The 72,089-nt window shown below is 48.2% G+C and overlaps 1 long non-coding RNA gene across 1 annotated transcript; it reads left to right on the top strand.

Moving 5' to 3' along the window:
• Nucleotides 1-42,436: 42,436 nt before the first annotated feature.
• Nucleotides 42,437-67,313, top strand: LOC149361199 (uncharacterized). The gene is made up of 4 exons (XR_016288381.1): nt 42,437-42,489; nt 61,418-61,479; nt 63,820-63,897; nt 67,185-67,313. It is a non-coding gene; the product is annotated as an uncharacterized LOC149361199 (long non-coding RNA).
• Nucleotides 67,314-72,089: the final 4,776 nt, after the last annotated feature.

Genomic DNA, 72,089 nt, shown 5'->3' with positions numbered 1-72,089 from the left:
GTGCCGTCTGCCTCATAAATATAGGGAGGAAATGCTCAGGCCATTACCATCATCCTTCTTGAGTCCTCCTACAATCGCTGTATGATACAGACGTAGAATTGAAAACATTGTTGCTTACCACAATTTTTATCTGTCACCGTTCTTGCCCTTCGCGTTAGCTGTTCGTTATTAAGTGCATGGTGATAATAGCGTTACGGAACATCTACCTTAGTACTGCATCGCTATAACGCTGCCCCAATGAATCGACAGCGGCGAAGCATCTCTAGATCCGGAATGCTACGTGGCTTTGACGCCAGTGGACAAAACGGAACGGAAGCTATATACGGTCGCATGCTTAGATAAGCTGTGTAATCAGGGAGGGACGCTGAGTACGCTATCATTTTAGAAGAATGTAGCAGATAACAGCTTCCCTGCATAAAGACCCGGATTCAGCGGAGAACACCAAGCACATAGCGCATAATAACAGAAGCAGACGAAGACTTCGAGCGGCAGCGCAGCATTCCCGAGACAAAATCAAAGAATGCGGGTCGGCGCGTGTATGACCGGCTCCTAGAACAGGATTCAGCTGGTCGTTGCATGAACAAACGGCGTATATATAGAATAATAGAAGTTCTGTGGCGAGCTACCTGAGCCGATGGCCATCCTGTGTAGGGGGTCATAAACGTTTGCGGTTGCGTACCCAATAAGTGTAAGTTTGAAAACTGCTATGGCCTCTAAATTTTTTCGGGCATATTTCACTTTCAGAACATTTTCAGTGATGTCCGACGGAACAATATTCGCGGGCACGACAAGGAGAAGATATAGGCGTTCGATACATTTCTGCATTAATATACAGGGTTTTCAAGTGATCTAATGAAGATTTTTCTTTAAAAAGCCATGAAGGGCACATATGCGCGGTGTCTCTGGTTACATTTTACCCGAAGGCAGGTGCTTTTTATGTAACAGAATGTAGTGAAAAGAATAATAACTAAAATAAATTATGAACTTTTTATATTTTGCTTGGGGCACAAGGTTATGTTACGAAATTGAAGGAAATCAGAATCAAAGGCGTACACTGTTTTTTAAATTACAGAATTGGCATCATGCTTCGAGATATTTAAAGTGAAAAAAAAATTGCGTTTGAGAACGGTTTAAGTTGCCATTCCCACGTCGGACACTGAAAAAATGCGCTCTCCTTGAATCAACTGCAGACGTAGATTCCGCCTTTTGGAACACTGATGATGCTGATGTGATTCCCGTGACGATGCCAGCACAGCGTCGCCATATTATTAGCATGTAAAGCGGAAATCCCAACTTCAACAGCTGGCGGATGCGCATTTTCTACGGTCAGAATGCTAAAGCACGATGCTGATTCAGAAATTTTCTAATCTGTGTTACCCTTCATTATCGAAAGACTTCAATTTCTCAATTAATATTGTGTTCTAGAACCAAAAATTAAAACGTTCATCAGGTGATCTCAGTTAATTACGTGTCTTAGGTGGTACTCTGGTCCTTTGAGTATTACGTAACCAATATCCGCCATGCTGTTTATTCAACCTGCGCCGACCACAACGACATCTTTCATGGCCTTTTAAAGAAAATAGGTATTGAATAATTTGAAACACCCTGTATATACCACATGCAGCCCGCGGTAGTACGTGGTAGCAGCGCACTCAAGTATATTTTGATGCACGGCTGCTTCGTTTCTTCTGATGTTCGAGAGATAGCTCTCAAATGAATTTTGTACCGTGATAGGCGTCAACACCTGCTGATCATAGTGGGAAGAAAAGAGTTTCCAGTTTCTGTCGGTGTAACTTCCGCACCTCACACCTGAAAAAAATCATGCGACGGTACAGCGGTGTTCGAGGAATTCGCTAATGAAAGTTATGAAATTAAAAGGCGCTGGCGATCAACAACCTGTGAAATGCGGCGCTTCTCAATACAGACAAAGCGAAAAACAAGCCCAAAAATATCTGATGTTTGCCGACCATTCTCGTTGCGAGCAAAGAAATATGATGGCCAATGTTCTTTCTCCTCACAAAGGACTTTCGCGACGAAGCCCGTAAAGGGTAATGTAGACTTCCGGCCATGAGATGTGTTAAAAAAATTCTGCCTTATTAAGAATGGAACACTCGATTGTTTTTTTTTTCTTTTTCCAACGCGTTAACTAAAGCTTTTCCCAAGGCGGTAACAGCGATTTCACTCGAGATCTTGGCTATGTTCGCTTCTAGTGCTTCTAGCGCAATCGTATCGATGCGGTACATAAATTCTACCACTTATCCTGAGCAGAAGATATGCACAGCAGTGAAGTCAGGTGCCTCACAGGCCAGGCGACTGGTTCGTGCCACCCAACGCACTGCTCCTTGAAGGGTCAGTTGAGTCAAGCTGGAGGCATGGTACTGCTGTAAGCCGGCCTCCAAAGTACTTATATCATGTGGTAAATCAAGGGGTAGGTCACAGGGAAAGTTTACCGCTTCACCTCTGAATATATTATTCATCTACGTTTTTGTGCGCAACACCGTAAAATTGCTTGCTCTTTGCCCGCAACATTTAATGGGCAAGCACTAAACCGGAGGTTCAGAGTCTAGCAAAATCATCTGTTGCAGATTGTGTATGTCCGAGAGTAGTGAGCGCTCCGTCCCGCGCCACTGCGCACTGATCGTCGTCTTCTACGCGGCCCTAATCCGGAAGTTCAGAGCTTAGCAAAATCGTCTCTATGCCGCCGTTACGTGAACCCTTAGAATTTGACTCAAATCAGAAAACCGGTTCAAGGCTTCAGGTTTGACGCGATAGCGTAAAGGAGCTCGTGAGGCGGAAAAGCAGGCGTCGCGACAGTCTAAGGTTGACGAGGCCCCGTCGTGTCGTTCGTGCCTGAAAAATCCGAGGAGCAGCAGGACTGCAGGTCTTGCGCAGCTGCTCTGTCAACGCGCCGAACCAGCTTTTAAATTCCTGGCAACCCGCAATCCTTCAGATTACGAACCAGTAGGAGAAGGTATAAGAAAAATACAACCATTCTGCGCATAATGTAAAGCACATTTGCCAGTCAAAGTTTTCCAGACTGGTCATAATAATATAGCCACTGTTCAATGTATAAAAATTTCTAAACCGCCCCTCTACACAGGAAACCACTATTGAAGCGACTTTAAATGGGAAGCCTGTTTGCAGTTAGGGATGATACAAGCATAGCTACCACGAACATTAAAAGCTACCCGCAATACCCCGAAATCTTATTCCCAGTAATTCTGTTCCGAAGGTTGCGGGTTCTTGGAGTATACTTTCTTAAAAACATGGCCTCGGATATCGAAATGAATCACATAATCACGCACGCAAAAAATCTGTCCGTGTATTGGCTAACGTTAATTTGTTAGCACCGACTTGTGTTTAATTGCTTATTTACCCTTCGCTGTTTTCCTGCTACTAGAATAATTGCCCGCTTCTCTGGTGTCAATTCATTTCAACTAATATATACCGGTTGCGTATGCTTCCAAAAGAATTCACTTCCAAACATGGCTACTGAACATTACTACACTTACACATAATCCCTTTTCAGGCGTTTTATCCATATTCAGTCCGAAGTGTTTACTCCTATCCACTGTAAAAAAAAACAAATCAAATAGTAAACTCCCGCTTACAACATGCTACATTTTTTTGATCACTTAACAGTCAAGACGCACATTTGCCGTACTCGTCACACCGATATTTAGGAAGAGTAACAAGTTCTGCTGGGCGAGTTGGTCCATCTTGGTAAAGTAAAAGCTTTTAGCGCAAAACGACTAAGAAAGGACGGGGACAGAACACAGACACAAAAGAGCGCTACTCTCAACTAAATTTATTGTCAGATGAAACAGTCATTTTATACACTGGTTCCAGTACAGAATCTGCTCACATTCCAAACACTGTGTACATGCGCACACGCCAAGTGATGCTTTCGATCGCACACCTTGTAAGATAATCCTGTCTAAAAAGTTGTACTCGTTCGAGTACGACTTCACCGAGGGGCTGCTGACGCACACAGATCCCTTCTTTCTGATGTGGAACGCCTTTGTCAACACCCGAGAAGCCTCATCACTGCCTCTTCCAATAACCCGTGTATGTTTTAGTAACGGCACCCATGTCCCTGCCCGATCACAGGATCTACAATGAACAGCCAAGTTTGTTCCGGTCCCCTGCTCAAGGCATCTTTCGTGTTCCCGCAAGCGCTTATTAAAACAACGTGCAGATTGGCCAATATACACTCTTCCTGAACTGAGGGGCATCTCATAGACGAACATTACAACCAACATATCTGAATTGGTGACATCCCTTATTTCTCTCCTCACCATTAACTCTAGGGTTTTCAGTTTGCAGGGTGCTGAAAAAAACAACTGAAATGTCGTATTTGTTGGCCACTTTTTTTAAGTTGTGGGCCACGCGGTGAGAGTATGGTATCACTTGAGGCCTTTTAATTGTTGCCCTTTCATTCCCTTCCTTATCTGCTGCATCCACCGCTAGTTTCATCTTAGATTTTTGCAACATTGTCTCAGCCACAGCAGTTAAAAGGGTTAAAGGACAGCCCGCTGATATCAGCCTCGAAATCTGTGAATCGAAACTTTCCTGAAGAGCATCACAATGTCATATTAATAGCTTGTAGTAAGCACATGGTTGAAACAGCCCTTTTTACCGTCTTGGACTGAGCAGAATCATACGGCATAATTTCTTTTTGGGCACAAGGCTTATAGCACCAGCAAACTAAACCATCTCGAACTGAGATCTGAAGGTCCAGGAACTGCAACTTGTTATCCTTCGGAACCTCATGCGTAAATTTAACCTCCTTCCAAAGTGTTTGAATCTGTTTAAAACTTACGCGACAGTGTCGTGGTAGGTCAAGGAGTCACTTGCTTAAAATCTCCAGGAAATCGTCGACATATCTAAATACTTTGATTACTATGTTCCGGTCGAACGCGTCATCTAAGACTCTGTCAATGGAAGAGAGGAAAATGCGGCACAAGACAGGTGCCACACATAGTCCGATACATATGCACTTTTTTGCACATATGATCCGCCTTCAAAGGTAACAATCGTCGAGCTGAGATAAAAGTCTAAAAGGGACAGAAAGCTTTCAACAGATATGCCGGTGGCGTTTTGAAAAGTTACCACCCCATTCTCTTCAATACACTCGAGAACCGCAGTAAACAGCTCTTACAAGATGTGTGATCGACAGCGTCTCTTGGAATGTGCGCATGTACGCAGTCTTTGGAATGTGAGTAGACTCTGTACTGGAACCAGTGTATAAAATGACTGTTTCATCTGATAATAAATTTAGTTCAGAGTAGCGCTCCTTTGTGTCTGTGTTCTGTCCCCGTCCTTTCTTAGTCGTTTTTGCGCTAAAAGCTTTTACTTTACCAAGTTGTTTAGGAAGTACCCCATTCTTAAACATCATATGGTACGCAGATACATGAACCCACTCTCCCTGTTCTCTTAAGTTATCTGCTCGAGCACAAAATTTAGGAAGAGAATGTAAAAAACGAAAACAAAATATACGCCCTATTTAATTGTGCAAATATGAGGCATATTGTATTTTCATTTTGTATATTTGTTTCAAATTTCATTAGGTTACGTAATATTACGTATTGTGATTTCCATTAGATTATGTTATCGAGAACTGAATTGTATTTTTAATTACTAGCGCTTAAGATAGGGACGAAGAATTTGAAAAAAAAAGACAGGACGAGGGTTAACCATCAACATCATCCCCGTCCTAGCGCTAATCTTTTTTATTACTAGAAAACCTCCAATTGGCCTAGCTTTCTGCCTCGGCAGCATTGAATTGTATTCCTCTGGGCGTGCTTTTTTGCCCTAGTAAACATAGCTGTTTGTCACGCAACTGGGGGCCTGAACCTTCACCAAGTCAACGTCATCACTACTTGCTTTATGCAATATAAACATAATTTGACTTGAGCGATTCGAAATCATACTTGAGAGAGCTGTGGACCCCGCGCGCTGTGATCCACCGGGAACGCTCCTACTGGTATCTTTAGACTTCGCCTGCCGAAACCAATACGGCTATAGTACGATACACCTCACGAACGAAGCGGTGAATAGCCCTCAGAGGAGGTCCCCCAGCCTATCGCATCGACCCACTTTCAAGACGTCGGGCTTCATCTCTTAATTTGCACCCACTTGCGTGACACGGCAGGCAAGTTAGGTTCAAAAAGGTTAAGCACGGTTTAAGTAGATTAACCGACATGACATCACAACCTGTCAAAGCCATTGGCCTCCTTTGGGCGGAATTCGCCCCTTCGTTCTTGAGGTGTGTCCCTTTGTAGGCTAAGCCTACAACGTTCAAATGAACTGATTCTGAATTCTCTTATGGAGCTCGAGAAGTTCATGATTCGTACCTGCGCGCTTAAAGCAATGACCAAAAAGCTGGTTAAATATTGTGACGCCCAAGAAAAGGGGATACCTATTCTGCATGGTCGGCGTTGCTGACTAAGCCGAAGTTGAGGAGAACGAGGTTGATGGCGTCTCGTGCTCGGCAAGCGGACCCAGCTGTTTTCAATCCTCCGTGCCGGTCTTAATAAACCCCTGGGCGTAACATCTTGGTGGAGGTGCTGGTTATACTGGTTCCCCGAAGACGGATCCTCTGCTTCAACCTCGCCGGAGTCGTCGCCTTTCTGGTCTGCCGCCTTCTGTGCTTAAGATGTCCCTGGACGGCGACGCACCGAGGTCTGTGCCCAGCAGTTCATGGCAGCATTTCCGGGAGCCACGGCCGTTCGCCGGCTCAACCAGCGAGGACGTGGATGAATGGCTTACCCACTACCAACGGGTGAGCCGCTACTATAAGCGGAACTCTTCCGCTCGACTTGCCAACGTCGTCTTTTCCCTAACCGACACGGCCCTAACGTGGTACGACAACCACGAGGGTTCATTTACGACATGGGGCCGCTTTGTAGAGGAGCTAAAGAAGTGTTTTGGGGACTCTGTCACAAAGAAGAAGCGGGCTGAACAAGCGCTTGCGCAAAGGGCTCAACTTCCAGGAGAGACCTGTACAAAGTACATTGAAGAAATCATAAAATTATACAAGGTCGTCTCTCCTGGCATGACTGAAGAGGATAGTGGGCCACCTGCTTAAAGGATTTGCAGAAGACATTTTTAATTTTGTCATTGGCAAAGCAAGTCTCGAGTCCGTGTCTGACGACATCCAGCACTGCCGCACATTTGAGACATTGAAGATGCGTCGCATCACACCGAAATTCGGACGTTTGGCCGGAGTGACAACGGTGGCAGCCGTAGACACAACATCGTCGTGTGATCTGGCTTCCACGATCTTCCAGATCGTGAGCGAAGAGTTGACAAGGTCGGTGGAACTCACTCGTAATTGTTCAGTGCTCCCCCCTGAGTGTACCACGCGCCCTCCTCCGCCAGCCGCAGTTAACGCAGCGGTCTTTGAGGACCACCGGGTGCCCCGACGGCTGCGGCCGAGCAACATACCGCGATCGCCTCCAGAGCATCGGCCCCGCTTTTACCAACATCCTCCGGCCACATACGACGCGAACATTTGGCCCAATACTCCGCACGAAGACTACTTGCCGGCTCAAAGTGCTCCTGGTCCCTCTCTCGTTTGTTACTGCTGCGGTCAGCCCGGTCACATCTCATGATTTTGTCCCCACCGCCGACCATCGCGTTACGGCTCCTCAGGCTATAATCCGCGGCAAGATTACCAACCTGTACCTCCTCGGCGCCCGTCCTACCCGCCTGATGTCGACAACCGATGGCCTGCACAAATGCGGAATAGTTCACCGGCATTGGATAGAAGCGTGACTACACCTCCAGCTTCCGGCACTCGTCGATCTCCATCACCCCGACGCCGCTCCTCCTCGCCTCCGCCGGAAAACTAGTCGGCCCGACCGATGGGGGTGAGGTCGGTGGAAGTCTGCCGCCGGAAGAGATACCCCTGCCTGTATTTATGTTCCGGAACAAAATGAATGTTCTAGTGGATGGTGTACCTAGTGGATACCGGTGCTACTGTTTTCGTTTTGAGCGCTGCATTTAAGTGCCTCCTTGGGCGCAAAGTTTTGTTTCGGTGGGACAAAAATGTCCAGTTTTGTGGTGTGAGTGGCGAACCGTTGCCTGCAATCGGAGTGTGTACTGTTAAGGTTTCTTTGAGTGGTGAAGTGTTTAGCACGGAAATGGCGGTGCGCGCCCGATCGACGCATGACGTCATTCTTGGGCTCGACTTTTTTGCAAATGTGTGGCGCCAACGTCGACTGTCGCACCGGTGAGCTCAGCGTCGGCAAATTTTTTACCACTGGCCTTGAGGAAGGCTCTTGCCCTTGAGAGAATGTGCTCGTTGTTACCGGAGATACTGTCGTCCCTCCTTCTTCGGCCGTATGCGTATCGGTTTCCTGTCCCGCTACGACTGTCGACGTGTTTGACGCGACTGTCGAACCGAACCATCTCACCTGCATGAAGAAGAATATTTTGGTTCCGCATGCCATGGTTTCCGTCACCAACGGTCGCACTGAACTGTGCGCAGTGAATTGTTCTACAGAATCTGTAGTTCTCCCTGAAGGCCAGAAGCTTGCGTCGTGCAGCCACGCGTCACGGGTGTCCATTGCGTTGGTTACCAACGCTTTGCACACGGAAGCGCCAGAGTTTTGTGACGAGCCCAAGCTACTTAGCATGATTGACAACTCGCTCTCGACGCATCAGCTCCGTGCTCTCTTGGCCATTCTTCTGCGACACTCCACCATGTTTGACTTTTCACAGCCCGGTGGCCCATCTTTCATCCCCTCGTCTCGGACCCTTCACAGGATTGACACCGGCGCCTCACATCCGATCCGGCAAAAGCCCTACCGAGTGTCCCCGTCTGAACGTAAGCTGATCAATGAGCAAGTGAAGGAAATGTTAACTAACGGTGTTATACAAGAGTCGTCGAGTCCCTGGGCTGCTCCAGTAATTCTTGTTCGGAAGAAGGATGGGTCATGGCGTTTTTGCGTGGATTACCGTCACCTGAATGCCGTCACGAGAAAAGACGTATGCCCCCTACCTCGAATCGACGATGCCATCGACTGCCTTTTTTCAGCCTCCTACTTCTCTTCTATTGATCTTCGGTAGAGGTATTGGCAAATCCCTATGCATCCCGCGGAAAAACAAAAAACAGTGTTTGTTACACCTGATGGCCTTTATGAATTTAATGTGATGCCATTCGGCCTTTGCAATGCGCCCGCCACTTTCGAGAGATTTATGGACACTATACTCCGCGGTTTGAAATGGGAAATATGCATGTGCTACCTCGAGGACGTTGTAATTTTCGGAAAGACGTTCAGTGAGCACAACGACCGTTTAGCTCTCGTCCTGGACCGTATGCGCCAAGCTGGCCTTTTGCTTAACTCTAAAAAGTGCCACTTTGGTGAGCGTCAAGTGTTAGTGCTTGGACACCTCGTTGATAAAGACGGTGTCAGACCTGATCCAGCCAAGACTGCAGCTGTCGAGTCGTTCAAGCCACCACAATCTGTCAAAGAGCTGCGGAGCTTCTTGGACTTATGCTCTTACTTTCGCCGCTTTATTCGTCGTTTTGCGGACGTAGCTTACCCCCTGACAGGTCTACTTCACAAAGGTGTGGCTTTCGAGTGGACACCTGAGTGCGACTCCTACTTTCGCCAACTATAATTCCTTCTCACATCCCACCCTGTACTTCGCCACTTCGATCCCTCCGCTCCCACCGAGATTCATACTGACGCCAGCGGTGTTGGCCTCGGCGCTGTTCTCGTCCAGCGATGCGACAACAAAGAGCACGTTGTCGCGTATGCGAGTTGCTCGTTCTCGAGTTGCTCGAGTTGCTTCGCCACGCAGCGTTTCCGTTCCTATCTGTACGGACGACCGTTCACCATCGTCACCGACCATCATGCCCTCTGCTGGCTCGTTAACCTTCGCGACAATATGTTGGCTAATTGTATGCCCACCATGAAAGCATACTAGCTGCTACTACACTTGTTGACTAGGGATGTTCACTTCGTCTCATACGATCGTACACCCGTTGACTTTTTAATGCGTTAGCAATTAAACCCCGATGTTGGAAAAATCTGTAAGTTCGTCTGAAGCGTCCGTTGGCAGGTGCAAAGTGGTGAGAGTGAAATCCCTCTCTTCACTTTCAGAAGAGGGGAGGTCGTGGGAGAGTGGAGAGGGAAGATGGAGGGAAGGCGGCGACTTGTGGAGGAAAGTGGAGAGGCAGTAAGGCGTGTCACAAGATGATTGACTCTTTGGATCACACCACGCACTCGCCAAGTGTGAACCGGTTAGCGGCAGTGGCTGATCCGGCCGGTGGGAAACTAATGCTAATGTATACTCTGCCGCGTCAGTCACAGTGAGCATGTATACTTTTTAAATATCAGTGCCAGTTTTATACATGACATGTTGCAAGCGTATACTCGTACAAGCTTCACATGCTTCTCGCGTTATGTGGATGAGGATTTTGTGCCTAGGTGTAGTCTTAGAGGTTTCAGTAAGTACGCTGCTCTACGAAATGTCCTTTTATTTTTGCTTTGATACAGCTGTTAGTTCCTAACTGCACTTATAAATGCTACAAGACTGGAGAAACCCAAACTTCGGCAGATGGAACTCCGTGCGTTGTGAGTATTTCGTATCTTGCGCTTGTGGGAGGAAAAATGTATACAATGGGGAGTATTCTGTTATAGCTTGAATAGCTTGAAAGGTGGACACTAGTGCAAAATAAGAAGCACCAAGTACAATGGCACAAGCCAAGATGAAAATTAATTAGGAACAGGTGGTGATTGTGACGAAACGTTCGGTACCAGAACTTCAGTATACCTGAATGCCACGTACTTGATTATCTGCGGTAAGATATGCTTTTCTTCCTCTTCAGCCATGCTTAATTAACGATGCAAATCCTCAACTATTATTTCAATGTCTCAAAGAAAATACTGCTTATCTCTTGAATATGCGCAAGAAATAATGCTTGCGTTGGTTTTTCAATTAAAAACGTACATCGTGTCAACTTATTATTGCTGACAGCTGGCATGTTACCGTATTGCTTTATTTGGTAAGATGCCGGTACAGACTGTGTTAGAAAGCCATCTACACATCGCTAATTTCGGCAACAAACTGTTGTGTGATTTTAGTTTGGCGAAAGCGGTTTTTCAACTTCTTCAATACTGCCCTCTCTCGCCTGAGGGAGAAAAATACGAATTGAACAGCAAATAACGATTTGCTGTCGAGATGAAATGTAGCCTGCTGTATTTTTACTGTAACAGTGCAACAGAAGCGGGCGACATAAAAAGAGCAGGCGTTGTTCTTTCTTCTCGGCCACGTCTGTTGCGCTATTATATTCAATATTCAAATGTATCATCATGCCTACTACCCATATTACCGTGACGAACGCATATATTGAGCAAGGTAGTGTCATCTATTCTTCGTTGACAACGTTCATATGTTTACTCTCTTTCAGCATGTTACAGCGCAGGAGAACGGGAAAGAAAAATGTATCAGCAAAAAATTGGTGGGGGTTTAACGTAGTTAAACCGAGGAGACGTGCGAAATCAGGTGTTCATACTTCAATTGGAGGAAGCACTTAAGCTCTCCCTTAAAGGTGCACTGAAGAGGATTCTAAACTTCTCTTTTTGCGGCGGTAAACCGAGCTTACCCGGGTAAGCTCGGGTAGTAGCTCGGGTTGGAGCGGAGCTCAAGCGGTTGCTAGGCAAAGGTGACTCAAGGTCGTTTGGTAGCCGCACCGCCACGAGCATAGGGGACGAGCCGAGCTCGGCTCCAGTAGTGTTGCTTTCGCAACAAAAATAAACGCAGAAAACCTATATCTTTATTCTTAACATCTACGTCGTTCCTAAAAGAAAAAAGTATAATATGCATTCGCTATACACCTAGCAATACTCGTGCTCTCTCCACGTTATCGATGAACTAGTCATAGCAGGTTTTGTTCATCAACACAGAAAACCTCTATCTTTATTCTTAACATCTACGTCGTTCCTAAAAGAAAAAAGTATAATATGCACTCGCTATACACCTAACAATACTCGTGCTCTCTCCACGTTATCGATAAACTAGACATAACAGGCTTTGTTCATCAACACAGAAAACCTTTATCTTTATTCTTAACATCTACGTCGTTCCTAAAAGAAAAAAGTGTAATATGCATTCGCTATACACCTAGCAATACTCGTGCTCTCTCCACGTTATCGATGAACTAGTCATAGCAGGTTTTGTTCATTATTAACTGAACTCGGCGCTTAGTTATGCTACGCTGTGGTAGAAAGCGCGAAATTCATTTTTAAGTGAGGAAAACTTTCTACGAGACACAGCGACACTCCGCAGAAAAGCAGAACGGCCCACAGGGAATGGTATTCTGGAATGGCCGTTAAAGCAGGTACTAACGGGTGAGCGTTAAAGCGGACGTTCGGAGGGAAAGCCTTGCGCATTGTCACACTAATTTAGGACTGGTCGACAGGGTTGTGACACCGCACCTAAAGCTAGCTGTAGAAAGAAAACAATTAACACTCGAGGTAAATTGTGGCTACAATATTGTAGCATTACTGAAATGTCATTATGACATGCAAGGATGCAACTTACGCAACTAAACTACTCAGCCTAGGGATAATTGGTTGGGAATTGAAGCCATCACTTACGCTTGGACACTCTTGCCCAAGGCCACTAAGGCGCTTTCGGTCGACTTGGTGAAGGGAGTGCTTGTGTGTCTTGTGATATATCACGTGATCTAGTATGCCTACTGATGTATGCAAATGATGAGTGTAATTAAAAATAGGCACTAATTAAGGAAGACATTGCAAATAACTATTACTTCGACCGCGTAATGCCCTTACTGCGGAGCTTTAGTGCACTAAAATTTTTTGGTGCGGTAACACTACTACCCGCATCCTCTCAAAGCCCTGACGTCTGAAGCCGATTCGATCTTTGACCTTTACGAGCTCCGACGATGAATAGGAGGATGATCACAACTGCGGCACAGAGGAGCCAATCACAGGCGCGCCATACTGACGTCACAGGCGGCGCAGCCAATCGGAGAGAGCTCGCGCTGCATGAACTCACAGGCTGCTCCGTCGTAGCTGCCGCGCTGGAGGTAGAGGGAAATCTCGCCGTGCTGCGCATTCACACCTAGGCGTGTTTAGTGTGGCACTAAAATTTCCAATCTTGAATTCCGCTAAGGTATGTCTGAAGCCTGCTTGAGCTCAAAAAAATGCGCTAACACAAAACACTTTTGGCCGCGAGTTTGTTTCGAACACGGGGTGCAGCGAAGATATCGTTGTCTGCTCGCTGCTGCTTTAAACCACTCCAGCATCGTCGCAGCCGAATATCTCGTGTCCTAAACTGCCAGTCTCTCGCACTGTGCTTTGAATATAGTCGGCATCATCGACTTCTTTCCGTCCGCAATGAATCCTAACACCGAAACCGCAGTGAACACCGAAGTGCTAACGCACCTATTCGCTTTTGGCGCAACCACGCGAAATCGTCCGTAATTTTTTTAAGCTAATCGCACAGGAGGTCTACGGGCGAAGCTTCAAATAAAGCTTAAACGACAATTATCGATAGTTCCCAGATATTTCATGGACGGTATTCCTTTTTTCTTGTGAAAATCAGGGCAAGCAAACTCCATATAATGGACTTTTATTTTTGGTACTCTCAATGAAACTAAACTTACTCCATTTGTTATTGGCTCCCATGAGAGTGATTGTGCCGTCCTTGCGCAAATGTAACAGCTGCACACCGAAAATTTTAACGCTACAGTATTGAGGGTCTCGTGTCACAGAAAAGCCGTCGAACGCGTTGGCGTCGTTGGCAAAATGCTGATGCAAGAAAAGAATTGAAAAAATTGAGCGGAACCGAAAAATTCACGGGGCACTTTCACGGTCTGAAGTGCGCGAGGCGAAAGCCTTTCCAAGCAACTTTGGCTGCACGGCCGCAGGCACACACGAGGCGCTATTGGGGCGACTTGGATTGCCTAGTCATGACAAGTAAGTCATTAACCAGTCAGGACTAGTTAGGCATGACTAGTTAGTCATGGGTCATGAATTGACTACCTAGTCAAGACTAATGAGTTGACGACTACTTGATGACTATGACAGAAGCCAACAGCCACAGAAACCAAGGGGCACAGAGGATTTTTTTAATTAATTTATTTATTTTGTGGTGTTGATCAATTTAGAATATTACTGAATATATTATCGCTTAAAGCTAATTGATTAGAAAAGCAGAAGAAAAAACAACCACATGCCGCCAGTGGGATCCGAACCCACGACCTCCGAATTACGCGTCCGGTGCTCTACCGCTGAGCTACGGCGACGGCTGTCAAATCTTCTCCTTTCGGAGGTATTTATGTTTTACAAGTAACCTAACCTTGAGAGTGTTCATTGGCGCCACCCACGTTCTTAAGCTGCGGACGTAGAACCTCCCGAGTTACCGCAGGTGTGACGTAGAACGTCATCGAACGGAGAGGGTGGAAGCTGCGTGAGAACCCTCTTATGCCTCCTATGGCATCAAGGCTGCCAGAACCGAGGCCCTCGCTAAGCAATTAAGCAAACAAGGGAAGGGGATGAGGGGCTCGTTATAAATATGACAGAAGCCAACAGCCACAGAAACCAAGGGGCACAGGGGATTTTTTTTTAATTCATTTATTTATTTTGTGGTGTTGATCAATTTAGAATATTACTGAATATATTATCGCTTAAAGCTAATTGATTAGAAAAGCAGAAGAGAAAACAACCGCATGCCGCCGGTGGGATCCGAACCCACGACCTCCGAATTACGCGTCCGGTGCTCTACCGCTGAGCTACGGCGACGGCTGTCAAATCTTCTGCTTTTCTAATCAATTAGCTTTAAGCGATAATATATTCAGTAATATTCTAGATTGATCAACACCACAAAATAAATAAATAAATTTAAAAAAAAATCCCCTGTGCCCCTTGGTTTCTGTGGCTGTTGGCTTATGTCATATATATAACGAGCCCCTCATTCTCCTTCCCTTGTTTGCTTAATTACTTGATGACTAGTTAGTCATGACTAATTAGTTGACGACTAACTACTCATGATTGGTTATTGACTACTTAGTCATGACTTGTGACTAGTAATGACTAGTTATGACTTTACCTTAAGATATAACGGACGGACGTAGTCATGGCTGCGAGTATGAGCCATTAAAGGCTTTCGTTTTAAAATTGTCTTAATTATGGGATTCGACGCCAGGACCTTTTTATTGCAAGACGGCTACGGTGGTGCCCATAGGCCGGGAAGGATATCTGGTTCGAACTGAATAAAGGCGGGCCGACAGATTGCGTAGGTCTTCCACTTAATGAAGTATCTCAGAGACATATACTGATGCGTACACGAGTAATTATGGTTATCTTAATTAAAAATGAGGCAACTGAGTAGGCGATGTGAACGGGACCCGAAATGCTATCGCGTCCCACTCTAAAAGGCGAAACTTGACCCTCCCCCGAGTTTTCTACTGCATCAATGTGCGCGTGAATAAATGGTCCATATAGCTGCAAGTAAAAACTCTCGAAGCGACCGCCAGAAACTGTACAGAACGAGGCGAACAGTGCTGTTCTTCACGACCGTTATGCCCCTGAGCGCGTGTCTTCGCCTTGTTGATTGGAAGGCCTTTATTTCAAACTTAGTCGAGGTACATAAGGGTATCTATCCTGAGCAGCTCGTCACACGCTCGCAAATGAGAGTTTCATGTCGAATACTTCTCTGTGAGTTGCGGACGACAGACGAAGCACGGGACCGTTGCTCGTCTCGTCTGCACACGAAGAAATTAGCGGGATACTTAAGCCACGCCCTAAGGATGTGACGCCACGCGTTAATCGTTATTTGGTACTTTTTTATGAATCAGTGCATCTTCCTAATTAGAAACACTCTTTAGAATACATAAGTAGGCACATTAGACGACGCGGTACATGCACCCCAAGACAAACAATGCCCCCTTCAACCAAATCAAACCAGCGTACCTCAGCAGCCTAGAACATGGTGTCTGACTCGCAACCACAGTGTCATTGGTTCCTTTGCCAACTAATTAGCGCACTTTTCTCTTCCGATGAAATAATTTTTTTGCAGTCTTATGCGTCATAATGGCATTTCAGTCATGCTACGAGGTCATAGCAACTTAACTCGAGGTTTAATCGTTTTCATGCAAGAGCTTAATACGTGACATCACAAGCCTGTCGACAAGCCCTGGATTATTGTGACAAAGAGCGCGGCTTATCCTCCGAACGTCAGCTCTGATGCACTCGCGCTAAAAATATAAGCGAGGCTATTCTCTCCGGGCAGCTGTGGCCATGAATTCTTCAAAATCAATGCAGAGCCATGCGACAGAACGGTACCTCCAATTTCCTACTTGCATATGTGTTCTCCTCAAAAAAATATATTGAAATGTGACATTACCCCTTGACTATTTAATCAATTACACCCATGTTTATTGATTCATGAGACATTTCTCGGTGGGGGGAGAATGCGCGAAGGAATCCTGGCGCACATTTACTGTTTTCACTAATCATCGCCTGTTTTTGTTATCTGTTTCATGTAGCTGAAGCGAAAATGGATTGAAAATTTTGTTACGGGGTATAAAGCGCCAACAGAGGTCGGCATATGTAAGAACGGATCATGTGTTCAAGGTATGTAATATTTAAATAACACAAACAGCTATCGCTTATTTGGTGCTCGGGAACTAGACGAACAAAAAATGATTGCCTGAAAACGTCTAGGCAAATAATACGCAGATATTTCTTACAAAAAAGACGCACATGAGTTGATAAGATCAGATTAAGAAGAGGGATGAGTCAGGCTCATTGGTTCATTTTGACGGATACAACGGAACAACCGTAACGAACAGGACGGGAGAGAACAATACAGACTCGTACTGACTAGCAATCAAATATTTTATTGCGGCAGGGAAGGCATTAATATAAAGGAAATGTCGCACGCAAGAACATAACGCAAATCATCTGTGGAAATGATTAAACTAGCGTGTAATCAACGGTTCGAAACTGTCAACGAGAGCCCGACAAAGGTATACAACATCGGTAAGGCAGAAACAACAGTCACAAGCTGTGCTGAATGCGAAGGCTGTGAAACCTTGCTGACCAAGACCACAATCAACGCCAAATGTAAAGAACAGGCCCGAGGGCTGAGTTGCGAGCCACACAATGTGCATGATTCTCACGTCGATGGCTTTCATCCCTAAAGAACTCGCATTTCTTAATGAGTGACGCTGTATGCATTTATCAATATCCAATATACAAATAATCTTTAAGAAGACTATACCAATATCCTGTATCCAATATCCCCAAGCATGCACAGGTTGGAGGGAACAAACGCGGGTTAGCAACATATCAGTCGAACTCAAGAGGAATAAATGGGTTTGGCCAGCGCATGTAATGCGAAGGCAAGATAACCGCTGGTCCTTAAGGTTAACGGAGTGCATTCCAAGAGAAGGCAAGCCTAGCAAGGGGAGGAAAAAAGCAAAAAGTCAGGTGGGCGGATGAGATTAAGAAGTTTGCGAGAATACGGTGGTCGTAGCTGGCAAAGGACAGGTTTAGTTGGAGAGACATGGGAGAGGCCTTTGCCCTGCAGTGGGCGTAGTCAGGCTGATGATGACGATGGTTACGCTATATAACAATTCTGAATTTCGAATTTCCTTATTGTTGACTCAGCCGCATGGATGATTTCTTTCATGTTCTTGTGCGCCATGTTTCGTTTAAACTGGTGCCTCCCCTGTCGCAATAAATAATTTCGTTGCTAGTCAGCGCATGTGTCTGTCCTCTCTCCCGTCTAGTCTGTTAGCGCTCTTACATTGTATTCAACGAGATGAAATGAGCCAATGCGCGGCTTTGAGGACTGTGGTAATCCGATAACTTTTTATGTTTCATTGTGAGAACCTAAGTTTCACAAGGTGCCCCACAAAATGCCCTCACTGTGCACTTTGTGCGTCTTCAGAAATTAATTGCTGTGTACAATTTCGATGTCTTAATGGCAATAACGCTCCTGATAAGGACAAAAGCAAGACGTTTCATATATGGTTCTAACGAAAATTAAGGTAAAAGGGTCTATTTAAAAATTGTAGTATGCGATTTAAAGAGTTGCGTTGAGCGTATGATGTCTTCGAGTCGGGTGCTGTCACGCAAACTTTAATCAACTTCTGCTGCCGACATGACAGTTTTAGTAAATAATGCAGTGCAGTGCGTTTCAGGAACTCATTATAGCGGAGTTTCTCAAGGATGACTTACTTTTAAAAAATACACCCCTACACAATGGCGTGAAATGTACAGAACACAAGAATGGCTGAGCTTTATATATAATGTAGTGCAGTGGGTTTCAGGAACTCATTGTAGCGGAGTTTCTCAAGGATGACTTACTTTTAAGAAATACACCCCTACGCAATGCCGTGTAATATGCACAACACAAGAAAAGCTGACATTTATATATAATGTAACGGCCTTTATTGACAGTTGTGAAGGCCGGTTAGAGCGGGCAAGGACAGGTCCGGTCCCGGAACAGTTCACGCTCTCGTCTCGCGCCGCGCGTCGGCTGTGCTGCTTCAGCTGCCGATCGTCGTCTTCTCGTCTCGCGCCTCGCCTAGGTTCTGCTGCTCTGACTGCTGATCATCTTCCTCTTTACATTTGGCCCCGGGGGAAAAAGAGCCATCCTGGTGATTTAGGGGGTCAACACGACGCAGGGGTCGTAGTGCGGCTTCAAACGCAAAACGTAGGACGGTCTCGCGCCCACGTCGTCGGAGATCGGTTGATGGCGTCGCGGGCTAAACTACGTAAGTGACTGGAGAAGTGCGCTCAAGGACGCGGTAGGGTCCGTGGTAGTTTGGCACCAACTTGCTAGAGAGACCTGGTGCAGCAGAAGGCACACGGAGCCAAACAAGGGATTGCGGCTGAAAAGTGTCCATGCCATGGGAGTGGTCGAAGCGGTATTTCCGGCGCCCTTGGTCGTCGGACGTGAAGGACCGGGCGAGCTGGCGGCACTCTCCAGCGTGTCTGGAGGCTTCAAATACGGTTGTGGTTTCCCACGAATCAGGATGATAAGGAAGAATAGTGTCGAGCGGCGAGGATGGTTCACGGCCGTACAGAAGGAAGAATGGTGAGAAACCAGTAGTGCTCTGCGTAGCGGTGTTGTAGGCATATGTGACGAAGGGGAGGACGACGTCCCAGTTAGTATGGTCGGCCGCCACGTACGTTGACAACATGTCACCTAATGTTCGATTGAAACGTTCAGTCAAGCCGTTCGTCTGGGGATGATAGGCAGTAGTGGTGCGGCAAGTAATGTTGCATTGCTGCAGGAGAGATGAAACGACGTCTGACAGAAACACGCGCCCACGGTCGCTCAACAGTTCACGCGGTGCTCCGTGCCGAAGTATGAAATGGTGTAAGAGGAAGGCGGCAACATCCCGCGCTGTAGCAGCTGGGAGTGCGGCTGTTTCGGCGCACCGTGTCAGGTGGTCTACAGCGACGATAACCCAGCGGTTTCCTGCCGCAGTGTATGGAAGGAGTTCATACAGGTCAATGCCAACTCGGTCAAATCGCCTAGATGGGCAAGGCAAAGGCTGCAGAGGGCCGGTCGAATGATGATGACCTAGCTTGCGGCGCTGGCAATCGGGGCAGGAATGGACGAATTTTCGAATGTAGTTGTACATGCCGCGCCAGTAATAGCGGAGGCGAAGCCGGTTGTAGGTCTTGAAAGCACCGCCGTGACCAGCTTGCGGGTCGCTATGAAAGGCTGCGCATATTTCGGAGCGTAAATGTCCAAGGATCACTAGGAGCCATTTGCGGCCATCAGGGAGATAACTTCGGCGGTACAAAATCCCATCATGAATAGTGAAGTGGGCAACCTGAAGGCGAATTGCACGCGGTACCGACACGACAGAACGGTCTGAAAGATAGCGTACAAGAGAAGTGATCCACGGGTCCTTGGACTGCTCGTTGGGCATATCGTCCAATGACAAGGGGGCGCAGTCGATGGCGGGAGGAGAGGCACATTCATTGGCTAGAGGTGAACGAGACAAAGCGTCGGCGTCGTTATGCTTCCTGCCAGAGCGATAGATCACACGAATATCGTACTCCTGAAGGCGTAAGGCCCATCGGGCGAGGCGGCCATTTGGATCTTTTAGGGAGGACAGCCAACATAGGGAATGATGGTCAGTGACGACCGCGAAAGGCCGGCCGTATACGTAAGGTCGAAATTTCCCGATTGCCCAAACAATTGCCAAGCACTTTTTTCAGTGACTGAGCAGTTTTGCTCTGGCTTCGTCAGGGTGTGGCGCGCGTATGCAACAACATACTCCGCACACCCCTGTTTCCGTTAAGCAAGAAGAGTACCAATACCAACGCCACTGGCGTCTGTGTGGATTTCAGTTGGAGAAGCAGGGTCAAAGTGGTGCAGTACGGGTGGAGAAGTAAGTAGACGGCGCAACGTGGTGAACGCTTCGTCACAGGCAGGACTCCAGCTTGATAGGTCGCTACTGCCACGAAGTAGGGAAGTCAGAGGTGCGATGATAGAAGCGAAATTTCGGATAAAGCGTCGAAAGTAAGAGCATAAGCCGATGAAACTGCGAAGTTCCTTCATCGTAGAGGGCTTCGGGAACTCAGAGACAGCACGAAGCTTTGCTGGGTCAAGAAGAACACCCTGTTTTGACACGACGTGGCCCAAAATCGTCTACTGGCGAGCAGCAAAGCGACATTTCTTTAAATTGAGTTGAAGCCCGGCTGCCGCGAGGCATCTCAAAACGTGCTCCAGGCGAACGAGGTGCATCTGGAAATCTGGGGAGAAAACAACCATATCGTCCAAGTAACATAAGCAGGTTTTCCATTTCAGGCCGCGCAGTATGGTGTCCATCGTTCGCTCAAAAGTGGCAGGGGCATTGCATAGTCCGAAGGGCATGACGTTGAATTCATACAGCCCGTCAAGCGTCACAAAGGCTGTCTTGGGGCGGTCATCGTCGGCCATTGGGACCTGCCAATACCCCGAACGGAGATCTAACGATGAAAAGAATTCAGCTCCCTGCAGGCAGTCAAGTGCGTCATCAATGCGGGGCAGCGGATAGACGTCTTTTCGAGTGATTTTGTTGAGGCGCCGGTAGTCAACGCAAAAGCGGATAGAGCCGTCTTTCTTGGTGACAAGGACGACGGGGGAAGCCCAAGGACTGTGTGATGGTTGTATGACGCCAAGCTGCACCATATCATTCACCTGGGTGTCGATAACCTGGCGTTCGGTGGCCGAGACGCGATATGGGCGTTGTCGCAACGGCGAATGGGCGCCAGTGTCGATCCGATGGGTAACAGCTGAAGTGCGGCCCAAACGTTGGTGAGAGAAGTCAAACGATGACCGAAACTTATCTAGCAGGGCCGCAAGCTGGGTCTTCTCCGGTGGCGAAAGCTTCGCATCGATTGAGCCCGCGAAGACGACCTCGGGAGCGGGATCAGGGGTGGTATTCTCCCGGTGTCGCCTTTTGCGACATGCCGCATTCGCTCTTCACTGATTGGCTCGAGCCGCGGTGACGGCGGCGTGACGACACGGATCCGCCTTCCTGCTACGTCATCGTGACGTCGCCCCAATTTACTACGCTTAGTCGAACAACGGAATGCGCCGAAGCGATTCGCGCGGGCGACGGGCTACCGTTAGCGTACGATCGCAATCGGCAGCTGCGGCTTTTGCGCCCTTAGCGTGAAAACATGGCGGCGTCCCTCCAAGCGAGAGCCGCCCGCTTCAGCCAATTCAACAGTCCTTGCGATTCCGGTCGGCATGTTTACCGGCAACTACTGGTGTTGTTGCTTTTCGCTATGACTTACGTTGCTTTCACGATAAAGTTTAAGCTGCAATTCAGGCCAGTTTTTGATACGCTCTCGATTCTGGAGCGCGCAAGCCTAATGGGACCTCCAGCTACACTGCTACCGTCTGCAACTGCCCGAAACGCAGCCGAAACCTAGCACAACCACCCGGAACAAAACAAAATTAGATTTGGAGATTTTTCGCGGTGTGTCATAGACTTAAATGAAGTAAAGCCAGTTTATATTAAATTTGCAAATGTTTTTTGAACATTAAACATCATGTGATGGCAAATATTCTTGCTATGAAAGATACGAAACTACTTCTGCTAGTAAATCAGCAGTGGTAAATTGTCGCTTCTCGGAGTGAATGAAAGCACCGCAGATGAATGTTCCAGGGGCGTTTTCCGTTTCCTCGAGCAACTGTACGCACTTTTTTAGGCCCCGCCCTAATGCGACATGTCGCAAAAGGCGACACCGGCAGAATACCACCCCTGGCAGGAGACGGTGGGGAAGAAGTAAGTGACGACACTTGCAGGCGGCAGGAGTCGTCCTCAGAAGGGTCCCAGGCGACGACGGAGGCGAAAGGCTGGACACATCCCAAGCATTCACCGCGAAGAAGAGTGAAGGGGCACAGGAATGCATTCGTCAGGGGCAAGGCGCTGCAGCCGGCTGAGACGGTAAGCACGGCGAATGGCAGGGGTAGACAGTGGCGAGAAGCGAAGGAGTCGGACGGGATGAAGATGACAGGGCCGTTGGATGCAGAGTCGCAATGAACAGAGACGAGCACAGCAGAGCACGGCGGGATCATGACGTCATCAGCCACAGTCAGCTTGGAGCACAAGTTCACCGAGTCGTCGCCGAAGGGAAGAAGGGCGACATCGGAACGAGTGCAGTCGATGACAGCGTCATGTTGGGAGAGAAAGTCCCAGCCTAAGATGACGTCGTGAGACGGCGATGGGAAGACGATGAATTCAACAATATATAGAACGTCCTGAATAGTAACTCGGGCTGTGCATGACCCCAAAGGCGCGATAAGTTGCGAATTAGCGGCGCGAAGCATAAAACCATATAGCGGAGTCATCACTTTTCGTAACTGGCGGCACAATTTCTCACTTAGTACAGATACAGCAGCACCGGTGTCAGCAAGCGCGAAAGCATCGGTGCCCTCCACAGACACCGCGATCAAATTTGTCGGAGAAAGTCGAGGTCTTGAGCTTGGTGACGAGCACGCAGTTCATGCCTCCGGAACTGCGGGCACTAGTTTTCCGAAGGGGAAGAGGGACGACGGCGCATCGGGGAAACCGAGCGGCGACGCGGAGATAGAGAACGGCGGCGAATAGACGGGCTGAGATCGGAGGAAGCAGTGGTCTCAGAAGGCGAAGTGCGGTGAAAAGGCTGGGGAGGGGCGTAGGCGTAACCTCGAGGGCCGGGATCGGCAGCAGGGGACAACACTTGGCGGTGGCAGTGACGCATCACGTGACCAGGAATGCCGCAGGCATAACAAATGGGTAAGCTGTCCGGTGTCCGCCATGGACGGAAGCGTTGCGGTGGTGGCCGGGCAGGACGAAATGATGTCGACTGCGGTGGATGCTGGTACGAAACGAACGTTTCTTGGCGGGGACGCCTGACGGCTTCGGCGTAGGTAAGTGGCGCAGCGACGGGAGGCGGAGAGGAAACCGATGGCAGGGCTTCGGACACTTGCTCCCGAATCACGTGCTGAAGTGTCGGAGTTAGGTTAGAAGGACTCGGAACAGCAGGAAGAAGCGAAAGCTGCCGCGCAACCTCCTCACGGACAAAGTGCTTGATCTGGAACAGTAGCGAGCTGTCTTCTGCCGTCATGCTGAGGCTAGTAACTGTGTCTGTCTGTGGAGACGGCTGCCGAGTGAAAACGCGCTGTCGGCGAAGCTCATCGTAGCTTTGGCAGTGGTCGAATATATCGGTAACAGAGGTGACGTTCTTGCCCACAAGCATATTTAAAGCGTCGTCTTCGATTCCTTTAAGGACGTGTTTAACTTTATCGGCCTCTGCCATGGACGCATTGACACGCTTGCAGAGATTGACGACGTCTTCGATGTAGCTAGTGTATGATTCACCGCTCTGCTGTGCACGAACGCGAAGACACTGCTCGGCGCGAAGTTTGCGTACTGCCGGACGGCCGAAGATGTCGGAGAAGCTGGTTTTGAATTCGGTCCAAGTGGTGAAGTCCGATTCGTGATTTTGGAACCAAAGGTGGGCAACGCCGGTCAGGTAGAAGATTACGTTGGTAAGCTTCATACTGTCGTCCCATCGGTTATGAGAGCTCACCCTGTCGTAAGATGACAGCCAGTCCTCCACGTCGTTGTCGTCCGTGCCGCTGAAGACGGCCGGGTCGCGCTGGCGGAGCGCACCATGGCAAGCAACGGGTGCCGGCGAGGAGCCGGCTGGCTGGTTGGCGTTGGCAGGCATGGGTGTAGCGATGGTCCGGTTGCGTAGCTCCAGGACGGAATCCCGCACCTCCACCAAGATGTAACGGCCTTTATTGACAGTTTTGAAGGCCGGTTAGAGCGGGCAAGGACAGGTCCGGTCCCGGAACAGTTCACGCTCTCGTCTCGCGCCGCGCGTCGGCTGTGCTGCTTCAGCTGCCGGTCGTCGTCTTCTCGTCTCGCGCCTCGCCTCGGTTCTGCTGCTCTGACTGCTGATCATCTTCCTCTTTACAATAATGTAGAGCAATGGGCTTCAGGAACTCATTATAGTTGAATTTCTCAAGGATGACTAACTTTTAAAAAATACACTCCTACGCAGTGCCGTGTAATGTGCACAACACAAGAATAGCGGAGCTTTATATGCGTGCTTCATAGCTTCATCCGTCTAGGCGTGACATTTGTGAACGCCATATCTGATAGAACACAGCCTCACTCTGCTTTCTTAGCATCAAACCTTGGTTTTCTCTGACTAGGAGAGCCGGGCAAGCCGGCATCGGAAGTCCTCCCGTTCTGTCTTCCACTGCGGAACGAGAGCGAAGAGGTCTTACGTGCCGGTGCTCCGCTGGTATTCACAAAAATAGGCAGCTTCAATAGACGTGCTGATGGTATTTTAAATTTGCTCAAAGAAATTTCCTCAAAGAAGACATCTCTCGACTGTCCTTCACTTTTGAACGTCCAAAACAGCAAAAGCTTCACCTTCTAGATATGAACGGGCACTTTTTGTCTGATCATGTACGCTGATGGTACGCGCCCAGAAGTACAAAACCATTGATGAAATACTCTACAGCGCAGTCAAAAACCATCAAACATGATGCAGCGGTATCTTCTCTGAGATGAGCCATCGTAAAATCGTGTCTGCACAATGCATAGAAAGATTTTCATGAACAGGCAGCTAGGCTGAGAGCATCGCTGTTCCCTGAAGCGAACCTCTCAAGTCTATGTGAGAGGCTTGAAAGTTCTATCAGGTCGCACATTGCCAGCAGTAGGCACAAGCGCGAAAAAAGAAAGGTTGCTGTCATGCCACACATTCATAGAAATTCACTTTGGCTGAAAAAAGTAGGTGCACGCTATGATGTTGACGTCGCTTTCTCCGCACCTGCCAAGCTTTCCCGTTTGTGCGCGGCTGTCCAAAAACAGGCCGACCCAACACCCCGTCCGGTCAGTTAAGCATGTGGCATCAAGCACGTTAACAGATATGTTAATGCTGTAAAAATGTAGTCTACAAAATTCCGACGACCTGCGGTCATGTATACATCAGCCAAACCGGCCGCTGCTTAAACATACGCCTTATGGAGCATAAGAATTCTTTTAACCAAGACCGCTCTAACCTGTCTGACCACTGCCGGGAATGTGACCGGCTAGGAAAACGTAATAAACAAATAATAAAACTTTCAGTTGATAGTCAGCGCCGGTCCTGTTGTCCTCTTTTCTTTGTCCTTCGTCCTAGCGCTGTTTTTTCCAAGCAACATGTACCAACTAGCTCAACTCTCCGTTATATTGTAGGAAAACGTAAGCGATGTGCGCCAATATTTGATAACACTACTGTTCTTTTTACACACCATAATCAATGCACACGTGAGCTAAAGGAATCGTATTACATCGCACAATCAACCAAGACATGCATTAACACCCCTTCAGTCACCCTTAGAAGCCACGAAATAGCTTTCCTTGATGACACTTGATTTTGTCTCGTGTATTTCTTCTTTCGTGCCGATGTTCACTGCATTGCTTTCGATCTCTTGTTGACGCGCGTGTAATCCGTTCCTGATTAGGATTCCAGGCGCGGCGCCATTGAATCTTAGTCTCTTGCGTCTTTGTGTTTTGGCCTTTTTGTGCACATATTGATGTTTTTCTCCAAATAAACGTTCAGTTGCGAGTGAGCCCTTGTGTCGTGTTGTCTTCTTCTCTTCGTCTTCGTCTTTTTTGTGCTCGTTAGCTATAAAATTTGAAACATCCCTGGTCCGCTCAAAGCTCGAGTATGCTGCAGCAGTTTGGGATCCCTTTCAGTAAAATCCTAATTTGTTTATAAGAAAGAGTATAAAACAATTCTCCTCGCTTTTTCTTTAATTACAACAGAATTGCAAGCATTACCACAATTAAATTAAATCAGCCTGTCATCTTTAGCATCTCGCCTGAAAGCCCTTAGACTTTCACTTTTTCACAACATGTTGCATCATCCTTCCTTTTGCGACGCACTGATCTAACCTCCCCAACACATTTCATGAAGGTTCAATCACAATAACAAAGTCTGAACTCCATTTTGCAAAACCAATGCCATCTTTCAGTCATTCTTTTCCCGCACTGCTGCCAAGTGGAATCACCTTCCCGCATCGGCCGCTGCAGATATTGATAACTAGCACTTCAAGACGCCATTAGGTATCATTGTATAAGTAGGACCATCTATTTTCTGCACTACCGATTCCTATACAGTATTACTGCACTGTACGCACTGCACTATATTTTAGTAACCAGCACATCACCAGCCCATTCGATGATACTGTATAAACAGGAGCGATCTATTTCTGTGGTGCTAATTACCTTGCTACACTGTACGTTTTGTTGGAATTTTTTTGTAACCACTCTCCTCTACAGTGCCTCTGACCCCGAGGGTGCAATACATAACTAAATAAATAAGCATGTTTTGCGACTTAATTGTCGTAGTAGTAGTTTTTATATGTCTTTTTCCTCTCTCTTTTACAAACAGAGACCCACAAATGCAAGCCGCAACTTATTGACGCTACCAAGACGGTATGTGTGTTTTGTGAAAAGCTTTTTTTTTTCTTCTCGAAGGTGCGATGAATAGTGCCCTCCAACAGCGTTCTTGTTGAGCGTTCCTAGAGTCGGTGAATTGTGTTCCTGAGTACCATTCCGCGCTCCTGAGTAGCCGTTCTGAATACGAGAGACAAAAGTGGACACATGATTGTTGCGTTCCGTCATACAGCGTGGTAAATGTTAGACTTTACTAATTTAAAAAAAGATACGAAAAGCCGTACGCTAATGCCACTTTTGCTCCTTGGTAATGCGGCAAGGCGGACACAAATTCGGGTAATAATTGTCTACATAAATTCAGCAATTAGCTAAATATCATTAACTTTTATTGCCTGATGTAAGCATGCATATTTATATTGAGAACTTGGAGGTATTTGTTTTCAGGGCTATTCCATTTTGTACAATTTTAGTAACACGCCTGTGCCCTCAGATGCGCGCGTCTAAAATTTCGTCCCATTTCGTCTAATTACGCATGCCAGACCACGGCTATCGGCGTGAAGCAGCTCCCTCATGTGACGCAGCTGTTGCATATGGCCCTCTGCCTTTCAAGAGTGTACATCGAACGGCATCGCGTCTTTCCACCATCTGTAGAAGCAGTTGCTTAAATAAGTAGCGCTCCTTTCTCGCCGACTGAACAGTTATTCATCGGTTTCGCGCACCAAGAAGGAAAACGCTGCCGAGAACGTAAAGTCATCCGCGCCGCCGCTTGCTGTACAGTCTTGCAAGGCAGAGTGCCATACGCAGCAGCTGCGTCACACGAGGGAGATGCTTCACGCCGAGAGCCGCGGTCTCGCATGCGCAATTAGACGAACTGGGACGAAATTTTAAACGTGCGTATCTCAGGGCACAGGTGTGTTCCTAAAATTGTACGAAATGGAATAGCCCCGAAAAGCCTCCAAGTTCTCAATATAAATATGCATGCTTCCATCAGGCAATAAAAGTCAATGTTTTTTAGCTAGTTACTGAATTCCATCAGGCAATAAAAGTTAATTAACGTTTTTTAGCTAGTTACTGAATTTATGCGGACAATTATTACCCCAATGTTTGTCTGCCTGACAGCATTGCCAAGGAGAAAAAGCGGCATTTGCATACGGCTTTTAGCGTGTTTTTTTAAAATCAGTAAAGTCCAACTTTTAACACCCTGCATATTTCGTGCTATCTGTTAGCAAAGGGTGTTCAACAGAGATTAACTGCCCTGAAGTGTTCGGCAGTGGTAGTCTTCTAGGAAAGTGAGCTGCAGTTTTCAGCGTCTGTCACCGATCACCCGAAAGCAATATGCCACTACTCAAAATACCTTTAGTTCTGCGTTGTTATGACATCCAGCAAAATCATCATTCATAGAAAAAGCATGTGTTGGATATGTTTCCACTGCCAGAGCAACGTAATGATGAAGGCTCATGGGAGCATGTTTTTCAAGAAGAAACTGTTGCTAGGACTTTCTTACAGTAATATGGAGCGCCAAACAGCCCAGGCTTACATGGAATTAAATTAAAATTCTCTCTAAATGAAACCTAAGTCGCTCACCTCCTGTTACTACCACCAGTACAGGAAGGCAGATGCTATGAAGTACCATTTCTGACATTTATCTTGTACACTGCAGGACGGTGCGTGTTTTCATCATAAGAATCGCACTCAGCAACTTATGCTGCACGATCTCTGAGGCAGGAAGCACGCACCGGGCTACGTTCCGACCTGTTGCCCTGTTGCGGTCTGTGTTTGTGTCTTCGTGTTGCAATGAGAACTACGCACTAAGGAGATCCAAAACGCGGTCTCCTTCACTATAAGCAGCCACCGCTGATGGAGAACGCCAAAAAAATATTGTTCATGAGCCCCTGCTTACAATCTTCTTGTCTTTCGAGGTATGGTTGAATACTCTGAGTATCCCTTTATTTAAGCATCCGCGATTTCCTCGAAATCGACGCCACGCTTCGAAGGCGTCGCGAACTAGTCTGAGAAGGATCGGAGCGCGGAACCGTGTCGTTTACTCCGTTGCCTGCTGGTTCGCCGTCACGATGCAGCAAAAAAAAAAACTGCTTGGGAAAGCTGCTGCATGGATATCCGCAAATAACGAAACAGAAGAGCCGCTAATTGTCACTGAGGGATATTTTTGGAGCAAACAGTGTAGAGATTGCCTGGGAACAGAAGGTTTCCACGATAGAGTGAAAACCACAAAGACCACGAGGCACCCAGTCAGTATTTCTAAACGTAATTTTTTGTTAAATAGTAGAGCCCGTGCAAATACGAATAACATGTTGGGGAGTGAAATACGAATACGAATAACCCTTGTTGAAATACGAATAACCATATATTAAGGAAACATCGCCTAGCAAAAATGGTGACGAGCACATTTCAGGCGCAAGGCGTATTATGCACTACTGTCGCTATACACTGCCGGTCTTATATTTACGACAGGCGTCTATGGTCACGTGGTGGTTGCGTATTCACGGCTCGAGGTAATATAATGATATTGTTGCGGGAAAGAATATATTTACAGATATTTACGAATAGACAAGAACAGCTGCGAGCGGCACCACCGAGAACACAGTCCGAACTTCGTTGTCGTCTTCTACTCTGCGCACTCGTGCCATCGCTCTTTGTCGTCGTCGTCTACCCGCATCAGGACCCCCGGCGGCTGAAACGCCGTCTCGGCGTTAGGGCGGCGACGTATGAGCGTCGTGGTAAGGTTTAAGGCGACAGACGTGGACGATGTCGGTGGTGGCACCAGATGACGAGGGCGAGGTTTCAAGGGGAGCAATTTCATAGTTCACGTCGGTAACACGGCGCACGACACGGTAAGGGCCACGGTAGTGCGAAAGGAGCTTCTCGGATAGACCGACGCTGCGAGAGGGCGTCCAGAGAAGGACGAGTGATCCTGGGGTATATTCGACGGCCTGGTGACGGCGGTCGTAGGCTGACTTCTGGGAAACTTGAGAGGCTTGGAGCCTACTACGTGCTATTTGGCGCGCCAGCGTGGCCTGGGAGATGGCGTCCCGAGCGTAAGCAGTGGTGGGGGCTGAAGAAGGCGGCATGAGTGTGTCCAAAGGCAAGGTGGGATGCCTACCAAACAAAAGGTAGAAAGGAGAATAGCCTGTTCTGTCATGAAGGGAAGAGTTATATGCAAATGTCACATAAGGCAAGGCTGCGTCCCAATCTCGGTGGTCTGGCGATACGTACATGGCTAACATGTCGGTGAGCGTGCGGTTGAACCGTTCCGTAAGCCCATTGGTTTGTGGGTGGTAAGCTGTCGCGAGCTGGTGCTGTGTGTCACACGAACGAAGAATGTCGTGAACTACTCTGGATAGAAAATAACGACCGCGGTCGGTGAGCAGTTGACGAGGGGCGCCGTGGTGAAGGATGACGTCTTGCAGAAGAAAATCGGCAACATCGGTAGCGCAGCTGGACGGCAAAGCACGCGTGATGGCGTACCGAGTCGTATAATCAGTTGCGACAGCGATCCACTTGTTGCCGGAGAGGGACGTCGGAAAAGGTCCAAGAAGGTCGAGGCCAACACGGTGAAAAGGTTCAGGAGGTATGTCGATGGGTTGCAGAAGACCGGCAGGCAGAGTGGAGGGCCTTTTCCGACGTTGACACAGGTCTCAAGCGGCCACGTAACGCTTGACGGAACGATAGAGACCAGGCCAAAAGAAGCGATGCCGCACCCGAGCGTACGTGCGGGACACGCCAAGGTGACCGGCTGTCGGCAGATCGTGCAGTTCAGCAAGGACAGAAGACGTTGGGGTATCACGAGCAGGAGCGGAGGGCCATCGGAGCGTAGGTTTCGGCGATACAAAATGCCGTTCTGGAGCACATAAAGGTTCAGAGATGGAGATCGGTTTGCAGAACGGATGCCATCAAAGATAGGTCGTAAAGATGAGTCGTGACGCTGTTCGTCGGCAATATCAGCAAGATCGGAGATAGCTAAGAGGCAGGGCAGGGTCTCAGCGTCCTCTAGGTCAGGTGGTTCCACAGGGTATCGGGATAAGCAGTCAGCGTCCTGGTGATGGCGCCCTGACTTGTACACGACGGAGTATGAGTATTCTTGGAGGCGCAATGCCCAGCGACCAAGGCGACCGGTGGGATCTTTTAGTGAAGACAACCAACAGAGAGCGTGGTGATCAGTGACAACAGCGAATGAACGGCCGAACAGGTAGGGTCTGAATTTAGCTACTGCCCAGACAAGGGCAAGACACTCGCGCTCAGTAATGGTGTAATTTTGCTCTGCGGCTGAAAGTAGGCGGCTGGCATACGCGATGACTCGATCTTGACCCTGTTGACGTTGGGCTAGGACGGCGCCGATGCCATATCCGGAGGCGTCGGTGCGAACCTCTGTGGGAGACGACGGGTCAAAATGTGCTAAGATGGGCGGAGTGGTCAGCAAATGGACGAGAGATGAAAATGAGTTCTCTTGAGCAGGGCCCCAGGTAAAGGGGGTGTCGTTCTTCAGAAGATCGGTGAGGGGACGAGCGATGCCGGCGAAATCTTTGATAAAACGGCGAAAATATGAGCAGAAGCCGACAAAGCTGCGTACATCTTTCGACGACCTTGGAAGAGGAAAGTCCTTCACAGCTTGAATTTTGATGGGATCTGGGCGTACACCAGAAGCGTCAACGAGGTGTCCGAGAATAGTGAGTTGGCGACGACCGAACTTGCATTTCGATGAGTTCAGCTGAAGTCCGGCGTTACGAAACACTGTCAGAATATTAGAGAGGCGCTCGAGGTGCGTGGCAAAAGTAGGCGAGAAAACCACAACATCGTCTAGGTAACAGAGGCAGGTGGACCATTTAAAGCCACGAAGAAGGGAGTCCATCATTCGTTCGAAGGTAGCCGGGGCGTTACAGAGGCCGAACGGCATGACTTTAAACTGGTATAAGACATCAGGCGTCACGAAGGCGGTCTTCTCGCGGTCCTTTTCATCAACGGCAATTTGCCAGTACCCCGATCGAAGATCAATTGAAGTGAAATATTTGGCGCCGTGGAGGCAATCTAAGGCATCATCGATCCTTGGGAGTGGATATACGTCTTTTTTTGTGATGCGGTTGAGGTGCCGATAATCAACGCAGAAGCGCCAGCTGCCATCCTTCTTTTTCACCAGGACGACTGGTGAAGCCCAAGGACTTGACGAGGGCTCGATGATGTCTTTTGCGAGCATCTTGTCCACCTCTTGATTTATGACGGTGCGTTCGGCGCTGGACACTCGGTACGGACGTCTGCGGAGAGGAGCGGAATCACCGGTGTTTATGTGATGCGTCACCACAGAGGTCCGAGCCAAAACACGGCTATCAAAGTCGAATATGTCGCGGAAAGATGATAAGAGGCACCTAAGATCGCGAGCTTGCATCGGCGGTAGGTCAGAAGCGATCATGTCGGCGTAGTCGTCCGTTGGGTTCGCTGTTGATGGGGCCGCAGGCAACCGGCATTGCTGAGTGGAAGGCAAGCAGCTGTCCACCACTGATATCACACATTCGGCAGCAGGGCACAGCGTGGCGAGTGAGATACCTTGCGGGAGCGGTTGGATGGATGAACCGAAGTTCAGGACCGGAAGGCACGCTCGGTTGGCCGACATTGTAAATACAATGTGTGGAAGCGCAATGCTGCGCGTCAGGGCGACGTCAAGTTCCGGAGTGACTACGTAGTGACCATCAGGTACAGGGGGAACAGATGAGAAAGAAATGTAAGTTGCGGCTTGAGGCGGTAGACGGACAAAGTCGACAGCACAAAGACGGTGTATAACTGGGGACGGCGACTCAGCAGAAAGAGGAAGGTCAAGCTGAACGACATTAGTGGCGCAGTCAATGAGGGCTGAATGCTCAGACAGGAAGTCGAGGCCAAGAATGACTTCATGAGGGCACTGGTCCAGAACAGAGAACAGAACGGACGTATGGCGGCCGGATATGGTCACACGGGCTGTGCATAGTCCAACAACATGAGCAGTTCCGCCGTCGGCAACGCGGAGAACAGCTTTGGGTGCAGGGGTCAGTACTTTTCGGAGGCGGCGTCGTAGGGCTGAACTCATGACGGATACGTGCGCGCCTGTATCGATCAGGGCTCTCACAGGCACTCCATCGACATGAATGGCGAGCAAATTATGGTGTGCGCGAAGGGCTAATCGAGGATTTTGGGACTGGGGCTGTACTGCAGCATCACCTCCAGACACTGCAGCGTCTAGTTTTCCGCTTGCGAGCGTCCGTAGGGGCCAGGAGAGGAGCGACGGCGTTGGGGCGAACGAGACTGGCGACGCAGGGGGGACGGGGAGCGGCTGGAGCGGGGAATCTGGCCGTCGACTGTAGCACTGTGCTGGGCTGGAGGGGGCGTGTAGTGGCTGGGCTGTTCGTCGTCGCGGTGGGAGCTGAGAGGACGGTATGTGCTGCGACGGGACCAATAATTTCGACAGTGGCGGGAGATGTGGCCAATGCGGTGGCAATGGAAACAAATGGGCCTGTCGTCGATTGTCCGCCAGTCGTTAGGGTTTCGGCGACGTGGAGTGAAGTACGAAGGTCGTCCAGGAGCAATCGCAGTGATTTCGGGTGGTGGTGAAGACCGTACAGGGCTGACGGGCTGGAAACCAAGGTTGGCAAGCTCTTGGCGGACGACAGCTTGTACCAGAGAGATGGTAGGTAAGCGGGTGTCGCCATCATGTAGATGCTGGGGGGCAGGGGACATAGCTTCGAGCTCGCGTCGGATGATGCGGGTCACATTTTCTGAGGCCGCTGGAGTTTCCCGGTGTCGCAGGTCTTCACATGAAGAAGTCGCAGCCGTGTTAGGGAGGCGTGTGTACGGCTGGCTAATACGCCTGCTTTTGGCTTCCTCGAAGCGTCGACATTCCTTAATAATTCCGTCGACTGTAGTGCAGTTCTTGTATACGAGCAAGTTGAAGGCATCGTCGGCGATTCCCTTCAACACGTGGCCGACTTTGTCAGACTCGGGCATGTTGGCGTCGACTTTGTGACAGAGGGCCAGCACATCTTGAATGTACGACACATAGGACTCCGTAGATGTTTGAGCTCGGGAGGCGAGGTCCTTCTTAGCGGCAAGCGTTCGGCCGAGCGGCCGTCCAAACAATTCGCGGAGTTTCTCTTTGCACACGTCCCAGCTGGTCAGATGGTCTTCGTGCGTCTCATACCAGACCCGGGCGGTGTCTTTTAGATAGAATATTACATTTGCGAGCATAAGGGTCGGATCCCAGCGGTTGTAGGTGCTCACTCGCTCGTACATGTTGATCCAGTCGTCGACGTCAGTGTTGTCGGTACCAGAAAATGTCCCAGGGTCACGAGGGGGAGACAGAACGAGTGATGTCATGGCCGGGGCTGACGTTTGCTGGGCGGCGTCTTGGGTCATGATGAGTGAAGGCAACTGGCGGCCGCTGCGGAGCTCCGTCGTCGGTAGACGTAGGGGAAATCCGCACCTCCACCAAATATGTTGCGGGAAAGAATATATTTACAGATATTTACAAATAGACAAGAGCGGCACCACCGAGAACACAGTCCGAACTTCGTTGTCGTCTTCTACTCTGCGCACTCGTGCCATCGCTCTTTGTCGTCGTCGTCTACCCGCATCAATATCATTCGAATTCCATATCTTTCTGATTAATTTTGCGCTTCGATTGCCCAGTGCACTTCTCGTCGACGGAATGCGTCAGTGACACGGTCGGTCGACAAGGATGGAATATAGTCGAAAGAAAGTGCTTCTCTCGTAGCGGCATTACATTTATTACATGCCTTACATCCACTGCGTACGAACATACTGAAGGCACAACGGCAACCACGATCATTCATCTGGCTTTCCTCCAGTGCATTTGATTAGAAATGTATGTTAATTTAATGTAGCAAATGATTAATATAGTTACGAGCATAAAAAAATTGAATTCAAAGCTCTTTTAAATTGTCTGTGCGAAACAGTTGCTGCGTCTTGTTACCAGGTTTTGTATTAGACGCCGTACAAAACTCATCAAAGGTGTAATTTCAAAATTCATATCATAGGTGTCACCCCGCCACTGTGGCTCAGTGGTTATGGCACTCGGCAGCTGTCCCGAAAGACGCGGGTTCGATCCCGGCCGCGGCGGCTGAATTTCGATGGAGGCAAATTCTAAGGCCCGTGTGCTGTGCGATGTCAGTGCACGTTAAAGAACCCCAGGTGGCCGAAATTTCCGGAGCCCTTCACTACGGTGTCCCTCATAGCCTGAGCTGCTTTGGGACGTTCAACCCCAATAAATCAACCAACCAACATCATTGGTGTCATTTCAATATCATCACAGGTGTCACAAGTTATGATAGCACCGCCTTATCGGATAAACTGAAGCGCGCCCTCTAGAGTTGAAAATCACCAATATACGAGAGCTGCCATGACCATAGTCATAACACGCGTCGCACAAGTTGTCTAAGCTGGCAGCGATTTAGTGGCAGGTTTTTCAAACCTGTTCATTTTTTAGGTCGCTAGTACTCTTAACAGTTGCGAACACCTTTTATTTGTAAATCTCAGTAGTTTCCTCAATTTTTTATATAAATTTCACCACGTGCAGAAGCAGCGGCCAGGTCAGTTAATGCGCAGTAATACAAAATCGATTCGAGAGATATGGAATGTTTTGTTTCTTTCTTTCTTCAGGTTAAAGTGGTGAGGAATTGCACTCTCAGGTGTCCCAATGAAACAACGATACACGTGTCAAACGGAAGGCAGTGTGCTGTGAGTTACTTCCACGACATTCAGCGCCTGATACATAGCTTTCTTTTCTGTCCAGATCACCTAATAAATACAAAAAAGGTATTTTCTATTTCCATTGTTAACTACCAGTAGTCAATGAACATACTGTTGAAATCTACTGGTTTACTATAGGCACCCTGCACCCGCCAGGCACCGCCACCGTCGAGGCTGCGTTCAGCTCCCCCGTGCGGCCAGTTTCTCATCCCTGTCAGGAAGGCTCGCCCCGCCACTTCGAAGGGATCGCGTCTGCTAGCGGCTGCCGCTGTTCGTCGAGGCCGGATTTCGACCTATTCATTCATGAGGCTGCAAAACTCTTTCGAGGAGCTAACGTCAGGAAAGGAACGAAGATTTTTGAAGCAGGCCATGTACACAATGCGAAAGAGGCGGTGTCGTGCGACGGAGCGAAGTAGCAGCCCGGTGCATTGCGCAGACAAGCATCACTGCGCCACCGAAAACGATCAAATTAACGCTAAGAAATATTTCTATCTAATGCCTTTCAGCGCTGCACTCTCACTAATTTTTTAAGGCGGAAGCCTTTAATGCCTCATCGTTGTAAGCAGGAGTTGTCGACAGAAATGTCACGCTTTTCAATTGGTCGAAACGGTCGTGACGTCACAGTGCGCCAATTTCCAACGGGGCCAATTGTACTTTGGTTACTGACCATGCAAACTAATTGAAGGGATCGTGTAGCGATCCAATTAAGTTTAAACTGAGTTGCTTACTTAACCAATAAGTCTAATTAACATTTCTAGTCAGCCCAGATAAATAAATAAAACCGAGTAGGAAATTGCCCGACCTTGGGAATCGAACCACGGTCTCCGGAGTGCGAGACGAGCATGCTAACCACTCCGCCATGCCAGCTCTATGGTTTGGAATGAACAAAGGTGCGTCTAGTGAATACGGTGTCTTCGATCACTCCCATCTTCCTCCCTTTCCGTTACGGCGAGGTTTAGGTGTCCACGGAGATATGAGATACAGATACATTTCCTTTCCTCAAAAACCAATTTACCGACCAGAAAGACGTATTTGTCCGCGTTTCAGATTGGTCCAAATTGTCGTGACGTCACCGCGCGCGAATTTTGACGGGTGTCCACCGAAATATGTGAGGCAGTTACTGCACAACTTCCTTTCCTCAAATACAATTTTCGACGAGTGTCTACTGAGATATTTGAGAGAGTTACTGCGTAATTTCCTTTCCTCCAATACAATTTTCATTTTCTTCATTACGGCCCCTCTTTCTTCTTTCACTCACACTTCCTTTCCTGTACGGTGCGGCTCAGGTGTCCACCGAGATGACAGAGAATTACAGCCCCATTTCCTTTCCTCAAAAAGCGTTGCGTTCAAAGGGTGGTGGTGGTGGTGGAAAACATTTATGTACAGGTATAATACAGGAGGTTATGCATGAGCTGACCCAGAGGGGGCCAGCCCTTACAAATACTAGGTGGAGGTCCCTAGTTCGGGACCCCAGTGGCATCGGCTGCCGCCCAGGCTCGCGCGACCAAGGCCCGTTGGGCCTGCAGGTCAGAGCAGCCGAGCAGGGTCGCCTCCCAGTCCTCCCGGGTTGGGTTGGGGTGAGGGGGGATAGCAGGGTTGGAGGGGCAGGCCCACACCATGTGGTAGATGTCCGAAGACTTCTCCGCACAGTGCGGACAGCTGCCCCAGAAAGAAGGGTCGAAGTGTTTCAGAGCTGCCGGGCACAGCAAAGTATTAGTATACAGGCGCAGCAGAAGCCGCTCCTCCGCCTTTGACAGACCTTTACACGGACGGGGATAAAGACCATGGCCAGATTGATAGAGTAAAACGATGTCTTTGAAGGTGTAAGCTGGAATAAATTCGAGTTCCTGATCGTCAGGGTCGGAGGGGAATGTCCGGTGAGAGAGCGCGCGGGCGGCGGCGTCAGCTGCCTCATTTCCCTCAAGGCCCATGTGAGCGGGAGCCCAAACGATACGCCGGTGCGCGGGATCACCGGTGTAGACGCTGTTTTGAAGAATGCGGTAGGCTAGATACGGTACCCAGCCCTGCTCGACGTTCCGGCATGCCCCTCGCGAGTCGGAAATAATTGTTTTTGAATTGGAATCAGATGCAGCCAACGCAATGGCGACCTCCTCCGCGTGTGTTATGTCACGGGCTCGGAAAGTAAGGCCGTTCACTGTTTTGGATTGGTGGACGACTGCGGCTGTGTACCATCCCCCATGGTGGGGGCCTGAGGCATCCACGTAGAATACGCCGGGTTTCGATCCATAGTTGCGAGCCAGGGCTTCCGCCCGCGCCAGGCGCCGGCCATTATGGTCCTCACGGTTCATGTTCGCGGGAAGAGGGCGCACGTGGAGGGCGCATCTCCACTGGGATGGAATACGTACGCGCTCTTCCATGAGAGTGGTATGTTGGATGTGTAGCCGGGCAAGGAGGCGGCGACCCGACGATGTCTTCGAGAGACGTGTGTATTGGTTAGTCAAGTGGGCTTCCCGGAGCTCCCGAAATGTGTTCACCATGCCTAGGCCCAGGAGGCGCTAGTTGGAGGTGGTCACGGGGAGGCCTAGAGCCCGCTTAGCCAACGCATCGCGCCGAACATGTGGTGGCGTTCCTTGGACTCCGTGGCAGCGCTACAACACGCTGTCGCGTTCCACTCCTAAAGGCGAAGCTTAAGCGTCATTAATTGGCAGTTAATTAATGCACCAACAAAATGTGCAGTGAACAATCGCGTAGCAGAATGCAGCACTCAGGCTTTCGCCTTTCACCACTTTAGCCGCTAAAGTTCCTCGTAATTTTATTATGTAGCTATCTTCCAGTAGACAGCTTATAGCCGCGAGCTGCAGTTGCAAGGCAGGCAAATGTAAACACGCTGCTGCCGTTAACGTGTTTTTGGAGCGGTGTGAAACGCTCTCCAAAACGAGCCACCCGCAAGCCTTGGGTGTTCCTGCCTTTAGAAAGGCTTACCCTGAACTTTCAAAGACGGCCAGGCGGTATAACATTGGAGTTAATTAGAAAACTCCAGTTTCTGAGCGAACGGCGAAAACTTGACTTCATAACATTCTCGTTTGCCGCACCTTCGGTGTTCGATGTGGAATACCCTGTTAAAACTACGCCTTGAAATGCTGTGCCCATTGCGTAATCTGCCACTCATATTTTCTCTTTTTTCGGCAACTGCCAGGCCATTATCGCTACAACACGTGCGTCAGTATTTTGGTGATATGAGATGTCCAATGAATGAGCTTTAGCAAGCAGAAGAGAATGCGAGCTGCGGCGAAGCGCCTGTGCGCACTGAAACTCCTGCCGAAAACATAAAACTTCTTGACCGGGATTCTGGAAAAAAGGAGTATCCCGGCTAATTCATGCAGGATTCTTGCAGAAAGCTTGTGCTCAAAAAGTGGAATTTCATTGCAAGGATTGTTTAATTTCTACGCATTTAGTACAAGTGCCCTGACTCTTCGACATTAGGATGTATGATTATTGTACTAAATTATCACCCAGTCGTTCAGACGTGGAGGCAAAGATTTATCAGGAGCTTGTTGCCGTTGCCCCTGAAAACGTGCCTTTACTGTCGATAAAGACGCTGGACGTCAAGGCGCAGTGGAAGCGAGCAAGGATTCTGCACATAGCTGGAACTAAGGTAAACGATTATTTGCAGCGCAAAATTTGGGCTCCTTCCTAAGGTGTGACTACGGGCGAGCTTCGGCGTGGCTTTTTAAGCCCACATATCGTTGACAGCCAAGTCAATGACCGGAAAACGTGGGTGCAAGAAGAGGGAAGGGTTCCCAGAGAGCCATCGGCATTCCTCCGAGTCTGCTGAATTTGCCATGAGTCGAAAACCTGTCTAGGCGGTAACGCATGAGTCAAGTAAGCGTCTTCCGCACGGGTTTGACCATTGTTTGGCCAGAAACCGCGCGCGCGTGTTGCCCGTCGCGAAGGGTGGGCCGTCTCCCAATGTCGCGTTGTAAATCCATAAAACCTTGTATGAGGCGAATTTATATATGTATTATTGCATCCTACAACACAGCAATGTGTCCTGCTGTTGTCATGCGCCATTCTGTGCTTGGGGAGGAGGCGCACAACTGCTTCGCGACAGCGCGCGGAACACAGCGGGAGCTGTCAGACTGCCCCCGCCTTCCTGACAGGGATGCGCGCGCCGCCGCCAGTGGCGCGCGCGTCGCGCTGGAGTTAGATGCGCAGGGTGCCTATGATAACAGCGACCTTGGTGAAGGAAGTGTCTCCCTGCAGGCAGCATCAGCGCTCAGCTACCGTTGATTTTGATTATTCTAGTAGCCCTGTGCCATAAGAGAGGGCTGGTGAAGAAGCTGTGCGCAGCGACGGTCTAGCTGAATACGCTAAGCTTTGTTTCGCACTGGCTCATGGAACCTGCTAGACTTTGCAAGTATGCCCAGTAGTTCCTCCATGAGAACCTTCCGTACAGATCAGGCTTGTAGTTCATTTGCCGGATAATTTGCTGCATAAACAGTTAAGCGGATTACAGTTCGATCCATGTCTCTGGTCGCACCGACAACATGGTCACTGTCGGTAGCATAGCCAGGCGGGTGTCCAATGCGTGTCACCTACGTTTAGCGTGTTTTAAGCAGTGGACTCTCGGGCGTCAAATTTGCCGACAGCCTGCAGACTGTTGCGAACAAGACCGGAAATTGCACTCTTTTGCGCGCATGCTTCGAAAGCTCAGCTTTTGTGTATTACTTATTTACCGTTCTGAATATCGCCGTATTAACGTTATATGTACCACAAACCGGGCTACGCTCGCGTTATAGTAGGAACGTTTCCAGTAATGTACCGCCTTATTTTCCCAGCGAGAAGATGACGAAAGTTTCTCGTAGCTATGCCTTGAAATCCTTAAGTCTTAAAAAGCTGTAGCTATTCCGAAAATAGTTTCCGCTTTGTGCCTTCTCGCGTATATAGCTACAGCAGTAAACATACGTTCAAGTCTAATCACCCCTTATTACGAAAAACAGGACCGAGCTCTGAGTATTTGTGCTGAGAAACATGTGAAATTCTGGCCGAATCCTCCTCTGTTCAGATCTTTTAAAATGCGTATTGCCTTGATGGGGCCCACTTTGCTTATTGTAGGCTGTTGCACTCGTCGAGTGCAGACCGGTAGGGGTCGTTGTTTGGGTGGCAGCTCTTAGAGACGACCGTTGATATGATTAAAAAAATTCAGGGGGGGGGGGGGGGGGGGGCACTTTGTTGACCTAAACTGCGTTGAGGCGAAAGCCTTTACAGCGGTTTTGCAGTTTGTGTCACAGATGTGTAGTTAAGATGTTAATTAAGTACACAATTGCTTGTGAATCTTAAATGCTGGAGACAGTGGAGGGCGTTTGGGAGGCATCCGTCTGATTCGACGCCTGTCTGCAAACACTCTCCAGCGTCCTAGAGAAGCAGAACTACGTATGCATTGGCAGGAAGTAGCGTAGCCATTAGCACGCTCGGCTGTGGAACGGAAGGATGGTGGTTCGAATCCCATCATGCACAAAGATTTTTTCTGGTCTGACTAGAAAAAGCGTGACACCTCTGCTGACAACCTTCTGTCGACAACGATGAGGCATTAAAGGTTTTCGCATTAATGGACTTCTATCACGAGGCTTCTATCAAGGTAGTCTCAGTGGCTTCTTGCAAACTGAGCGTTGTAACGAACTTTCTGTTTGTGCGGCTAGTTCCGGGCGCAATGCTATCCGTAGCCAGATGCTTATTGATTTACTCGTCTCAGCTGCGTTGCAGGGGTAGAAAGCAGGTAGAAGGACTGGTGTAAAACTATTACAAATTTTTTATTAAGTTAATTTCTAAATTGACAGGAAAGAGGGCAGTTCGGCGTTGGAGGTAGAGAAGACCGTATTTTTCAGCTGTCCATTTTCTATTGACAAGGTTCTCTGCAGCTGTCAGTGCATAACTGACTAAGGGCATTTTGAGTAACGGGCACATATATTCGCGAATAATTCCCAACGAAGAAACGTCCTACAGTTCCGTCTGAAGAAAAACAACCAAAAGAACCGAACTCGTTGCCTTACAATAATGCATAAAACAGTAATGCATAAAGTAAAAGTGATCCGTCATTCAGATGATGACAATTTAAAACGGAACATATACAAAAAAAGACAAATGGGGGGGGGGATGCAAACCAAAGGGGTGGAGCAGGTGAAGTCCCCACATCCCCCTACTTTAAATAGACCCAAGCGCCTGCAAGTACGATATGTGGAGGCGTCTGCTCGTCAAGAACTTGAGGCAGGTCTTGCAGCTCAGGTCACGTCAATGGCGTCCACGCAGACTTGCGCGGTGTTTCGAAAAGCGCATGAAGATCTACGCAGGGACGACTCGCATGGCCTGTGGACTACGTGTCCGCAGCCCCGCAAAGAGAAGGCCGCTCGAAAACTGCAGTAGTGGCCAGGGTAACAGCAGTCGGAGGTGGCTGCCGACTGGTATCGCTACACCTGCCGCGGATGGATTCACCGAACAGGGTACAGACAGCTCCGTCGCAGATGGTGGCAGCGAGATGCCTGAGTGGCTTCACTGGACCTGCATGATTGCCGAATATAAATGTGCTATAAAGGAACATATTATTCTGAGCTCTATTTAGAGTGGTTAGCATTACGCATATCTGCACGGGCTCTCATTTTCGTTTCATCACCAAATTTGGCGCACTGACTGACCGCCGCGCGGTTTTGTTTTTTTCGCTAACCGTATTTTAACCTACCTCTTCGTTTCGCAGTTAAGTACATCAAGGCGATGGTTCCCCTTCTGGAATGCCTACGCAACATCAACTGGCGTATGCAAAAATGGCACATGCGTCCCCTACCGTAAGTGATTTCATGATATAATTTGTAAGCTGTGCTTCTACGTTGCTGATAGTTTGAAGAACACTAAACAACGCAAAGATAATTTAAGCTCAATTCATTTTTTCGTCTCGACAGCATCTGACTGCTTTTTCTTGCCATTGTCTACTAGTCTAATCTGTCACTCCTCTTTTGGCGGCTGAAATCAGGAGCGTTCATGATGCTGCGTCATTTCGTATAGCTCCTTCGAAACGGGACTGCCCTCTCTGGCCAGCGTAGTGAGATACATAGCAGAACATGATTTCAGTCCTGGAGCGAAGACTTCCTTCCCATCGCCGTCAGTCTTCTTCCGCTGCTTTCTTCACATGGAAAAGTTTAACATTCGCGACGCGAGGAAAGAATTAGCATTTTTTCTCCGAATTATTCGGCTCCCACCAACAACAATGAGATATAAATGCTGGCTTCCTCTTTTCAATTAAGGCAGCCGTAACAATTAACTATTTGATATAATTCAGTAACCGTTCGCAACACAGGTTAAACCGCAAAGGATCTCAGATACTTCATTTCATCAGTGTATCTCTGTCGGAGCACTGCATATGAAAACGCCACTTGTATTGTGTAGACTGCACGCTTTCTTAGCTTGTGAGCTTGCGTAACAGGAAAACACTTCCGATGTAGTCAGGTGGGCAAAGGTACTGACATGTGTCGTGTACATGAAACGTCTGTGTGCATTCAGGTCACACAAACAAGAAATATTAGATACGCGCATATTTTTTAACGGGAAGTTGTTTATGAACGCATATTCTTTCCGTATCGTAAGATTGCATAGGAAGAATCAATACATACGGAGATTCTTTCTTAGCGCCTTGCAGTTTTCAGGTATGAATTTACAGAAATGCACCCCATTGGTTTTCTACAGCATTCTTAACTACGTACAATTACCGCACAGTGTAAAAGCATAAACGCAAAACTGGAGCAAAAGAAAAGATATTACAAAACATAAATTAAAGGCAGCTTGAATTTCATGCCGAACAAACATGCATGTTCTGCGTTCGCCTGCGGCTATCTAAAAAAAGTAGTGCAGTGTTGCATTCATTACCGACCCAATCCTAGAAGAATTTCGCAATGGCGCGTTATGTGCTGAATAGTGTAGTACAACCTCAAAAGCATTCATTTAGCGTATGCAGGCGCTGTCTGCAAAGGAGGAGCAAAAAAAAATTCGGAGGACGTCCACGAGTGTGTAATGTGAATTATTGAGCGTTAGTTGTGGTGTAAGAGCAAACAATATTTCGCAGAAATGTAGAGCATTGCCAGTTTTATTTCAATGTAAGGATGACGGTCATGTGTCAGTTAAAGTGAGGTGTTGAGTGGTGAATATCTTCGATTAAATTTTTGTTTCGTATGACGTGCTTGACGCACCACATTCTAGATGTGGTGACGCATCCCGGCGGGGTGGCGTGTTCCAGCATCAGGCATCCACCTGAAGCATGGGATACGACTTCTACGACAGTAGCGTCTTGATTAGGAGAGACGCGACCTTGTGAAACGGCCGTAGCAAGATAGTAAGGAACGGCATTTTTCGAATGTTGCGCTCCTTTCTTTACCAGCACTCAAATTACAATTTCGTTGGCGAGAACAGTGAGTGAGGGCTTAGCACAAATCCGCACTAACTTGTCAACGGAAGAATGCCGCTTCCAGTATTACAAGAAGCTGGCAGCCCAAAGCACGCAATTTCTCTTGCAGCGTGTTTCGAATCAACCTTCGAGCGGAAACTGGTTCCTCTAAACAGTGCCATCTGTTTCCATTCTCTCTGCTCCCTGCATCGACCGCGTCTCCACGTTGGCTCTTCTCTTCAGGAGACCTCCTCAACCAGCGGGCCCTTCATCATTGCCGCAACCGAAGATGCTTACTCATAACAAGACAAACAACGGGCCCTGCGAGTTCTTCGTAACGTGCGGCCCTTGTGCCTAGTTCCTTCATTCTGCAGCGAGAAGGCCCCTTTTCCGAATGGCGGTCTGATCAGGGTCATTTACGAGAACAGGCCGCTTGTGTTTCGCGTCTTCTTCTCGCTTACTCCCTCGTCATTTTGAACAGCTGAGCGGCATGTAGCGTCAACTGCTGGTTGGGCCGCTCGCGCCAAAACACACGCATACGTACACGGCGCACATTTTGCCCTAGCTCGGGGACGATGCAACTTCACGCACGACGAGAAAGGTCTATGCTGCGGCTGCCGCCGCCCAGGAATGCGCTACGAGATAACGCTCCAAACGCGAGCAAAAGGTATTATTAGAGTACGTGGACAGTAGCGAACAAAAGCACAGAGCAGCCCTCGAGAGCCCGTTTCATAGCGCTAGCACTAGCTTCCACTTAGCCGCTTAGCCGTTGACTCTGGGGTCCGTCTTTATGGGCACGTTGCGATGACGTCACAAGGCCACGTGACCTAACTGCTCATCTTACTACTAGGTTGCTTCTCTGGGGTTTTTAGTGTGCTAGCCCTGGAGCCACCACCCTCACCGATTTCGCCGATATTCGTTCGGTCCCTCTGCAAATTGAAGAGCCCAGCCACCCGCCTTGGGGATAAGTGAGCCACCTGAGTTACGTGATAATATTACAAACTGCGCCCCGGATCGTGAGAAAACTGCGCACCATGGGAGGCGGCAGTTCAATTCATGATTACTCGCGTCCTTGGCAAACAACATCGTCGATGACATGGCCCAGTTTCCTCATCCCATCTTCCTCACTAATAACATGCTGCACGTAATTCTTCGGTTTCTCAGCAGTCACTCGCATGATGCCTTGCCAAACCAGAGGCTCCACGTCTTAAAGCTTAAACGTCTTGTTTTGACTGGCGACGAAGACCTTGACATCGCTCCAAACAAGCTCCATCGGGTTCAGTTGGCAGTGGTAGGGTGGCAAGCGCACAACGAGACGGCCAGCAGCTTCCGCGATGCAGTCCACATGGTATCGGTCTCCACCTGTGTTCACGTTGTTGACAAGCTTCATGAGCTAGGCCTTCACCATGTCGCTACTCCACGCGACACGTATTCCGGGCAGCCAAGTCTGTATGTCCTTTGTTGAGGCTAGTCAACCGCCGCACTTTATCCTGCTTCACAGAATGATATGGCGCGTTGTCCATCATGTAACGCTGCCGGTTTCTTCGGGGACAACATTCGGCCCGCCTTCAACGTCTGCGTTGTGCACTGGTAAAACGTTCGCTCGCTCACCTGAGTGAGTTCTGCCGTCCTCTTTATGAGCGCATTCGTACCTGAACTGCCCCCGTTCTCGACGCGAAGCACTTCAAGAAGCCAACTGCGATGGCCTGCTTGGGAAAACAGCGCACTGTCGGTGTAGGGCACACTCTATGCTGGCGACCCAACCGACTCGGTCGGCACCATGTTGGAAAATGGCGACGCATCACTACCTCGCAGCAAGCCTCCGCAGAGCTATGTTCGTACGGGCTTTGTCTGTTAATTTCACCAGTGACTGAAGCACTCTATACCATCTTAATCTACCAGTCCAAATTATGTTTTCAATTGCTGTGCGTATTGTTTGATTAATAGTCCTTCACTGCTCAAATATTATAGGGACTATTTTTTGTGTTCCTGCAGCCCTGAGTGGACGAGAGGGCTCCGCCTTCCGTAGTGCTGCAAACGTCTTGTGAGACGAAGTATAGAACCGTTGCGAACATTTCATACAGGTATTATACATCCGCATATTTCGCATCCTATCACATACTCCGATTTGAAGCCATGTATTCATTCCGCCTTATTTGCCAATACAAGACTGCTGTTCGCACCCAGAATCACTATTTTCTTCAACTATTAAACCTTAACACGCAATCAATCTTTATCGTTCCGCATAGCCGTCCTCCTGAACGCTTTTAGTCGCGTTGGTGTGGACGCAAACACATAATCTGTACGCTCACTTTTCCCGAAATTATATCGTAATGCATCCGCTTTCTGTTAGCTTCCACACCATTGTTTCTGCTTTCAATTCTTCTCTTTAAATCCCCTGTGCCCATCTGTCTGATTCATATCCCTTTCCTCTTTCTTTATATTGTACAGCTAACGTCATTTCTTGCTTACATGCTGTAGTGGCTACGCCCTGCATCGCGTGCATTGTATTTTATTAGCCTCTTACTTTGTGAATCTCATGTATGCAACCCATACATTGCCACCTATATGCATACATTTCCTGTACAATGCTTGTTGCCGACTTGAGAGTTTTTTGTGCTCGTTTTTGAATGCCGCTGAACTGTATTCAAGGGGGCCGGGCTTCGTCAAGCTGCGCATGCTCAGCTTTTTTCCGTCGCCCCCTTTCTTCATCTCGGAGAGAAGATAAATTTGATTTGACTGGACTTACCTACAAGATGGCAATGCGAGCAGCAGTTGAAAAACGAAAGTGTGGGAAAAAATACTAATTAGTGGGTGAATATCAGAATCGATACAGAAGCGCGAGGTGCTTGGAAAATAATTTTTTCGTGCTTGCGCGGTGTGCCCAAATATCTGGGGCTGAAAGAAGGTCTTTATTTTTGCCATTTTGGGCATTAATCGTGCGTACGACAAGGTAAACAGGGAGTACCTATAGAGCTTAGACAATGTAGAATGTAAAGAAAGTGAGAGAATTAACAACTAAAAAAGATGCATCAAGTAACGAAGTTCGAATAGCTATCGAAAGAATAAGCAAATGGAGGTCTCTTCGAAGTTCAAAAGGCATTAAGATACAGTTCTTCTTTACCCTGCTATTCGTGACTTACATGACAAGATGTGAAAGGAAGCTACGAGGACGTAGGGTGTAGGGTCTATTATATTTTATAATGATGTGTTATGAAGCAGCGACTGCGGGGTTTAATGCACAGGAAATGTATATGGTACTTTTAGCTGAGAAGCAAAGAGTTCAACCGACCCTCGAGAATATTTGTGGAAACGAAGACGACGCTCTGCGCTGTAAGTTAAACTAAAATAAATGAGGCTTGATGATATTTTTAAGAGTAAAAATGAAAAAAACGTTCTTAATTCAAGGGTATGGAATACCCTGGGCAGGAGACTACAATGACATTGGAGTACAGATAATCGAAGGCAAGATGTCAGTGAAAAAAGCACGAAAAGCCTATTCGCGCGATAGGCAAGAGGAATGCCGCGAGAATAACACACAGAACATGGTTGAAGTGGGATACGTTTTAACTGCAGAGTGGTGTATAGAAACGACTAATGACGCCAGGTCTTTCTTTTAGCGATGCAGTATTGTGTCTAAGCACGGAAATACGAGCGGGGTTAAGCACAGAGTGGTAAGTAAATTAGCATGAGGTGATAACGGAAAAACCAATAACGAGGCAGTGAAAGGGGACATGAAATAGACATCAGCGATGCGGGCTAAGCACAAGTAAAATCTTGTACTAAGAATGCCTGCGAAAGACAGGCGTAAACTGATCGGCAGCTCAGGTAATCAGGTATTTGTACACAGGAAGGGTTTACTCGTAATGGAGTAACCAAACTAGAAACCTAACCAGTAGGTGCGCGGCATACTTCAATGGAAGAACAAGGAGCGTTAGAAAGAGGAAAAAAGAGGTAAACGGTAAAACCTGGGACACTTCGATAGGAAAGAAGCCGATTATGGACGTGTGTAGAAGGGGGAAGCTAGATCAGAAACGAATCTTCCTATAAAGAAAAAAAAGGCATGCCCTAGTATTTGAAGCTAGGTCTGGATGCCGCAAACGCGCATAAACAAGAAATATACCCAGGACGTATTCATCTAATGTAAGTAGAAAGTCTGAAGACAGAACTGAGCATAATCTGCCGAAATGCCGTATTATTTACCCTGCTGTCGATGCCGGCCCCATCACCTGGTCAGAGGCAATAGAGTTCCGGGGTAACGAAAGTAACGTGAGTGCGTCCATGGTTGAGGACCCGCTTCGTGGCCCTACACTTGCTTCTTCCCTGAAATCATGCTTCACGGCACAACCACTCACTCTGCATATGTGCTAAGTGTGATTCGGCAAATGCGGCTGTTTCGGAGGATAGCTCGCAGTTCGCGACAGATTAAGAACGTGATAACGTGGTTAAGTTTTGCCAGTGTATTTGCAGCGCAAAAAGTTTTATACTGCAAGACGAACGATGTTTTCCTCCAGGCCATTAATAACTCTGAATTATTGCTCGCACAATACTGTTCGAGCGTACATAGACGCACGCACCTCATGCGAGGTTGCAATGCGTAAAACTAAATAACTATGAAGATATAGATGGTTGCTGGTTTATTTTTCAGTCTAGAAAAAATATATATAGTTCCACGCTTGGGCACATAATCTCGACACGAGACGCGCTTACACGGCTTCTTATCTCTGGTGATATTTCCGTACTTAATGAATAATCGAAGAGGCCTCTAAAATTCGATCCAGCCATACCACTTGAGGTATGGAAACTGCGCAATACGAAAGCGTTCCCGGATTAGGCCGTCCAACTACCGCAGCGTGCATCGGTTTCTGTAAAGGGCGTGCGTCTTTTCCCCCCCCAAAAAATCAAATATAAATAGTTTAGCTTTGCTATCGAAGAAATATGAATGCAATATTTTCTAAACTTCCTTGACAGTCTGCGCACGCCCTTGGTGAAGAACAGAAAAGTATGAGATCATCATCATCATCAGCCTGACTACACCCACTGCAGGGCAAAGGCCTCTCCCATGTCTCTCTAATTAACCCTGTCCTTAGTCAGTTGCCACCACTGTATCCCCAACTTCTTAATCTCATCCTCCCACCTAACTTTCTGCCGTCCCCTGGTACGTGTGCTTTCTCTTGGAATCCACTCCGTTACCCTTAAGGACCAGCGGTTATCTTGCCTTCGCATTACATGTCCTGCCCAAGCCCATTTCTTCCTCTTGATTTCAACTAAGATGCCATTAACCCGCGTTTATTCCCTCACCCACTCCACCCTCTTCCGATCTCTTAACGTTACACCTATCATTTTCCTTTCCATAGCTCGCTGCGTTGTTCTTAACTTAAGCTGAACCCTCTTTGTTAGCCTCCACGTTTCTGCCCCATAGGTGAGTACCGGTAGGATAAAGCTGTTGTATACTTTTCTCCTCAGGGGTATTGGTAACCTACCATTCAAGATCTGAGAGAACCTGCCATATGCGCTCCACCACATTCTTATTCTTCTAGTTATTTCCCTCTCATGATCCGGAACTGCGGTCACTACCTGCCCTAAGTAGACATATTCTCTTACTATTTCCAGCCCCTCGCTACCAATTGCGAACTGCTGTTTTCTTGCTAGGCTGTTGAACATTACTTTGGTTTTCTGCATGTTAATTCTTAGCCCCACCGTTCTGCTCTGCCTGTCTAACTGATTGGTCAATGTTTGCAGTTATTGTCCTGACTGGCTTAGCAAGGCAATGTCCTCATCTATCGCAAATTACTCAGGTATTCTCCAAGTAAAGGGTGGTTCTTTTCTCTTCTTCTTTGTACGGAGAGGTTGTCCCTCCGTTCTTCTTTCTTCCGACGAAGTACTGAGCCAGTAGGATGAGACTTGCAGGAAAGACAGGGACTCTTGTCGAGTACTGGTATAGGGTTTATGCACACAGACGACTATTTACAAGGAGTATGTACATGACAGCATGATGTCTGACCAGCCGCCCCGTGGACCCACTCCACGGCTACTCGAGAGCACGGTCTGCGTGCCTGGCTCCGGTCGAGACCAAAATCTCTGTGTCGCGATGGCGGCAGAGCATCGCGCGCCCCCGCGCTCTCTCCCCACGCGAAAAGAAAAAAAGCAAGAAGTTGAATTATTCTTAAGCCGCGAGCAGGAGGAGCCTCGTCACTACATGTGTTTTTGCTCTCTCCCTAAAAGCCCCGGCCTTGGCGCCATACACAGCTTGCAAACGCGGCGACGAACGTCCTCCCGCAACAGGGACCGCGACACCCCCCTCGGGGCAGGTAAGATGCCGCTAACCGTTCCCAGATGAGGCTAGCAAATGGGCGCGCAGCCACCGGCCCTGTCAGAGAAGGGATGCCTCCGATAATCGCAAGCGCGCCCTCCGCGAGCCTAACCCTTTGAAGAAAGCTGCGAGGCGCGCATATGCTACCCTTCCCTCTCCCCACAACAGACCTGTGGGCGATCCGCACTCGGCCACGGAGGATGCTTTCTTCCCGCAGGCCGTGACCGGCCGGAAACGCGACCTTCAATTGATAGGAGAAACCTCTCGTTTACTTTGGGAAAAAAGAACACGGAAACGAGCTTCCAGTGAAACAGCGAACGCCGTCCAGACTAACGACCGCGATGCTTTCGCCGCGCCGCTCGTAGAGCGGCTTTTTCAGTCGTTATTACGGCGCCGATTAAAATGGAAAGAGGCGATCGAATGGCGCCAACCTTACACCTCCCTCCCAAGATTCAATAATCACTAAATAGATTCATTGAATTACACAGATAACGAGGAGGGACGCCAACGCCGCTTTCCGCAACACATTCCTACACAAGGAAATACAAAATTCCTATTACAAGGTAATACAAAAGAAATGACAAACATGGGCACATCAACAAGGCGACATGCAAACAGTGTCCAAACCCGTCCTAGGGTTACAGTTCTCACACCGCATTCCGCACACCGTTCGCACGCGCACAGCTGGCAGGTTGATGTCCCGGGATGCACACTGGTCTCAGTTCACACGGCACAGGGACGATGACACGTGCTTCAGCGTCACCCTGTTTATGCCCCTAGTGAACGCTCCGGATCTCGAGTCAGTCATTACTCCCAAGACCCATTTGGGAGACGCGAGAGTGCGTCTGCATTCGCGTGAATTTTACCACTGCGATGCTGGATCGTCACATTATAGCGCTGCAGCGCCAAAGCCCAGCGGGTAAGTTTCGCACCTCGGGGTACGCTCCTCGTGAGGTACGACAGCGGATTGTGGTCGGACACAACAGTTACCTGGGCACCGAACACCCACGTCTCGAACTTCTTTAATGCCCAAATGACCCCGAATGCTTCTCTTTCGATCGTGGCCCACCGCATCCGCGTCGGTGTAAAACGATGGCTTGCGAAGGCGATCGGCTGTTCCGAACCGTCATCGGCAGTTTGCGATAAGCAAGCACCTGCAGCCACAGCTGAGGCGTCCGTGTAGAGTACGTATGGCCTCTGTGGGTCAGGTGTACTCAGCGAAACGGCTGCACAGAGATCTCGCTTGAGTGCCTCGAAGGCGCTATCGGCTTCTGGTGACCACGGCAATTGGGTCGGTACACTTTTTCCCGTCAGCTGCGTTAGCGGGCGAGCTATCTCAGCGAACTTCGGAATGTAGCTACGGTAGTAGCCGCAGAGACCGAGCGCGCTCCTCAACTCTTTTTTCGTCTTAGGGACCTGGGGCCTCTCGATCGCTTCCAACTTCTGAGGGTCTGGGTCGTGCTTGCCCGAGCCTACAATATGTTCCAAGTACCGGATTGAAGCCTGAGCTAACTGACACTTGTCTACGTTAGCGCGCAATCCTGCGCTCTCCAAAGTAGTGAACACCCCATGCAGATGCTCCACGTGTTGCTCTAGCGATTGGCTGAAGACGGCTATATCATCTAAATACGCGCACGCGTACTCTTCATGAGGAGCCAACACGTTGTTCATATCCCTCTGAAAAGTGGCAGCTGCATTTTTCAGGCCGAAGGGCATGACCCTCCATGCGAACTGACCGCAATGCGACACGAAGGCTGTTACAAGTTGTGAGCCCTCGTCTAGGGGAACCTGCTAATAGCCTCGTTTTAGGTCGATGAGTGTAATGAACTTCGCGGCTCCTACACGCAAAATTAGCTCCTGTGGGCATCCCATTGGGTAGGCATCCGTCTCGGTTTCTGCATTGAGCGCCCGGTAATCGATGCACAGACGGATCGACCCATCTTTCTTAGGCGCGCATACGGTTGGATGCGCGTATGGACTCTCGCACGGGTATATGAGATTCAAGTCTAGCAGCTCCTTAATCTGCTTGGCTACTTCACCTTTCAGAGTCTCAGCGATTCGGTACCGGCGGCTGCGTTTCGGCTTGGCGCCCTCCACCAGCTTTATGTGATGCGCACCCACACGCGCTACGCCTGGTTTCGCTGCGAAGAGTGCTTTGTGCTGGTCGAATACAGCGCGTATTCTAGTAGCCGTCTCTACATCGAGATGTGCTGTCTTTTCCACCCCGAGGGCTAAGCATGACACTTCGTCCTCGTTCGCACGCGGGGTATATTCCACCTCCCCGAAATCACTGTCATCATGAAACATGATGCTCACTGATGCTACCCTGCTCACGTAAGGGCGTATCTTGTTAGCGTGAACCAATTTCTGGCGACCGTCGCGCATTTGCACGTAGTATGAGTGCTCGCGATACTTCCTTGTTACCGTACACGGTCCCCACCACTTTGGGTACAGTTTCCCTGAACGGCTCTCATCGAAGATCAGCACCGTATCGCCCTCTCTGAAATTCTTGATAGAGGAGTGCTTGTTGTACTGAGAAGCGTAGGCTTCTTGTTGCTTTGTGCTCGTCAGCTCTGCGGCATCGGCTGCGAGTTCAAGCTGCACCTTTAACTTTTTCAGATAATCAGCGGGCGAGTCTGCGAGGTCTGCCGGCAGCTCAATATCACCTGCCCAACTGTTCTTTAGTATCGCGAGTGGCCCAACCGGGTCCCTACCGTACAGCATCCGGAAAGGCGACACACCGGTCGTGTCATGGGGCACCTCTCCATATGCCCACAGTAAAAACGGGATGAATCTGTCCCAGTCCCTCGCGTTTCTTTCAATAACGTGAAACAGCATATTTTTGAAGACTCTGTTCCACCTTTCCACCGCCCCGTTACTTTCTGGGTGGTCAGGAGTAGAGAATCGTGGAGAACAACCCAATCTCGGGAGAAATTCTCTCGTCAAGGCGGCGGTGAAGTTAGTCCCGCAGTCGGAACATACCACCTCAGGAACGCCTGTGCGGCTGAAGATTGCTAATAGGGCCTCGCAGGTAGCTTTAGCGGACAAAGATCTCAAGCAAACTACTTCCGGCCAGCGTGTGCACAGGTCAATTACGCAGAGTGCATAGCGATGCCCTCTTGAAGAAGGTGGATCGAGCGGTCCGATCACGTCAACGTTCACCCTCTGAAATGGGACTTTCGGCCGCATGAGTGGTGCTATCGGCACTCGATCAGCTTCTCTCTTGTCCGAGCGGACCTGACAGCTGTGACAACTGCTGCAGTGGTCTCAAATGTCTGTCTCCATGCCTGGCCAGTGAAAAGAATACTTAATGCGCGCTTTAGTTTTGCGGCCACCAAGGTGGCCTCCCCAGTAAGATTCGTGGGCCAGACTAAGCACAGCTTTGCGGCGCGATTCCGGTAGTACCAATTGATGCACCCGCTCTCCTAGCACGTAGTCTTTGTGATAGAGAAGCCCATCAACCGTAAACATTCCCGCCTTGCCCCTTTTTGCACCTTGCCAGGCCTGACGCAAGGAATCGTCGTTCCGCTGTTCATCACGGAATTTCTGCGCGTCGCTGCTTTGTACCGGCTCAGCTTCGCGCGCCTCGCTCCGCACTTCTACCGCTTCTGACGGAGTTGCTGCGTTACCCGCGGTGTTTTCCGGCTCCACTCTCTCGGGCGTCTCCGGTCTATCCATTTCGCACCCCTTCAGCTTGTTTTGCTCCGTCACTGCCAGCACCCGGGCCTCGGTGTTGGCCTGGCATGCGTCAAGCAGTTGCTCCCATGTGTCACCCGATATTAAACAATCGGTGCACTTCAGCTTGTCTGTAAAAGCGCACATTACTTGTGTCTCTTCCACAACCTCCTTTATGGGTGATTTTTCGCCAATTAAAGCTAGAGGCAGCAGTGCTAGCTTAGCACTCACTTTCTCGCCAAACGCTGACACCAGCTCTATGCTGCCGTGTGGTGTTACGAGCTCCTCCCGCACGCTGCTTTCACGAATCACAGTGATATCGGCGCCGGTGTCGACAATAGCGTCAATTACCTTGCCGCTGCAGTCTAGTTTTACCTCCCTCAAGTTAGTACGCAGAGAGGAGGAGTCATCCAGGGCTACTCTCGCTGCTAGCCTGTCTCCATTCGCGGGCCCTACTGATTTGATTTTAGTCTCCTCGCGAAGAAGTGGGCAGTGCGCAGCATAATGGGTGGAGTCACCGCACCGAAAGCATTCGCCCCGTCGAGCTGACTTTTGAGCTGCCTTGACTAATTTGCCCTTTCGTGGCTCTTCTACTCGAGGCTTAACGCTCCCTTGTGCATTGAGCGGTTTGTTCAGCTCGCCTTTAGCCGCGCCCTTCTGTTCAGCTGGCTTAAGGCCGCTGCTCCTCCTTTGTGCGCTACCCTCCCCCGCAACCTCTTCGAAGGTCTGCAGAAGGCGAGCTAGCTCGTCAGCCTTAAACCATTTTTCGCCTTCTCGAAGCTTGACGTACTTATTGGCTTCTTCATTTAAGTCCGCCTTCAGCTGATCAGCAACGAGAAGCTCCAAAAGGTCTTCAAAAGACTTCACGCCGCGTGCGTCTACGTAAAAGTTCGCGTAGCTGCGCAGACGCGTCGTGAACGCTTTCCAAGTCTCGCTTGCACGTTTGGTAGCTGACTGGAACCGTCTTTGATATTCGGCCGCAGACAGCTTTAGCTCTTCCAGCACAATTTTCTTCAGCACCTCGTAATCACGGTGCTGAGCCGGCGTGAGTCGCGTTGATAGGTACTGCACCCTCTCCGCAACAAATGGCAAAACAATCTGTCCCCAAAACTCTCTCGGCACTCCGTACGCCTCCAGCGAGCTCTCTGTGGATTCGAACCAAATAGGTACTTCCGCACCAATGGGGAATTTCGGAATGGCACCTGCTAACAATTTGGTGTAATTCCTCAATGCCATCCGGCTGCCTTGCGGTTCTCCTTAGCTCGCATCGTCACGTGTGCGTCTTGCGGTGGGACCATGAAGTCGAGCGAGCTCAATTTTGAGTTCCAATGCTTTGCGCCTCTCCACCGCCATTTTCAGGTTATATTTCATTTCCCTCTCAGAGAGACGTGTGTGGGACCCATCACCGTTGCCCTCGCCACCCTCGCTATCGACCTCCGCGGTGTCAAGTCGGTCGAGGTCTAGCTCAGGAAACTCATCCGCACTGTCCTCCCCACCTGCGCTGTTTCTGCCTTCAGCGTTTCTAGACATTTTGTGAGGGTTCAAGTAGGCAAATCTCGTCTCCATATAAAACCACTGACTCGAGTAACCCTGCGTTCACCCGAACATAAACAAGAGGACTCACTTGGATCCACCGGTGTGAACGTTAGTCGGTCGGAAGTCGCTCGCCGCCAAGTTCGCCGCTTTTCCGCCGCGATGGTGCTGGCTGCCTTACGGTTGACTTCTCGCCTGTTGCCCGTGCGGCCTTCTTCTGACCGTGGCTGTGGGTTGACGTTCCTCGCCGATTCCGGTGACGACCTTTTCGCAGTTACCCTCAGCAGGTACACCGCCTTTGGTGTCCTACGCTTGGAGGTGCTTGCTATCGTCTTCCACTTGTTGTCTTCCGAGTCTCCTCCGATGCAGTTCTTCGTGCTGTCGACTGCGCCAGTAAAGGGTGGTTCTTTTCTATTCTTATTTGTACGGAGAGGTTGTCCCACCGTTCTTCTTTCTTCCGACGAAGTACTGAGCCAGTAGGATGAGACTTGCAGGAAAGACAGGGACTCTTGTCGAGTACTGGTATAGGGTTTATGTACACAGACGACTATTTACAAGGAGTATGTACATGACAGCATGATGTCTGACCAACCGCCCCGTGGACCCACTCCACGGCTACTCGAGAGCACGGTCTGCGTGCCTGGCTCCGGTCGAGACCAAAATCTCTGTGTCGCGATGGCGGCAGAGCATCGCGCACCCCCGCGCTCTATCCCCACGCGAAAAAAAAAAATCAAGAAGTTGAATTATTCTTAAGCCGCGAGCAGGAGGAGCCTCGTCACTACATGTGTTTTTGCTCTCTCCCTAAAAGCCCCGGCCTTGGCGCCATACACAGCTTGCAAACGCGGCGACGAACGCCCTCCTGCAACAGGGACCGCGACACCCCCCTCGGGGCAGGTAAGATGCCGCTAACCGTTCCCAGATGAGGCTAGCAAATGGGCGCGCAGCCACCGGCCCTGTCAGAGAAGGGATGCCTCCGATAATCGCAAGCGCGCCCTCCGCGAGCCTAACCCTTTGAAGAAAGCCGCGAGGCGCGCATATGCTGCCCTTCCCTCTCCCCACAACAGACCTGTGGGCGATCCGCACTCGGCCACGGAGGATGCTTTCTTCCCGCAGGCCGCGACCGGCCGGAAACGCGACCTTCAACTGATAGGAGAGACCTCTCGCTTACTTTGGGAAAAAAGAACACGGAAACGAGCTTCCAGTGAAACAGCGAACGCCGTCCAGACTAACGACCGCGATGCTTTCGCCGCGCCGCTCGTAGAGCGGCTTTTTCAGTCGTTATTACGGCGCCGGTTAAAATGGAAAGAGGCGATCGAATGGCGCCAACCTTGCACTCCATTAACTCTTACCCCCAACTGTTCGCATTCCAGTCCCCGGAATACCTCCTGTAAGCAGGCAGTGAAGAGTATTGGCGAGATCGTGTCTCCCTGCCTGACAGCTTTCCGTATTCGAATTTTATTGCTGACTTTATGGAGAACTATAGTAGCTGTGCAATCGTTATAAATATCTTCCAATATTTTCAGATAACACTATTCTACACCCTGATTCCGCAATGCCTGCATGACAGCTGAGGTTTCCACTAAGTCAAATGATTTCTCGTAAGCAATGAATGCTATATATAAGGGTTGGTTATATTCTGCGCATTTCTCTATCACCTGATTGATAGTGTGAATATGGTCTACTGTCGAGTATCCTTTACGAAAGCCTGCCTGATCATTTGGCTGTCTAAAGTCCAAGGTTGTCCTGACTCTATTATCGATTACCTTAGTAAATACCTTGCAGGCAACGTACAATAAGTTGATCGGTCTGTAATTCTTCAAGTCCTTGACGTCTCCTTTCTTATGAATTAAAATAATGTTAGCGTTCTTCCAAGCTTCTGGTACTCTCGATGCATTGCGTATACAGGGTGGCTAGTTTTTGTAGCACAATCTCTCCTCCGTACTTCAACAAATCTGCTGTTACCTGATCCTCACCAGCTGCTTTCCCTCTTTGCACAACTCCTAAGGCTTTCTTTACTTCCTCCTTCGTTACTGGCAGGATGTCCCATTGATGTGCTCGACTGCCTCCCTCAGTAACTTGATGATTACATTCGCTACTGCATAGATTTGTGTAGACCTCTTCGGCTAATTCAACTATCTTATCCATATTGCTGATGGCATTGCCCTGTTTGTCTTTTAGCGCATACATCTGGTTTTTACCTATGCCCAATTTTACCTCACTGATTTTAGGCTACCTCCATTCCTTAGAGCATGCTCGATTTTCTCCATGTTAAACTTTCTTATGTCGGCTACCTTGCGCTTATTTATTAACTTCGATAGCTCTGCTAGTTCTATCCTGTCTGTGGAGTTAGACGTACTGATGCTTTGGCGTTTGTTAATCAGATCTTTAGTCTCCTGAGATAGCTTGCTGGTATCCTGTCGAACCATCCTACCACCTACTTCTGCGGCGCATTCTGTAACGATAGCTGTAAGATTATCATTCATTGTTTCAACACTACGGTCGTCTTCTTCAGTTAAAGCGGAAAATCTGTTTTGCAGCGACATTCCGAATTCCTCTACCTTCCCTCTTAATGCTAACTCGTTAATAGCCTTTCGCTTCACAAGTTTCCTCCGTTCCCTCTTCAAATCTAAGCTAACACGAGACCATACCATTCTGTGGTCGCTACAACGGACCTTACCGAGGACCTCCACATCCTCTACGATGCCAGGGTGTGCACACGGTATGAAGTCTATTTCATTTTTAGTCTCTCCATTGGGGCTCTTCCACGTCCTCTTACTGTTTGCTCGTTTGCGGAAGAAGATATTCATAATCCGTACATTATTTCTATCTGCGAACTCTACTAATAACTCTCCCCTACTGTCGAATCAAATATGAATGCAATATTCTGCAAATTTCATTCATCGTCTGTGCACGACCTTTGTAAAGAACAGTAAAGTATTGGAACAGCATCTGTAATTCTGCCATGCGGGACTCCTTTCGAACTTTAGGTTTGCCCAAGCGCTTTCGCGTCTCCACTCATGCTTTCCTATTGAATCGAACATTAAATGTTGGTGTCCACGGCAAACACTTTGGTTACTTTGCCTCCAACCAGGGACCGAGCCCGGGTCTCGCAACGTCTATACTGAACGTTCCTATTTTGCCCCTTGTTCGGGAGCTAGAAAACGCGCGTTCTTGTTTACCAGACGATACCACTTCATGGCCTTGTCGACATGATACGTGTAGAAAACAGTCGACGTTCCAGGATGCACTGAATGCATGATTTTCTCGGTTATTTACTCTCAGTCGGATCCCCTCGCCTTTTTATATATGTTTCATTTGCACTGCAGAGAAATCCGGCCTACGAAAAGTTCGTCCTTTTAATTTTATAGCATATAATTTGTCCATTCTTCATGTAGAAACGATTCGAATTCTTGGTCTTGTCTGCACATGCGGGGCCGGCACCCTATGCCTGAGAACTACCGCATCCGATAACGCTACCCTTGATGGATCGCAACATAGCAATACAGCAATACGGCGCCGGACTGGCTTCCACCGCGCTTTGCTCAATCTATGCTACAGCGAAGGGCAGTATTCCAGGCACAATTATATCGCTTCACCTGCCTACAGTGGCATTCCCGTAAAGGTATTCGTGAATCTAGGCGTGCCATATCTTCTCTCTGCAATTAATTATATAAATTAAATATTATAAAAAGTAACCAGAGCTCGTAACCAGATCGTTCGGCTACATAATACAAGATCACATCTTCTCTTGCGCACTGTCAGTTTACTAGAATTTGCTGCTCTGTTGAAACTCCTATATCAAAACCGCCCCTAACTCAAGTGTGCATACTTTATACAGATGCATCCCACAAAGCACAGCGGGGGTTACTGGCCTCGGCAACCGCTGTGACCCTCAGACTAACCTTCGCCTGACGTACACCTCGCATACTTGCACTTCTTTGGTGCTGGAATTTGAAGTACTTTACAGTGCCATTGCTTTCCTTCTGGTTATCCCCACATTTATTGTAGTTCCCCTGTACACAGATTTTTCCAGACACCCTTAAACAGCTTAAGTCTGTTTCCCCTACTGTCCAAAATAGACAATGCATTCACCATCTATGCTCAGAGCACCTCTATCCATAGCACGTACTGATTTACACTCTTCAAACCCGCCAATATTCGCCTGGATAAGCTGACACACCTTGACGCATCAGATGACCCAGCACGTTACCCTCTTTCCCAGACCCGTTCCTGCCTAAAGTGTCCGAATCCAAGTCCTGCGCCAGTGAACAGGTGCACTAATTCCTCAGTGTTCGCACGCTCTCTCGCTCAGACTTCTTCGGTAGGAGAAGGTGTTCGAGCGTCAGATTCAGGTAGGGGCAGCTCTAACCCCATATATGTGTATTATCAGGGCGCGAACAAAACCGCGAACGGCTGACAAGTGCCCCCACTGTGGCGTCTCAACGGACGCATGTGACGTGCGACATCTTTTGTGGACGTGCCCAGTGGCGGCTATGATAAGTGGACAGAACACAGTCCCTACATTCTAGAACTCGTCTACACTCCTAACTTTTTCCTACAGCCCAATTTCCTTTCCAGACCTTACATATTGTTACGGCAATAAACGTTTATTCTCGTAACATCCTTAAGCGCACTTGTGGACTAAAACCAGAGTGCCTAGACAGTGTTTAAAATGCTGTTGAATAAAAAACTCGCGCGAATCTGCAGCTATATCAAGCTTGTCCAGATGCAGATCAGTTATTAAAAACCGAACAAGATAGCACATTCTCGTCGGCAGAAGAAAACGGCACGCTTAGTATAATTCATGTACAGCTCTCAGATATTAATGAAATCTTCAGTAAGACTAAAAGCTTGGCAGCACTGTAACACACCGCTAGGAGTATAAAGGATTGGCATACTGGGATCACTCCATTAGCATAATTCAACAGATTCATAAGTTTCTCGGGATATCAATCAAAAATCAAGAAATCCTTGGATTGTTTCAGTCACTGTCGTAGCTTGCAAATATGAAATTGTGAGGGCGAGACAAGATTACCTTGGAGCGACTGCTTAAACAGTGAATGACTAGGACGTCGTTAAATACCCAATAATAACTACCGTTATCATCGTCTGGTGTAAAGCAACATAGCGCCATGTAAAGTAGCCTGCGGCGCGACGTGACAGCTCCTATGACAGAATTGTGTCTGCAGAAAAAAGCAGCTACTTCCGTTTTGATCCAAATAAAACCACGCAGAAAAACGTATGGTGGCTAATACATATGCAGTGCTCAGCTGGATATAGTCCCCTACATCAACTTGTAGGGAAGTTTCTGCAACTGTAGCTAAGTACTTCTTGTTACTTGCTTATTGTGGCGCCAGCTTGAGGAATCAATCTTTTAAGTGGGAGGAGCAAATGCCCACTCCAAGTACAGATCTGTGCCCAATTATGCTGCACAGTAAGCTTATACCAGAGAAAAATTCTTGCTGCCAAGAAGCGAAATATGGACACCCGGCTCAGAAAGCGCTGTAAATGTGAGACCAGCCGAGGTCGCCTCTTGCTTTCTTTATGAACGTTGCTGCATCTAATCAGATTGAATGCCTCAAATGCTTTACGTTTCATGCCATTACCTTGTGCGCCTTGGTCCATCTCGCTAATTGTTCTCTTTCTGTGAGCAGCACACTTTTTCTCCAAATAAGTTTTCCGCGGCTACAGTCATTCAACAACCAGCAATATTTTTTCGCAAATACGAGCGGTCCACACAGGGCGAGTCTATAGCTGTATGTAAATGAAGAATACACGCACTCTCTAATTTGCATATTTTGTTTCCTTTGTTTTTCAGCAACTGAAACTACAACAGAAAATCCGGAATGCCGTGGGCAGAAGATTTCCGTAAATGACGAGGTAATATCTACACTACGGTGAATTTCTTTCTTTTATTGCGAAAGCAACACTAGTTGCACTTCCAGCGCATCGCGTAGCGAGGCTGGTAGCTACCATATTTGCATATTAGATTGGATTGCAGTGGATTGGACTGGATTGAAATGGATTGGGTTGGATTGGATTGTATAACGGATGCATCACCACAAGTCCAACCACAAGCACCACCACCAGCTACACTAACAGCTGAACCATGGCGTAGCTACGGATATTGCTTTCACAATTACCGGGCTTAACCAAGCTAAGCCACAGCCATTTTTCACAACTTCAACGACTTATTTGAGCAGTACCTTCGCTGAGATTTCGAGAGCGATGATGACATTGACTTGCTTTTATTGGCACAGCGTACATTTGGGAAAAGTGGCATTGCTAATGGAGGCTTTCAAAACAGCACAGTAGTTATTGGTCAGCAGTGCAATGAGATGCGCCGCGTCTGTTTCTAAACAAAGGTGCGGATGAAAAAAAACATGAAGTAACCAATTTATGATATAGATTGCGTTTGAAGTATAGTGTACCCCTCGCAGGTACCTGAATGCAGCTAGTATGCGCTCAAGTGAATGCTGGAAGACTTTCTTTCCAACGCTGACGTAGAATCACTGAAATAGTAATGGGTTCGTTGTTCAGCCAAGTCATCATGCTTGGTTACAACTCAATTCACTTTTCTCAGTGCTTTACTAGAGCGCAAATGATGAGTGGAAAAGCGCGCCAATGGCGGCGGATGGATGCGCAGCCGCTCATTCCATTCTGCGAAAATGTCTCAGTGCGATGGATGCGCAGCCGCTCATTCCATTCTGCGAAAATGTCTCAGTGCGATGGATGCGCAGCCGCTCATTCCATTCTGCGAAAATGTCTCAGTCTCAAAACGTTTTACGAAATAGCGCGTCTTTGATAAAACAAACAGCGCTAATATTCGACGGTCAGACGTCGACTCAAATGAAGGGCGAAAGACTCTCTGAGAACAAAGCTCCTCAACCGTCTAGAGTGTTTGAATGGTCATTTGAGGTGAAGTGGCTAAAGATTTACTTTAAGACGGCTGTTGTAGCCGTATTAATCATCCCACTCCATGAGCGCTTGCGAACTCTACATTCAGCTCCTGCTCCTCCATCCCTCGCGCCGAAGAAGTGTGAGAAACTCAACAGAATTGTGATCGTTGCATGATTTTTGGTTTCCGAGATTTGATGTGGTGTGCCCTTCTTGTTTTGCCTCGCAAAAAGTTACTCTTGCGACAAACCATATGACACTCCTCAAAGTACCGAACCATGCCACACTGCATTTAGGCTTGATATCGAGACCGGCAAATTTGGACAGGAGTCAGCTACTTTTGTCCACATTAGTACGCACATGGCCCTCATTCTGAATCACGCTTCCCCGCAGAACGATATCACACTGTAGCATGTCACCGATGTATCAGCACCTGGCGAGCGTCACCACATTTCCATGGTCAGTTGTACGGGAAAGCGCGGAGCCCGTATATATAAAGAAACTTTATCCTCTCATTGCTGATACGGAGGGCTGATCGAACACAAATTTCCAGCTTGTGCAATTCTAGGGCCTTGGCAGCGACGCGCAGTTTATCACGTATCGTTTTTTGCATGCCTGCAGAGGAATCCCGGCCACCATTTTACCGTCTTTTCTTAAGTTAGTATTGAAATTTCCATGTGCCGGTGTTTTGAAAGGCCGTACGATATATTGGCGGTTCTAGGGAAGCTGTCCACCCCTGCTACTGCTTAAAACAGTGCTCCAGGCTGTAAAAGTGTCACTTGCCGAAAGTGGCTGAAGGGCTAAGCGTGCCGCCGAGCGACGGTTGCTTGTTGCGTGGTGGCAGCGTGCGCTCAGAAACATCGCAGTATTGGCTTCGAACACTGGTGAGGGCGAAAGCTGTGAAACGGCAACGAGCAGAATCGCTTTTTTTTTAACTAAAAGCTACAACCTATGTTAAAACAAGCCATGCAAATATAATAGATAAAGGTTATTTATTATATTAATTCACTCAGTTTACGCGATGCATCCATTTTCTTACACACACGACCACAGCATTACAAAATAAAAACAACTACCTTAATACATGGAAAAGCCCACTCTCAAATACATCCGTCGAGCTTCGATAAAAACAGGGTATGAGTTTGAAACGTTCAGCAAACATCATTCAAAACACTTTAAATCCTCTGGTTAGTGCAGTTTCCGTTGACAATGCCGTATATGCACAGCTATATGTTGCACAAACGCCATCGGGTTTGCTCGGAAGGAATTTTTTTTAGCGTTCTCTGAAGCACCTTTAATGGCCCCTATTTCTTTTCTTTGCAGATAACGCTGGCTGTTGGTTGTCAAGTTCAGTGCAATAATGGCACAATTATAAACAGGCCGAATGGAACAGTATGCTTGGTAAGCTGCGTGGTATGCTCATATTTCTGCAGTCTGCAACAAGGCATCGAGGACATTACGTTTCATACGCCGGAACCTTCGGAACTCACCTAGCTCCGTTCGAAAACTTGCATATTTTACATTTGTTCGCCCACAGCTGGAATTTATCTCACCTATATGGTCTCCCCATCAAAAATATCTCATAGATATGCTCGAGTCCATTCAAAGCAGAGCTGCCCGGTACATTTTTAGCAATTATAGTCCCCTCGCAAGTGTATCCCAGCTTAAAAACCTTAATGACATACAGATACTTGAAATTCGTCGCTCCATTTCACTTCTGTGTTTATTCCATAAATATGTTCACACCCGTCCTTCGTTGTTGCCTCTGGCATCACCTTTCCGCTCTTCACAACGCTTACACAATCAACTCAGCTTCAACCGGATATATGGGAAGACCCTGTCGTTTAATTCCTCTGCATTACCTAGAGCAATAAAACTCTGCAATGATCTTCCTGACAACATAATCTCTTTCATTGATCCTGGTGAGTTTAAAAAACATCTATGTATACATTTATTGCCATAGTGATGTTCGAAATGTACGACAGTTTCATTTGTTCTTAACGTTGTTTTCCCATTTACCACTTCTGTTGCCCCTGGTTGCTTTTTTTTCTCATGTTCGTGTCTCGCTTTTTTTTTCCCCTCTATTTTCGTGTCTGATGTTATTTTAACTCCGTTTTGTATAAATTTCGTGTTCCTTTCTTGTATTTGACTTGTACCGCGTTCTTGTACCGATATTACGGTTTTTTCCATCTGTATATACCTTTTTTTCGATTTGCCCCCCTCACCCAATGCTCTTCGGGGCCTGTGAGGTACTAATAAATAATAATAATAATAATAAAGAGCATTCACTTTTACAGGCCTCATAAGTAAGGAATGAGCAAAATGGTGTCAGGTGTATCGAGCTTAACGTGCCGATGGTGCACAGGTGTGAAGGAAGCTGTAGCGCCAGCTTGCGAATTAATACCAACTGCCCAGGTCCTTCAATGTGCACTGAAATTACTCTGCACACTGACGTTTTTTTTTATTTCGCCTCCATTGAAATGCGGCAATCACGGGCGCTGTTGGATCCTGTGGCTTCGGAATCCATAGCCGAATGCCAAAACTTGCACATCCAGCTTACAGGCACATCACCTTTAATTGTGAGATAACTCCGGGTTATTGTAAGCTATTCTTACGAACATATTCATGGGAATGGTCAAATCTTCTCATGCGTATCAAAATACTCCTTTTAAATTTTGCCCTGCGCTCAAAACGGGTAGTATTAAAGGCCGCCGCAAAAAAGCGATGGGTTGCATTTTTGACTATAATTAGCAGAAAGATACAAGCGTTCAGGGGCGATTTGCGGATATAGTGAAAACTCGATTTAGCGAAGTGAAGAGCAGCCACAAATTATTTCGCTAAAGGGAACTTCTTAAAATCGAGGAAGGCATTTTTCCGAGACTATAATTTTTCCGATACACGCCTCTTACGTGTCGGGAACTCTTCCTGGTACCCAGATGCCAACCATATGCTTGCCGTACGCTACTCTTACGGTTCCAGAAGCAATTTTTCAAGTACATGCACGTATAGTTCACATACGATAGTCGAAAAAGCCAATTGGTAATGGACATATCGTCCAAATTAGGGAGCGGGATATCACCCTAAGCGGTTCTAGCAACTTTTCAGTAAATTTTGATGCCTTCATTTCGTTGATGCTTTCATGATTTCTGTCACTTAAGACCAGCAGTCTCCTAGGACAGGCTATACCAAAAGTAGAGTTTCCTTGACCGATGTTTTTTATCCAAGTCACACTGCGAATAAAGAGAGCTAAGAGAGCACTTTCTTACCTTATCCTCCTCAGTATAGGCTTGTCCAGGACTGCGATTTAAAAAAAATACACAATGGGCAAAATTACCCACGCTTTGAAATGTAAACGCTGTAAATGCTGGACTGATTCAGAAATACTCTTTTTATCTACCAAAGTGCTACATATTTAGGCCTGGAGATGCTGGCTGAGCTACGCACTGTCCACCCTTAGAAGAATTTTATACCATTACCATTGGCATCTGCGCACTGCAAATTGTCAGTCTTTCGAGAGATTAGGGGACAGCGATAAAACTGATTCGAAATTTCATCCTTCTGTCTGAATAATCAGCGCGCAACCGTATTGGTTTCCAATTCCAGATGTATATATATGCCAGTCGTTATTCGTTAATGAATAACTCCTAATCCGACCAGCAATAGAATAAAAAAGATTACTCTCGCAGATATATAATTAACTGTTAAATTAAACTATAACGTGAGGGTATTCCATGGCTCGCTGTTAATGCTGTTAATCGAGACATTCTTGCGGTGATCGGTTAGGGCGCAACCTATAAAACGGAGAAGAGGCAGCCGATGATATTTCAAGGTAACAGACTCGAATGAAATTAACGCGTTGCCGGAGTAGGCAAGAACAGAGTCGGGCTGGTGAGGTTAACACATTTGCTTGATTAGTCTGTACCTGCCTAATACATGGTCGGGAATGCCTGCAGGCTTTTTGATAGTTTAGGAAAAATTTTTCCGCGAAATTCGGGGCCAAGATCGCAGTTGCAGCACTAACATTCATCAAAACAAGGTTTTTTTTTAAACAGAATGAGCGAAAAGTCGCTATTCCGACCAACTCTTCTTGCACATAACTTTCTGTACAAATTTTATCGGTATTTTAGAATCTCAAAAACATAGCGCCTGATATGATCTCTACCGGAATCACCCTCGCCCACAGCAAGTAATCGCCCGCACCGCATGCTCATACGATCGAATTGGGCGTCTACATGCTTTGTCGTTCAGTCCACTTTTATTTTCGTCTTATCGGTGCCTCATAATTCACCGCTCGCACCTCATGACGCTGCACTCGTGTAAAGCAGTTGGCACAACCGAAGTGAATGTCACAATGCTGCACACGAGAGCTACATGCAGCTTGCTCCTTTTTGAACACTTCTTCCCTCCTTGTATCTTACTACTGTATACAAGCTGCAGCGTAGCTGTGTAGCCTGTATCCTGGTAGGTGCACCATATTTTATGCAAATGAGCAGCGCACCAAACAAAACGAGAGGGGGCATTCGCCTGTTCGCAGCGCAGCTAATTTGCCAAAGCGCTACTGCATGTATTTCACTACAGTTACGCCTTATCGCCTTATGTAAATGTACACTTAATGTCCTTAGTTGAGCGTTCCTGCCTGTCTCTTGTGATATATGTCCTCTAACACTTACTCCTTTTCATTTCTTCAGTTCGAATACAAACTGCTAAGCCACGGATGGTTCCAATCATTGGAATCATATGGACTGGGCCGGTGCAAGAACGGTGTGTGCGTTTCTGGAGAGCATCCGTATGTCATCACTGTATATGCAAAGCCCAAGTACAAGCATAAATAAAGCTCTCTCGTATCGTACCTTTGGGCGATGGCTTTTGCCAAGTTAGCTTTGTTGACTGAGTCATTAATTTCACACAAAGGATAGGCTATAGGTCTCGCGTCCAGCAACTGTCCTCAACAGTCTACTGTTTAAATAATCAATGCCGATGTTTTTTTTTTACTCTGTGTTGTTGGGTTTGCTGGCACATAAGCATATAAGGCCTTGAGCACCAAGCTCAAGGTTATAGTTTTTACTAATTCAAGTTTTGCCCATTGATGGAATCTAGTATTTGCTGGAAGAGAAGTTTTTAAAAACAATCACGGCGCGCACGTAGTAACAGAAAAGAACGCCAATGTTGAAGACCACTTTTACAGGTTTCATCGGCAATGACCAGCGTTAAACCTAAAACTCTCCGCTCATTACATTGCAAAATTAGGCAAAGGGCTAGACTGTAATAAAATAAAAGCTGACGACACGCTCGCAAAGAATAAACTAAGGAATAAATCGCTAGGAACAATAAATCGAAAAAAATATAAAGCCGAACATGATGCGAAACCAACCAAAAGGGCAGCAAGCGGTCACAAAAAACATATCTGCAAGGCGGCAAATGGTCAGCGAAAATAGAATATGAAAGAGTCCACGAAGGTCATAACACGTATTTAAAAAAGTTTAAACAAGCTAATCATCATCATCAGCCTGACTTTGCCCACCCCATCGCAAAGGCCCCTCCATGTCTTTTAAGTGAACCGCGTCATTTGCCAGCTGCGGTCATCATATCACCGCTCACTTCTTAACCTCATCATCCACCTAACTTTCTGCCGCCCCCTGCTACGTTTGCCTTCTCTTGGAATCCACTCCGTTACCCTTAAGGAACAGCGGTTATCTTTCTTTCGCATTACCTGACCTGCCGAAGCCAATTTCTCTCTCTCAATTTCGACTAGGATGTCATTAACCCGCATTTGTTCCCTCGCCCACTCTGCCCGCATGCGGTCTCTTAAGGATACTCCTATGATTTTTTCTTTTCATAGCTCGCTGCGTTGTCCTTAACTTGAGCTGAACCCTATTCGTTAGCCTCTGGGTTTCTGCCCCAAAGGTGAGTACCGGTAAGATACAGCCGCTGTAAACTGTTCTCTTCAGGGGTAATGGTAAACTGCGTGGGGCCCTAACCCCCTACGGCCCGACGCAATGGGATGCGCGCACCAAGTCCGCGTCATTGTGCGTTTTTCGAGTGCGAGCGGGTACCATAGAGAAACATAGAAGTAAACAGCGGACACTCAGACCCTTTCGCTGCCGAGTTCGGGGTTGTGCCGACTCCGCCAGATGACGCTGCACGTACAAATAAAAAAAATCTCTGCCTCTCCCGTAATCGAGAGTAGAGTAAGCATGAAATGTTTACGGGCATAACACATTGGTTGTAGATGGTACTAGTGAAAATCTTGAAATGGGTCTAGTGTTCAACACACCACACCACACCAAACATACTGTGCACTGGTCCATGTGGACGGAATCGTTTCCTGTGAGTGTCTCGGGAATCTCTTCCGCCCTGCCTCGTCAGCTCTATCCGGTTTCTGTCACGCTCTATTGCTCGGCTTAAGTAACTGTGACGGTGGCGGCATTGAAATGCAGGGCGATGCAGAAGCGTACGCGGACACGACGAGACGCAGGCCTGACAAGAATGTATGTGCAGCGCATTCGAATACTCCGCGAGCGTGTATACATCTGCCTGCCAAAGGGGGAAACGTCATGAGTGTGGGACCGCAGCGCCATCCTTGGGGACGGCGCGTAAGCAGTTTTTCCGCCCAAAGCCCTTCTCGCCCTGGAACTCCCCTCTTGCTCTAAGCGGCCCTATCTCTTAGAGAGTCCCGTTAAATCTCGCACGGTGCCCGTATGCTCTCGTTTCAGCTCCCAGGTGTGTGGAATTCAGTGCCCGGATGTTGGCACTCGGTCTCGGCGTGACATCACCACACTGCCGACAATGGGAGCTAAAAGCATTTCATGCTTAAAAAGAAAAAGCGTACGGTCATGACTAGGAGTGGCTAACACTGCCGCTACGGACGCGATTACGTCAACAGCAGCGGCTCTGCTAGGGAGGCAACGAACAGCAGTGGCTGACTGATTGAGCGAGTGACGAAGTCAACGGCGTCGCGGATCGCTTTTTGCTGCGGGCTCCACACGCTGGTTTTTCGCCTCGTAAGTGTGATAAGCACGTCTTTGCTGCCCAGGAGTACTCGTGAGGTGCGGCGACTATTCGAGCCATTTTTTTACCTACAGTGGATACACTAGTGTAGCCAGTGTATTCTGATTTTATGATACACTTGCTACACTAGTGTAGCCAGTGTAGGTAAAAAAATGGCCCTATTGTTTCATTGTCAGACCACAGTTAGAAAATGTTTTGTGCGGTACGATTGCATGCAAATATGTGAATGTTGTTAGGATTTATCTAGACTATCCCCGGCCATTTCTTTTCGTTCCGCGAGCTTGATCAGTTAGTCGACATTGATTATTTAACATTTCCAATATGGCTCGAAATGCTTGGATGTGAATATTAAAGTTTTACAGAGCCATGAACATGGTCAGTTCAAGGTGGCTGCAACCAAGTAGCATTAGCGCAGCTCATTTTATTCAAGAAAAACGAAATCTCACGAAGTTTTAAAAATAAAATGCGCTGCGCTCATCCTTCTTTTCTCTTGGGGGATATTGGCAAACTGCCATTTATGATCTGAGAGAACCTGCCATATGCGCTGCACCCCATTCTTATTCTTCTAGTTATTTCCCTCTCATGATCGGGTTTAGCACTCACTACCTGTCTTAAATAGACCTATTCACTTACTACTTCCAGCACCTCTCCACCAATTGTGAACTGTTGTTTTCTTGCTAGACTGTTGAACATTACTTTGGTTTCCTGCATATTAATTTTTAGCCACACCATTCTGTTCTGCCTGTCTTACTTATTGACCACGCTTTGCAGTTCATGTTCTGAGTGACTTAGCAAGGCAATGTCATCAGCGATTGGCAGATTACTTAGGTATCTCCATTAACTCTTATCTTCAACTCTTCCCATATCAGGCTCCGGAATACCTCCTGTAAACAGGCAGTGAATAGGATTGTCGAGATCGTGTCTCCCAGCATAACACCTTTCTTTATTTGAATTTTATTGCTGGCTTTATGGAGAAGTATGGTAGCACTGCAATAGTTAAAAATATTCAAGGAAACTTTGCGCAGAATAACACAAGACGTAGGGAGAAACACGTAACACACACGAGCGCAAACTTGCAACTGTATTTTTCGGAAACGATACATCGCCTTAATAAGCAGAAAGGGCGCAAGCGTATGACAGCCAGTGCAACACGTGTGGGAGCACATTGGTACAGCAAAAATAGCATAAGAAGTGACAGGAAAGAGCGCTCAGCGCTCTTTCCTGTCACTTTTTCGTTTCGCCTTCGGGCTTCTTCTTTCGCGCTGTTTTCACTAATCTTTGTAGCGTTTGTTCGTTGTGTTTATTTGTTCATGCTTCAAGGCTGCCGGCACGCCGCTTATCGCTTCATTTGTGAGGCGAGACGCGCCTAGAATTATCTCGATTGATCGCATTTGGACTCTAGTTTGCGGCAGAATGTTCTAGTAACTTCTAAAGCTTTATCTCGAAGGCTCGCTATCAGGTTTAAAAAGAGCGCGGCCGACAGCGGCGTCCATTCTGTTCGACGACCGCCGAGCACGCTTGTTGCTACGCCGCCGCCGAGTGATTCAGTTCTTTGCGGGCGCAAGTCAGCCCGAATAAAGAGTTTCGTTTCGAAGACGTTCTCGCTGTTTTCCTGTTCGGTAGGGCTTTTGCCTCGGCGTAGCGGGTCAGGTAGTCGGTCGCTATAATGATCCACTTATTTCCAGATGTTGATTTCGGGAAAGGGCCAAGCAAGTCCATGCCGATCGCCTGAAAGGGCCTTGAGGGGGGTTCAATGGGGTTCAGAAATCCTGCTGGTCGAGTTGGAGGGGTCTTTCATCGCTGACAATCTCGGCAGATTTTCACATAATGTGCGACATCGGCAGACAGTCCTGGCCAGTAATACTTGTCTTGAATGCGGCGGAGGGTGCGAGAAAACCCGAGATGTCCAGCTGTCGGCTCGTCGTGTGAGGCCTGAAGAACTTCTCCGCGGAGATTCAAGACAAGTATTACTGGCCCCGACTGTCTGCCGATGTCGCACATTATGTGAAAACCTGCCGAGATTGTCAGCGACGAAAGACCCCTCCAACCCGACCAGCAGGATTTCTGAACAGCAGCAGAAGTCGCCAAAGTCGGCGTCAGAGTGCTTGCGTCCGAACTTGTAAACGACGGTTACATCAAACGCCCGGAGCCGCAGGCTCCATCGAGCGAGGCGGCCGGAGGGGTCCTTCAAACTGGCGAGCCAGCACAGTGCGTGGTGATCGGTGACCACCTTGAATGGTCGTCCGTACAGGTAGGGGCGGAATTTCGACGTAGCCCAGATGATGGCAAGGTACTCGTTCTCGGTTGTCGAATAATTAGCTTCTGCTTTAGACAGGGAACGGCTAGCGTACGCGATTACCTTTTCCACTCCGTCGACTTTCTGAACGACGACAGCGCCTATGCCCACACTACTTACATCGGTATGAATTTCAGTCTCGACGTTTTCATCAAAGTGCGCAAGGATCGGTGGCGTCTGTAAACGACGCTGAAGCTCCTTGAAGCATTCCACTTGCGGCGCTTCCCATTTAAATGGCACGTCTGCCTTTGTCAGGTGGGTCAGTAGCTCGGCGATGCGCGAAAAGTTC

Source organism: Amblyomma mixtum, chromosome 2, assembly GCF_055824585.1.
Source record: "Amblyomma mixtum isolate Tamu chromosome 2, ASM5582458v1, whole genome shotgun sequence".
In the NCBI taxonomy this organism is placed as follows: Eukaryota; Metazoa; Arthropoda; class Arachnida; order Ixodida; family Ixodidae; genus Amblyomma; species Amblyomma mixtum.
This window is presented reverse-complemented; position numbering and strand designations above follow the sequence as displayed.